Source organism: Dromiciops gliroides, chromosome 3 (assembly GCF_019393635.1).
Source record: "Dromiciops gliroides isolate mDroGli1 chromosome 3, mDroGli1.pri, whole genome shotgun sequence".
Lineage (NCBI taxonomy): Eukaryota > Metazoa > Chordata > Mammalia > Microbiotheria > Microbiotheriidae > Dromiciops > Dromiciops gliroides.
Genome location: NC_057863.1, coordinates 660008572 through 660062854, shown reverse-complemented (window position 1 = coordinate 660062854; position 54283 = coordinate 660008572). Strand labels below are relative to the sequence as shown.

The window sequence follows — 54283 nt, the reverse complement described above, 5'->3', positions numbered from 1 at the left end:
GGGCTGGAAGTTTCATCCCACCCATCTCATTCTACACCTGGCTTCTATTCCCCTACAATATACCTGATGCCATGGATGTCTCAATCCCATGCATCTGATTAAGCTGTCTCAGTTTCCTCCAATATGTTCTGTGGCATGGACATATATCCCATCCACCTATTTTAAGCCTGGCATACTGCATGTGCTGTATAATTGCTCAATGGTAATCCCCATAATTATCTCAGATGTCATGATAAATACAGTGTTGGATTGGCCTTGACATCTATTACCAATTATATTAGATTTTAAATTTATTCTCATAATGGCATGAGGATAATTACGCAGATGATACAAAAGGTGATGAATGAAGATTAAAAAAAATTCTTATCTTCTCAATTCACGTTTTAAGAACTTTCATTGTTTGAATTTGATTCCTGGCAAAGCTATTTTTTACTGTTTTATCCAGGAACACCTGTTTCCTAGAAGAAACAAGGGGGGGAATGTGAAGAAATAATGAGATTTAGCAGATACTCAAAGACCCACCTGGAGATTAATCTAGACTGATTGAATCAAGTGAGAGTGATTAACTGCTGATTAGTCTACTTCAAGTTAACTGGATTGTAATCACACCTTGACAACATCTTCAGAACCAATGGATTTTGATGACGCCAACCAATCAGCTTGAAGCAGTGTGTAAGGACTGCCTCTGTTCCAGATCTATAAAAAGCTTCCACAATCAGTTTGCTGGAGAGTTTGTGAATGAAGCAGGCTTGTAGCAGAGGACTTGAGGAAGAACCAGACCAGGCTGGAACTCTAGGCTAAATAGGCTTTTTTCTTAACTTTCTGAACTCTGTGGGAATATCTGTATGCTTTAATAAATGTTTAATGCCCAAGGACTGGTGCTAAAGCTTCTCATTTAAGGTGACCATAATTTAGATTTTAAACATCACACTCCACAAACCATTCATAATTTTTAAGAGAGACCTTAATAGTGTCCTCATATTACTTTTTCTGCACATGCCTTCTGTGAGTTTTCCATAAAATAGTCTTTTAGGCAAGTGTATATTTGGAATTCAAACAATGTGGCCAGTCCATCAGAATTGTGCTCTCTACAGCAGAATTTTGAATGCTTGACCGTTTAGTTCAAGAGAGGCCCTCAGTGTCTGGTATCTTATCCTGCCAGATGATCTTCAAATCTTTCTAAAGCAATTCAAATGGAAGTTATTCAGTTTCCTGACATGGCAACTGGTAGACTGTTCAGGTTTCCTAGGCATGAACAATGAGGTCAGCACACAACTTTGTAGACATTCAGTTTGGTAATCAGTCTAATAATCTTCTCTCCCACACTTTCCTTCAGAGCCTCCAAAATGCTGATCTAGCTTTGGTAATGTGAGTGTCAACCTCATTGTCAGTGTGTACATCACTGGAAAGTAGACTGCCAAGGTAAGTGGACTTATCCACAGTATTCAAAACTTCACCATTTGCTATAACTGGTGGTTCAACATATGGATGGTACACTAATCTCTTGACATTAAGTCTCTTGTAGTCATTTTACCTTGGTGCTGACACTTTTGAATATTAGCTTGGAAAGAATAACTTTATGACAAGTTCAGCATTCTGTGTCCCCACATTGCCCTTTGTCACTCTCACGTCCTGTCTGTCTTTCTTCCTTAAACTCACATCATCTATTAAATGCCATATGTTTGTTGTAAGGGTGCCATCCACAGAGTTTTTATTGTGTTTAGGTAAATGGAAGACAGTGCTGGTGATGAGAAGGTCATGAAATGCCAAGTCTTTGATAGTAAGTGGCCAGTGCCATTGCTGTTTTCCAACTGCATTCCTTCCAAGTTTTCCCTGCCATGTCTGGTAGTCTCTCAGACCACCTACTCTAGCATTATAGTCAACCAGAATTATAAATTTGTACTCTTTTGGCACATTGATTACAAGGATCTCTAGGTCTTCTCACATTTTTCTTTGACCTTATCATGGTTTGTCATGATGAGAGAATAGTCACTGATGATTGCGGTGTCATATTTTCCTGCAAGTGGAAATCACATTGCCATGAGTCTGTCATTCACTCATTTGGTAGGCATACACATTTATTAACTAGATTAGTTTGATCACAAACCTTTACCAGATCATGGCAGTTCCATTCACTGTAACCACTCCAGAAAAATAAAACAAAAACAAACAAACAAAACAAAACATGGTGTCTGGCTCTGACTTCAGTAAATTGACCTTCATTGGCCAGCCTGTTTCCCTCAGGGCTGTTATTTGGATGTGATCCTTGTTGAGTTCTCTGACAAGAGCTACTGGATTCTGTCTTGTCTATAAATCTGCACACATTCCATATAGCAAGGTGAGTGGAACTATCTTTGAGACATTTTTGTACAGGTGGAATCCCCACCTGCTGTGTAATCAGGACAGGGTTGGGTAAGCAGACAATTTTTAGGGCACCTTTTCTAGCCCCTCACCAAGAAGTGAGAAAATTATATCTTAAAAAAACTGCTCAGACACCCAGGGGACTGCCAAATCCCATTACTACTTCCAGTGGAAAAATTACCCTATGGCCTGGGCTTACTGTGTGCAGGGCTGTTATACAGCTCACCATTGCATCTGCACCTGCAGCTTCATCAATTTCCTGTTGCCATAGGACTTTGAGATGGGCAAAATGGTAAAATGGTATGGGTGCTGTCTTTTGAATCAAACATAATTTGGATTTAAGTGAGACAGAGTTGCATGAGTTTTCAGCTCACTCTCTCTTCTAGAGTCATCACAGTCCAGTGGCAGAACACAGTCAAGATGACTGGTGATGGCTCAAGATGCAGTGGATGCTTGGCATCTTCAAATGTCTAACCAAGCTCTAAGCACATCACAATTCCTGCTTCAACTGATCCATGGCTATTGGGACAAATTGTTCTCATCTGCCCATTCCATCATTGGAAGTCTACACATGCTTGGGGTAGACACTTCCCTTACTCATTGGTAAGTTTGGCACTTCTCAGTTACCCATCAACCTGGTTTAAACCCATCTACAAAAATGGTTTCCTAAACTGTTGCCACTGCATGCTGCAGCTTACTGGAGCCACAGGATGAGGGTTAGGTAGATCAGGTAAACACGAAAGGTGGAAAGCAGGCCTGAAAAAGGCTCAGCAGCCCTCCACACCAGAAGCACTTCCTGAACATACCTACCTTCCATAAACACCCAACTTAAATTTTATAAAGGGCATATGAAGAAAGATGCTACCTGAATCCAAAGAAAGAATTGATAAATAGAAGTATAGAGTTATCATGTATACACACACTCACCCACACACATGCCTATTAGAGTCTACTTGTAGCCATCCCTAGATCGGGGCAGGCAAGGGGCGAAAAATAAATTGACATGATAATTTTTGTTAAGTATTTCAAAGGAATAGTGAATTGTGAATAGTGGATTTGCAGTTTCATGTTTAATCATCATTTTTATTGTACTATGTTATGTATACTTCTTTTAATCCATAAATTAAAAATAAAATTAAAAATGACCTCAAAAGGAAATATAACATACTCAAAATAAAACTGATTTTGTTTTTAACTTAGGTTAAAAGTTAAAAAAAACTTGGGGCATCTAGGTGGCACAAGTGGATAAAGCCCCGCCCTGGATTCAGGAGGACCTGAGTTCAAATCCAGCCTCAGACACTTGACACTTACTAGCTGTGTGACCCTAGGCAAGTCACTTAACTCTCATTTCCCTGCAAAAAAAATGTTGAAAAAAATGCTGAAAAAAGGTTAAAGAAATTTTTATTTTTTAAATAAAAAATTTGAGTTCCAATTTTTTTCCTCTCTCCTACCCCCTTCTTAGATAGTAATCAATTTGATATAGGTTTTATATCTATCTATATTTATATATGTATATAAATATATGTATGTATGTATATACACACATAAAATCATATAAAACCTATTTCCATATGCATCATGTTGCAGGCACAGAGGTATTAAGGATACAAGACATTAGTTCCCTGAGGACAATTATATACTGATAATGGTTTCTGCTGTTTTTCAGGAAAAAACAAAAAAAACAAGTATCTTATAATTCCTGTTTGTTTCTTTTCTAGCTTAAGGGCTGAAGGTTAGGATATTGTTCCCCAACACAATTCTTATTGGCAATAATATCATTATTGCCTTCTACCTTCCACCACTTAAAGGACTTTGGTATTGATACTGGTCAATACTGTCCTTGAGGCTGTAGAGAAACCTGGTCTATACTACACTAAAAGGGTAAAATAAAATGAAGGCAGAACAAAAAACAAAATAAAACAAACCAACACTAAAACAAATGTAACAGCCACATGAAGAAATAACTAGATATGGGAAAATGAAGGGCAGAAATCCTGGCCCAGATTTAAACAAGTCCATGTGGTGCCAAATCTTTGCAATTCATAAAATGCTGTCTCTAGTAGTAAAGTGGGTCAACAAGAACAGGAGTATCCCTGATTACCAGAGTGAAGAAAATAAGGCTTCTTGCATTGTCAACAATCCTCATTATGAGTCATGGAGGGTTGCCATATGCCCATCAACCACTTGTTCTTTGGCTCACCAGCCAAGATTTCCCTCTCTCTATCCTCCCTGGTAGATACATGGGGCTGAACATTGGGATACTGAATCTTTGTCACATTAAAGCCTTCTGAGGGATTTCTCTATTTGTTGAGTAGGGGCTGGGTAGACACTTTGACTTCTCCCTTGTTGTCAGAAAGCATTCCATCACTAAATTAAATGCCGTCTTTGGTCTTCCTAGGCCCTCTTAGGGTTGGACTGGAAGGAATTTTGAGGACGCCAATAAGTTCTGATTATACAAGCAAAGAGTTACATTAAGCTTATCTTTTTCTGCTGCCCCTGCTCACACCTATGAATATGTCATTTTGCTGCTACTGGCTGCCATTGCCACTGGGACCACCAACCACTTACCATTCTGGGTCACCTGTTGTTGTTTGTCCTTCTGTGTTGTTTAAAAATCTAAATGTGGTTCTAATTCCCCCCCTGCCCCAGTCTTGGGGGAAGCCTGGCTAAAATCACTGATAAGTTAAATTCTATAAGAGTTTAGTCTTTTAAAGATTTATTAAGATATATATTATAAGTTAGTGAAGAGAGAGAGAGAAAGAGAGAGAGAGAGAGAGAGAGAGAGAGAGAGAGATCGAGATCGAGATCGAGATCGAGAGATCGAAAACAGATTCCTTATATCATGAAAATCCTAGCTCAGATCTAATTCAGTATAGCCAGAGAGAAAGAAAACAATTTCCTTTCCTAGCAGCCCATGCGAAATCTCTCACCACCATGCCAGTGTCCGAATGACTAAGAGGACCCCCCCACTCCCTTTTCTCCATCTGTCGCCATGCTCGTTTTCTGGATGAAAAGAGGCCAATCCTCAACAGCTTCTCCCAGAAGCCATCTGTGAAACAGGAAGCAGGGCTGTCTACACACACAGCTCCAAGCTAATTGGCTGGTAGCTCTGATTAACAAGTCCCACAGATGGTTCTATAGATGTAACTTCTGGATGTTAAAGTCACATGGTCTCTAAATCACATGCTTTCTCCTCATGGCAGAACTTCCCTACAGTATCTCTCCAGCAGGGGTGCCACTCCAATTCTCACACTTCTCAAAGAGGACCATGACATAGGATGATGTTGTGACTTTCAGTGAATTGAATTCAAGTGAGGGAGGGGCTGTGCAAAGTTACCAGCCTCACTCTTTCCTCCAGAGCCATCTGGGTCCAGTGGCAAGATATATATATATGTGTGTGTGTGTGTGTGTGTGTGTGTGTGTGTGTGTGTGTGTGTGTGTGTGTGTGTGTGTGCGTGTGTCTATATCTATGTCTATGTATCAGGATCAGGATAACCGGAGATGACCTCAGATGTGTGTGTCTGTTTTAAGGTAATTGGGATTAAGTGACTCGTTTAACATCAGACACTTAAGTAAGTGTCTGAGGTGAAACTTGAATTCAGGTCCTCCCAACTTCAGGGACAGTGCTCAATCTACTACTATGCTACCTAACTGCGTGGGTCACCTTCAACTTTTTGTTCCAGGATCTCCAGCTTGTTTTTCAGCTGCTGCCCTTAGCACCATTGTTACCATGTGCTACTGGGACCTTGCTCTGCCCCTCCTACCAGAGTATACTGTTACCCTCTCAGCCTGTGATGCCAATGACCCACCAACATTGAAGCAGGAATCTAGGAGTAGTGGATATGCTAAGATCTGACTCGGAAAATTCCTTTGCTGTGGTATAGCATTGCTGAGGACTGACTCTGTCACCTCCTCCTCTCCACATGTTGCCAGTGCAGTCACCAAGCAAAGCACAAAACTCAAGAAAGCAAAATAAAGAGACTCCTCTGTTCCAGCACATGGGCTTGATCTAGATGTGTGGGCAGATCTAATGATTCCAGTAATGAGGAGATGCCAGACAGACAGAGAGAAAGAGAGGAAAGAGAGGCAGAGAGAGATAGAGGCAAGAGAGACACACACACAGAGAAAGAGAGCGAAAACAGAGAGAGACAGAGATGGACAGAGACAGAGAGGAGAGAATCAGACGAGAAACAGAGATAGAGACAGGAGAGATAGAGAAAAAGAGAGACAGAGAGAAAGGGGTAGAGAGATAAAAAGAGAGGGAGGAGAGGTGAGGGAGAGAGGTAGAGAGACACAGAGACATAGAGTGATACAGTTCATTTTGGATATGAGAGTGGGAGTTGCATTTCTTTTCGAACTTTTTAAGCTAATGCATGCTCCCTTCAGAAACATATGGTGGGCAGATTTTTGTTGTTGTTGTTCACATTTGTCTATAAAGATCTCTGGACTCCTGGGGAGAACCAAGAAATTTCCTCATAAATGCCTCTCCACAAATTGTGTGGTGCAGTTTCCATTTACCTCCCAAATGCCATAAATAAAGAAACAAATAACCAAGTAAACCAATCAATCAATCAATCTCAAGGCTGATTTTTAGGCTATGACAAAATTAGAATTTCCAGGGTGAGGGTGAGGAAGGTTTGACATGTTCTAGCCCCAAATCTACATATACCAGCTTGTGTTCCATAACCCCCAAATACAAGAAGCTGTGCAAATTCAACCACCACTAGCTTGCTTTAATTTTCTTCAGGGTATAATTCGTTGGCACAGTGAGGCGGGTACAGTGGCTAGAGTGCTAGGCCTGGAGTCAGGATGAACTGAGTTCGAATCTGATCTCAAACACTAATATCTATTTGACCGGATAAGTCACTTAACCTTGTTTGACTCAGGTTTTCTCACCTGCAAAATGTGCTGGAGAAGGACATGGCAAACCACTATAGTGTCTTTGTCAATAAAACCCCAAATGGGGTCATGAAGAGTTGGGTATGACTGAAATGACCAAACAACACAATTAGTAATGACACAGCATATTCCTGTTAGTCAGCCTCTCTGTCCAGAATAGGCCATGGGCAGATGAAGACTCTGTCATTAGAGGCACAATTATGAGCACAATCAGAAGCATCAAGGTAACCCAGGCTGTCTTCCTCTAAACTGCCCCATCCCACATTTACATCAGATCATTCTATTCCAATTTTGATGGATACACCAATTATTCTGGTCTGGCCTGACTGAGGCTAGTCCCATTAAGTGTGATATCTCAATAAAGGGAGACACTTGTTGGTTATTCAACAGTTAACAAAGTCTCACTTAGCCACAGTAAGGGGAGAATATTAAACAAGGCTATTCAGTGATTCTACAAATCGAAGTCTCCCATAACCTTAGTTACCCTTCATTGTCTGCCAGGTAAACCTCAAAGCCAGAGTGAATTCCTTGTTGGTGTCTTAAGTCGGGTTATATGAAAGTGATGTCATCTGCCTTAGCTCTTCATCCCCTCGGCTGACAAAGCCCTGAGGATAGGTGAACTTAACTATAAGGAAAAATCTAGACCTACCTGTATAGTAGAAATTGATTAGGCTCCTAGCACAGAGGGAAGTAGGTGTCACTTCAGACAGGAGCACCAGGCCTAGACGTGAGGAAGACTCATCTTCCTGAGTTCAAATCTAGCCTGGACACTTCCTAGCTGTGTGACCCTGGGCAAGTCACTTAACTCTATTTGCCTCAGTTTCCTCATCTGTAAAATAAGCAGGAGAAGGAAATGACAAACTACCCCGGTATTTTTGCCATGAAAACTCCAATGAGTAATCAAGAGTCAAACATGACTGAACAACAAAAAGTTAAAAGCTTATCATACAGGATAAGCCTCCCTCTGAGCTTCACATCCTCATTTCCAACTGATGGATATCTCCACTAAAATGTTTACCTGTAACCTCCAACTGTGGCCAAAATCAAACATATAACTTGTATTTGAATGAATGGATGAATCCATACCCCTTTTGGAAATTTTTACTGTTATCTCCCTTATTCTGGTCCGCATTGTATTGCCTGAGTCATATCAAGACCCTCTTGATTAGTGTCCTCATTCCACAATTCAATGTCTATACCAATATCAGGTTAATCATCTTAGCCTCCCCTCAATCAAAAACTTTAGTTTCCCAATGCCTGGTAACAAGCAGAAAACCTCTTAGCCTGTCATTCAAGGTGTTTCATGGCCTGACACCCAATCTGTGTCTCCAGCTTTATCTGTCACTACTTCCTACACAAACTCTCTCCAACACTGAATAATTTCTGAACATGTTCATGCATTTTACCCATCTCTTTAAACCTTTTGTTCATAATATCCACTCGTCTCAGGGAATCCTCCTGTGAACTCCACATTTTGAAATGTTTAACTATCTTCAAGGCTCAGTTTAAATGCTACATTTTCAAAGAAACTTTTACAAATTCATCAACCAGAAGTACTCTCTCTTTCATGACCCTTGTTGCATTTGCATGGTATGCATTATTTTACATGAATGAGATTCCATCTTATATTTTGGACTGTGCATGTCTTATCTCTGAAAATAAATATTATAATTCTTCGGGGGCAAGGGCCGTGTCTTAGAATTCATAGTTGTATCCCCTTGTTCAATATTCCATCATGTCCAACTCTTTTTGACCTCATGGACCATAGCATGCCAACCTGTCCAGAGAGTTTTCTTAACAAAGATACTGGAATAATTTTTCCATTTACCTCTCCAGTGGAATTAAGCCAAATTATAGGTTAAATCATTTGCCCAGGGTCATACAGCTAGTAAATGTCTAAGTCTGGATTTGACTCAGGTCTTCTGACTTTAGACCCAGTACTCTAACCACTGATCCACACAGCTTCCCTTCAGTACTTCAGCCAGTGCTCTTGTATAAAGCTTCTACTGATTAATAGTACACAAATCTCAGGATCATGTCTAGAAGATGGAAACTATTTAGAGATTATTGAGTCCATCCCATATATTCCTCTGAAGAGGAAACTGGTTATAGAGAGTGCAAGTCATTTGCTCAGGGTCACCCAGCTATTAAGTGTCTGAAGAAAGATTCAATCCAGGTCTTCTTGATAACAAGTCCCAGCACTCTAATCACTGTGAATAGCTGTAGGTGAACATATTTATTAAGTGAATGTAAATAAATAGGTACATAATTCCTTCAGAAACCTCAAAGTGTCATTACCCATAACAACCGTGCTATTTTGCTAAGGTTATCCAGGCTGGAGTAACATTGGAGCTTCTTTATAAACTAAAACAACAGCCACTAAAATTGATATAGAATTTAAAAAAATTATTTTTTTTGTGGGGCAATGGGAGGTTAAGTGACTTGGCCAGGGTCACACAGCTAGTAAGTGTCAAGTCTCTGGGGCCGGATTTGAAACTCAGGTACTCCTGAATCCAGGGCTGGTGCTTTATCCACTGAGCCACCTAGCTGCCCCTATATAGCATTTTAAGGTTGCAAAGTGCTTTGCATAAATTATCCCATTTGATAATAATAACTAATGTTTATAAAACACTTTCAGATTTCTAAATAATTTCTCCACAACCAAAAAGGTTAATAATAACAGTAGTATTCTTCCCATTTTTCAGATGAGGTAATGGAGGCTCAGAGAGTCAAAATGCCTTGCTCACTGCAATGAAGTAAGTCAATTCAAAATTTCTGATTCGAAGTCTAGGAATTCTACTGAACCATATTGCTCTCTTAAACATGACCAGAGAGATAGATCAATATCCTGAAAGGTGTTCTTATCTATTGGGCTCAATTATTTCCATAAGAGAATACAATAACCTGTTGACAAGTTTAAAAAAAATCCTGGGTCTCTCTAGATATTATCCATTTCTTTTCTGGATGTATTTCAATCAATCTGTGGTTTTGGCAACAGGAGAATGCATCTTGCCAAGGATGCAGATCCATGCAACTAATTGTAATTGTAATTGTCAGAAAGTTCAGTGTTCTGAGACTCTGGTCCCTTTCCCAGAGCCCAAGGCAGAACTTTGAAGCAAGCAGAATTGCTAATCATAGGACCTTGAGTTCTCTGAGACTTGCCCACTCTCCAAGTTCTGAAATGAAAAAACAACAACAAACAAACTATCTTTCAGTCACCCAAGAGACCCATTAATGTTTGTTACTTGGCCAATTGGCAGGATATTTACAAAAACTCCCCAAGGCCTCAACTTCACCAAGGCTCATTAAAAGTTGGCTGGCACCCTCACAGAGTCCTCATTTAATTAGGCCCTCAACATAATTGTACCAATTAAGAGTTTTCACCACTATCTCTATGTCTGGAACTTGAAGACAGGGAGGAATCAGCATTTGCTGAATTTTGCCATATGAACCAGCGTGCTAGATAAGCAGAACTTAAAGTTCCCTTCAGGTATTATAGACATCACCGTGAATCTTTTGGGGTCAAGATCTTTAAACTCTGGTCATAGAGCATCAACGATAGTGACCTCTGGGGCAGCTAGGTGGCACAGTGGATAGAGCACCGGCCCTGGAGTCAGGAGTACCTGAGTTCAAATCCGGCCTCAGACACTTAACACTTACTAGCTGTGTGACCCTGGGCAAGTCACTTAACCCCAATTTCCTCACTTTAAAAAAACAAAAACAAAAACAAACAAAAAAACAAAAAAACAATGGTGACCTCTAAAAAGTAATTAATCATATATGTGTGTATATATGTGCATACAATGCACATAACAAATACACACGTGTGTGCATGTATGTATACACATATAGCTAGATATGAATATACATGTGTGTGCATACATACATATTTATCCATATACATGTGTATAAACCAATAAATAAATACACACAGTTTCAGTTATTTTTCAGTTTTGCCCTACTCTTTCTTCATGATGCCATTTGGGGTTTTCTTGGCAGAGACACTGGAGTGGTTTGCCTTTTCCTTCTCCAGCTCATTTTACAGATGAGGAAACTTAGGACAACAGGGTTAAGTAACTTGGTCAGGGTCACACAGATAGTGGCTGTCAGAGGCCAGATTTTTACTCAGAAAGATAAGTCTTCCTGACTCTAGCTCCATTCACCGATATATACAGTACTCCCCCTTTATCCTTGGTTTCCTTTTCCCATGTTTTAGTTACCTGCTGTCAACCACAAATTTCAGGGGAATGAGGGAGGTAGGAAGGGGGACCCATGTCCATGGAGAGAGGGGACCAGCATATGGTTCAACAACACTTGGGGAGCAGGGACAGACATGGCCAGAAGATAGACACCCGGAGACTGGACACAGGGATGGCTGGGCACAAAGGGGCAAAGCTGTATTCAGTGCTGATGGTGGTGGCAGTATTTTCCCTGGTTGGTTCTTCTGAATTCATTTAGAGGGTTTCTTTTTCTTTTTTGTTCAGGGTTTGGGAGGCCATGGAGGGCCAAGTGAAAGGGCAGGAGAAGAGAGAGAGAAAGAGCACATTGCTGTATTGTAAAGGTAACATAGGTATTAAAATTTAAGAACTGCATGTGTAGGGTTCAGTACTATCTTCAAGCATCCACTGGGGATCTTGGAACGGAATGCCCCATGGATAAGGTGGAGGTGCTGCTATAGCAATATCTCTCTCTCTCTCTCTCTCTCTCTCTCTCTCTCTCTCTCTCTCTCTCTCTCTCTCTCTCTCTCTCTCTGTCTTTCTGTCTCTCCCTCAAGATGGAGAGTCAAAGGCAGAGAGACAGAGACAGTGAGACACAGAGAGAGACATACAGGGAGACAGACAGTATGAATTCTTAGAACATCGACTGTAGGAGAAACATAAGCTCAATAACCTGTAATTACTCAAACCAACAAATACATAAACTACTGGTGAGAGAGTTATTGAATAAACACTGGACATGAAAAGCACTAGAAAAAAAATTCCCATTTAATTGAACTCTAAACCTTAATTCTAAAAATGTAAGTACCTGTGCAGATTCCTGTTAGTAAGGGTTATAATTGATTGGTATATTTCAGAGAACTAGGAAGGTCTGCCTAAAGATGAGGCCATGTAGGACTGCCCATCCCCTAAGAGAAAAGAAAAGGAAGAAGATAGGATGCAACCCTGAATCCTATGTTCAGCCACAGGGAAGAAAGGAGAGGAAAGATAAGATGGACTGGGGTGGCAGTACCAATTGAAGTAGGGTCAAAGTTTTTCAGAACTTGTGGCTTACCAGAGAAATTTCACCACCCAGTGGTGATAATAGACACTCATCCCAACCTTTCAGCTTTGTTGGAGAAGAAGCTTCTAATTTCTAAGCCACGAGATGGAAAGATATTTTTCTCCAGTGCTTTCTATGCTTCATTGAATCTTCTATTATGCCATCATGTTTTGGTTTTGTTTTTAATTTTGATTCATTTAGGTCAGGAGTTTTTAAAACTGGGGTCTGTGGAGGGTCTGAGAGCTTCTCCAGCTCATTTTACAGATGAGGAAACTGAGGTAAATGGAGGTGAAGTGACTTATCAAGGATTCCCAGTGAGTATCTGGGGTCAGATTTGAACTCATGTACTTCCTTATTCCAAGCTCAGTACTCTCTCTATTGTACCAGGAGTTGACAAAAGGAGAGAACTGTTGTCTCAGTGACTGCACACCATGCTCTCTTGCTTCTAATACTCTATTCTTTTCTTTCTTCTCTCTCCTGGCAGGGGGGGGGCGGGAATTACACAGTTTCATGTATGTACAAATATATGTCCACACATGAATGTATACATTTATTGTTTGTTGTTTTGTCTTTTCATAGTGTCTGACTTTTCACAAAACCCTATTTGGGGGGTTTTCTTGGAAAAGATAGTGGAGTGGTTTAACATTTCCTTCTCCAAATCATTTTACATACGAGGAAACTGAAGCAAACATAATAAAGTGATTTACAAGAGTCACACAGCTAATAAGTATCTAAGGATTTGAACTGAGATCTTCTTGACTCCAGGCTTCGTGCTCTATCCACTGTGCCACCTAGCTGCCTTATGTATATATATAGACATATTGCATTCTGTATATACACAGGGGTACATGATACAATCAAAGTTCTTCGTTATACCATTCGTCAATTTGAATGCTATAGTGGAATTCTAACTGTACTAGCCTGACACCAAAGGACCCCTATTTTGAACCTCAACTCTTTATTTGTTACCCATGAAACCTTGGAGTAAATCACTTAACCTATGTGGGGCCCAATTACTCAACTCCAAAATGAAAGGTGAGTTGATCAGTGTCTTCTAAAGTCCACTCCAGATCTCAGTCTATGATTCTGTGAACTGTTTTGCTCATTTTAGTCTGACAAATTTCTTCATATGAAAATTGCCCTTCTCGTATCCTTTGGTCATTTCTCAACTGGAGAATGACTTGAATTCTTATAAATTTGATTTAGTTTCCTGTATATTTTAGCAATGAGACCTTTATCAGAAACAGTGGCTATAAAAATCATTCCCAGCTTTCTGACATCCCTTCTAATCTTGACTTTCTTTATTTGTACAAAACCTTTCTTTAATATAATGTAATCAAAATTATCTATTTTGCATTTCATAATATTCTCTAATTCTTGTTTGGTTATAAAAATCTCCATAGATCTGAGAGTATTATTTCCTATTCCTTCCTCTCCTAATTTCCCTAGGGTATCACCCTGTAGGTCTAAATCATCTGGCCATTTCTGTACTTGTTTTGGTATACAGTGTAAGATGTTGGTCCATGCCTAGTTTCTGCCACAGTGTCTTCAAAGTTTTCCTAGAAGTTTTTGTCAAGTAGGCTTTCTTATTCCAGAAGCTGGAGTCTTTGGGTTTACTAAGAGTAGATTACTATAGTCACTTTACTACGGTGTTTCCTGTTCCTAATCTATTCCATTGCTCTAGCACTCTATTCTTAGCCAGGGACAAAAATAGTTTTGATGGACTGCCATTTTATAGTGTAGCTTTAGTTTGGTAGGGCTAGCCACCTTCCTGTGCATTTTTTTTATTAGTTCCCTTGTTATGTTTTACCTTTTGTTCTTCTAGATGAATTTTGTTATTTTTTTCTAGCTCTCTAAAATAGTTTTAGGTAGTCTGATTGACATGACACTGAAGAGTGAAATTATTTTAGGTAGAATTATCTTATTTATTCTTTTATGGTGCCAATTTTAAATAATATTTTATTCACCAGGACAAGAATTACATTTCCAACTGTTTACAGCACTGATAAAGTGCAATGATGTTCATTTCTCTCCCTCTGCACACATTCAAGTATTCAGAATGCCCAGATTTGTGCAGTAGCTTAAATGTTAACTTAAAAAATATGTTAAGTTTTAAACTGCTACTGCCTTGGCTACAAATTTGAGTCCTTCAATTTTTGGAAAGCTGTGAGGAAGGCTATTTCTGCTGGTGAGTTTAGTCAACTTCTTTAATGGTGGGCCCAGAAGAAGCACCTCCAAATGGGGATGCTCCACCCCTGGGAACCCACCAGGCATGCTTCCTGGCATGCCACCTGCACTCTCGTGCAATTTAGTAATGATGGGGTTGGCAGACCTTCTCCATCCTTTCTGCTGATGCTCAAATTCTTCCTTCTCAGCAGTCTAGTTCTTATCCAGCCAGTTTATTATTTCATTACATTTGTCAAGGATCTTCTGTTTGTCTTCATCACCAATCTTGCCTTGTAGTTTCTTTATCTTCTTACAGTAGCCGTCATGTTGAAAGCATAAGATTCAAGAGAATTCTTGGAAGAAACCTTGTCCCTCTGCTTCTCTTCCTCAGCCTTGTATTTCTCAGCCTCCTGGACCATATGCTCAATGTCTTCTTTGCTCAGATGACCTTTGTCCTTAGGTGATGGGGATCTTGTTCTCCTGCCTGTGCCCTTATCCACCAGCAGAAACATTGAGGGTGCCATTTGCATCGTTGTCAAATGTTACTTCAATCTGAGGAACACCCCTGGGTGCTGGGGGATGGGATCCTGCGAGCTCAACTTGCCAAGCAGGTTGTTATTCTTGGTCATTGCTCCTCTCACCTTCATACACCTGAATAAGTACAACAGGCTGGTCATTCAATAGGTGATAAAGGTATGTGTCTGGTTGGTGTGGGATGGTGGTATTACATTTGAACAGAAACTGTCATAACTCCATTAGCTGTATCAATTCCAAAGGAAAGAGGAATGGACATCCAAGAGCAGCATGTCCTGCACATTCTCAGATTTATCTCCAGGCAAAATGGCAGCCTGGACATCTGCACCATAGGCAAAAGCCCCATCAGGGTCAATGCTCTTGTTCAGCTCCTTGCCATTGAAGAAGTCTTGCAGAAGCTACTGGGTTTTAGGGATTTGAGTAGAACCATCCACCAGGACAATGTCATGAATCTCTGATTTATCTAGCTTGCCCAGCTCTTAGCGCCTTTTCAATGGGGTCCAATGTGCGTTGGGAAAGAGATTGTCATTCAGCCTCTTCCAAACAGGCTCTGGTGAATGAGGTATGGAAGTTGATACCTTCATAGAGGGAAGCAATCGCAATACTGACTTGGGTCCTGGAAGAGAGGGTGCCCTTTGCACATTCACAAGCAGTACACAGATGGCAAACAGCCCTCTTGTTCTCACTGATGTCCTTCTTGTACTCGTGTTTGAACTCGGCAATGAAATGGTTGACCATGCGGTTGTCAAAGTCCCCCCTCCCCCCAAGTGGGTGTCTCCCGCTGTGGACTTGACCTCAAAGATGCCATCTTCAATGGTAAGAATAGAGACCTCAAAAGTACCACCTCCAAGGTCAAGATCAACATGTTTCCCTGGGCACCAAACGTTTTGTCCAAGCCATAAGCAATAGCAGCCGCAGTGGCTCATTAATGATTCTGAGCACATTTAAAACCAGTGTTGCTTCCAGCACCTTTGGTTGCCTGACATTGGGAATTGTTGAAATAGGCTGGTACTGTGACCACAACATTTTGTGATAGTCTTCCCAAGGTAAGCTTCCTGCAATTTCCTTCATATTAGTCAAAGACCATAGAAGATACTTCTTCTGGATAGAAACTTTTGGTCTCACCTTTGTACTCCACTTCGACCTTAAGGCCTTCCTGCATCATTCGCCACATGAAAGGCCAATGCTTCATGTCCCAACTGTACAACTGCATCATGAAATCTTCAGTCAGATGTTTGGCATAAAAAACTGTATTGGTGGGGCTCATTGCAACTTGATTCTTTGCAGCATCACTGATTAAAACGTTCCGTGCCAGTGAAGGCCCCATAGCTTGGGGTGGTCCTGTTTCCTTGGTCATTAGCAATGATCTCACTTCCCCATGTTGGAAGACTCCCACACAGAAGTAAGTGGTGCTGAGATCAGTGCCAACTGTGGGGTCCCTTTGACATGGTTGCTGGGGAGTCCAGGGTCATAGCTGACCACTGTGGAAAGAAAGGAGGGCTGCTGCTCCACCAAGCAGAGAATTTTGGTCTTTTTTCTTATATTATTTTGGCCAATCCTTTTCCAATTATTTAGATCTTATTTTATTTTTGTTAAAAGTGCTTTATAATTGTATTAACAGAGTTTCCTGGGTTTGCCTTGGCAGGTTAGACACCTGAATATTTTATATTTTCTACAGTTATTTTTTTTATTTTATTTTTTAGTGAGGAAAGTAGGGTTAAGTGACCTTGCCCAGGGTCACACAGCTAGTAAGTGTTAAGTGTCTGAGGCCAGATTTGAACTTGGGGTACTCCTGACTCCAGGGCTGGTGCTCTATCCACTGTGTCACCTAGCACCCCTACAGTTATTTTAAATGGAATTTCTCTTTTTATCTTGCTGCTGAACTTTGTTGGGTCACATATAGAAATGCTGGTGACTTATGTGGATTTCTTTTATATCCTGCAATTTGTTAATTTGTAAATTGTTTTCAAGTAATTTTTTAGCTGATTCTCTAGGATTCTATAAGTATACCATCATATCATCTGCAAGGAGTGATAATTTAGTTTCCTCCTTGCCTATTCTAATTCCTTTATTTCCCCTTTCTTCTCTTATTGCTAAAGCCAAACATTTCTGGTACAATATTAAATAATCAACATGATATGGACATCTTGTTTCACCCCGATATTATTGATCTTTGGGATATATTGCTGTAATCTCCTTGCTTGTGTTTTATTTAAAATTTTTGCATAAATATTCATTGGGGAAATTGGTTTATACTTTTTCGTTTTTGTTTGTTTTTGCTCTTCCTGGTTTAGGTAACAGCACCATATTTGTGTTGTAAAAGGAATTCAGTAATACTCATTCTTTGACCATTTTCCGAAAGAGTTTCCTGGTATTAGAATTAATTATTATTTAAATGTTTGATACAATTCACTTGTGAATCCTTTGAGCCTGGGAATTTTTTTGTAGGGAGTTCATTGATGGCTCATTTGATTTTTTTTTAAAGATGAGGTTATTTAAGCATTCTATTTCCTCTTCTGTTAAACTGGGCAATTTATATATATATATATATATATGTATGTATATATATATATGTATATATATATATATATTTTAAAATATTCATCCATTTCACTTAGATTTATTAGCATATGATTGTGCAAAACATCTCATTCCCTCTTCATTGGTTTGAATTCAGCCTTCTCATTTTTGATAATAGTTATTTGATTTTCTTCTTTTAAGAAAGTGATATTAACCAATGGCTTTATTTTTTCATAAAAAAGGGCTACTAGCTTCATTTATTAGTTCAATGGTTTTCTTATTTTCAATTTTATCAATCTTTTTCTATTTTTAATCTATTTTTTTCTCAGCAGTTCATAGCATGTAGAATTGACCATGTAATAGAGCATAAAAAACATCATAGTCAATTGCAGAAAAGTAGAAATAGTAAAATGCATCCATTTCAGATTATTATAGAACAAAAATTATGTGTAATAAAGGGCCATGGAAAGATAGCACAACTAATATTTGGAAATTAAATGATCTTATCCTAAAGAATGAGTGGCTCAAACAACAAATCTTAGAAACAATCAGTAACTTCATCTAAGACGAATGGACAATAATGAGGCAACATACCAAAAACTTATGGATGTAGCCAAAACAGTCCTTAGGGAAATTTTATATCTCTAAATGCCTATATGATAAAATAGAGAAGAGGAGATCAATGATTGGGCATGCCACTAAGAAGGTAGAAAAAGAACAAATTAAAAATCCCCAATTGAACACCAAATTAGAAATTCTAGGGGGCGACAGGGTGGCACAGTGGATAAGCACTGCGCCTGGATCAGGTGTACCTGAGTTCAAATCCGGCCTCAGACACTTGACACTTACTAGCTGTGTGACCCTGGGCAAGTCACTTAACCCCCATTGCCCCACAAAAAAAAGAAATTCTGAAAATTACAGGAGAGATTAATAAATTGAAAATAAGGGAAACTATAGAATTAATAAATAAAACCGCTCTTTCTAGGAAAAAACAATACAATGAGAAAACCTTGGTTAATTTTGTTTTAAAAAGAAAGAAGAAAACCAAATTATCAGCATCAAAATGAAAAAGGGGCCACTCACCACCCACCAAAAAGAGGAAATTAAAACAATAATTAGGAGATATTTTGCCCAACTATATGCCAATAAATTTGACAGTCAAAATGAAATGGATGAATATTTACAAAAATAAGCTGCCTGTTATTAATAGAGGAGTAAATAAGAAATTGAACAAGCCATCAATTAAATCCCTAAGAAAATTCTCTAGGGCCAGTTGGGTTTACAAGTGAATTGTACCAAACATTTTAAAGAAACCATTAACTATATACTGTACAAACCTATTTGGAAAAATAGGTGAAGAAGGAATCTGCTAAATTCCCTTTCTGAGACAAAATATGGTGCTGATACCTAACCAGGAAGAGAAAAACAGATTGACTATGTGCTTTGAAGAAAAAGGTGAACTTTTATACTATATAGTCAATTAAAATAAGACTCACAGCTGACTGTGGTTCAAATCATGAGCTTTTTTTTTTTTTCAGTAGGGTAGTGAAGTGGTTTAAGTGACTTGCCCAGGGTCACATAGCTAGTGTCACGTGTCTGAGGCTGGATTTGAACTCAGGTCCTCCAAAATCCAAGGCCAGTGCTTTTATCCACTGCACCACCTAGCTGCCCCAGAGATCATGAGCTTCTTATTGCAAAATTCAGACCTTAATTTGAAGAAAGTATGGAAAACCATCAAATCATATAGGTACGACCTAAATAATATCCCTTTTTAGTATGAAGTGAAGGTGCTGAATAAACTTAAGGGATTACATCTTGTAGATAAAGTGCCTGCAGAACTATGATAGAGGTTCACATATTGTACGGGAGGCAGTAACAAAAACATTTGAAAGGAAAAGAAGAGCAATGATGCAAAATGGCTGATGAGGCTATACAGTTATCTGAGGAAAGAAGGAAAATGAAGAGCAAAGGAGAAAGGGGAAGATCTATCTAACTGAATGCAGAATTCCAGAGAATAATCAAAAGACAAAAGAAAGTGTTCTTAAATGGGCAATGCAAAGAAACAGAAGAAGACAACAGAAGAAAAGGCATCTTTTTTTTTTTTCTGTTCAATACAGTAAAAGATTTCAACAAACATTTATTTTATTTCCATTTTCATGTAAGGGTAGTTTTTCAACATTCATTTTCATAAGATTTAGAGTTCCAAATTTTTCTCCCTTCCCTCCCCTCTCCACAAGATTGCAATCAGGTTATATATGTACAATCCACAAGTGTTCTTTTTATCAGTTCTTTCTATAGGGGAGCATAGTAAGCTTCCTCATTAGTTCCTTGGGATTGTCTTGGATCATTGCACTGCTGAGAGTAGTTAAGTCATTTACAATTGCTCACTGAACAATACTGCTGTCACTATGCACAATGTCCTCCCACCTCTGCTCACTTCCCTATACAACAATGTTCATTAGTCTTTCAGGGTTTTTCGGGGATCATCCTGTTTGTCATTTCCTGTAGCACAAGACCATTCTACTATAATCATATAACAGAGCTTTTTGCATCATTCCTCAACTGATGGACATTTCCTTGATTCTCAATTCTTAGCCTCCACCAAGAGTTGCTATAAATATTTTTTGTACCATTTTCCCCCCTTTTCTCTTTTTCATGATTACTATTGTTAACTGTTTCCCTTCCATCCTATTCCCTTCCCCATGATATTTATTCTATTATCCATATTCTTTCATCCTATCACTCTTCAAAAGGGATTTGCTTCTGTCTGTCCCCTCCCCCACTCTGCCCTTCCTTCTTTTGCCCCTCTCTCTTTATCCCTTTCCCCTCCTATTTTCCTGCAGGGTTAGAGAGATTACTCCACCCAATTGAGTGTGTACATTATTCCCTCCTTGAGCCAATTCTAATGAGATTGAGGTCTTTGAGCCAATTTTGGTGAGTGTTAGGCTCATTTACTGCCCAGATTAAATAGATTACTCCACCCAGTTGGGTGTGACTGTTAGTCCCTCCTTGAGACAGCTCTGATGAGTTGAAGATCTTTGAGCCTTTTCTGATGAGTGTAAAATTCATTTACTGCCCTGCCCATCTCTTCCTCCACTCCATAAGCCTTTTCCTGTTACTTTCATGTAGGATTTCACTTCTGCCCTTCCCCCTCCCGCAGTGAATACCCTTCACCCCTCAATTTAACCCTAAAGATGTTATCATTTAGCTAAGTGACACAGTGGACAAATCATCACCCCTGGACCCAGGGGGATCCCAGCCAAAACCCGGCCTCAGACACAAGACAGTCATCCACTGTACAACCCCAGGTATGTCCCCCAGCTCCATTTTTTTTTTTTTATGGTTCTCTAGCATCTTGTACTTGAAAGTCAAATTTGCCATTCAGTTCAGGTCTTTTCATCACAAATATCTGAAAATCTTCTTTTTCATTAAGTCCCATTTTTTCTGCTGAAAGATAATGCTGAGTTTTGCTGGGCAGGTGATTCTTGGCTGTAATCCCATTTCCTTTGCCCTTTGGAATATCATATTCCATGCCCTCCGGTCCTTTAATGTAGAAGCTGCTAGATCTTGTGCTATCCTTATTGGAGCTCCACAGTATTTGAATTATTTCTTTTTGATAGCTTGCAATATTTTCTCCTCAACCTGAGAGCTCTGGAATTTGGCTATAATATTCCTAGGAGTTTTCTTTTTGGGATCTCTTTCTGGAGGTGATCAGTGAATTCTTTCAATTTCTATTTTAGCAGCTTCTTCTAGAATTTTAGGGCAATTTTCCCTGAGAATATCTTGGAAGATGGTGTCTAAGTTCTTTCCTTGATCATGGTTTTGTGGAAATTTATTTTGATTTGGGGACCCTACCTTAGGCTGAGATTAGAAAGCCTTAGGCCCTCAGGGTCTCTCCCCCTCCTCCTCAGCTGAAGCTGAGGAGAAAAAGCCCTGTGGGCAATACAAGACACCAGGTCAGACAGCTGGGGAGGAAAAATACCCCCAGCTCCCTCCGACCTGAGCAGAGCTATCTGAAGGATAGCCTGTGCTGAGGCATGAGGCTCGAGAGCACAGAAGCAGGTCAGCACAAGGACAGGTTGGAGAAAGTGAAGATTAAGAGGAGTTAGAAGAAAATAGCTGACCAGGGAAAGTGTATTGTGCCTGAGGCCGAGGCAGCTAAGGCCCTTATTGTATTCAAGAAGTTCGAGCAGGTGCGAAGGAGACTCAGTGGAAAGAGACGCAGGAAAGCAGTCAGGTTGTACTTTATTTCCCTGTACTCTAATTTGAAATAGTATCTCATAAATAAACTCTGCTTTGATTATTTAGTAAAGAGGCTTCTTAATATTTTTCTTATTAACTTGGGAATGGAGCAGTATGGTGGAACTTTATAGACAGCCCACATTAAATTAACTAAGTCAGATAGCCAAATAGTCAAAAGTCCCAGATTAGTCCTCCATAGTTTATCCCCCCAAAATTAGCCCTAAGTCATTAAAATATGTCTACAGTTTTCAGGTAGACCAATAATTTTCAAATTATTTCTCTTGGACCTATTTTCCAGTCCGGCCAGGTTTTTTCCCAGAAGATACTTCATATTGCCCTTTATTTTTTTATTCATTTGGATTGCTTATTGTGTCTTGGTTTCACATAAAGTCACTGACTTCCATTTGTTCAAGTCCTAATTCTTAGGCAATTATTTTCTTCTTCATAGAGCTTTTGTACCTCCTTTTCCATTTGACTTTTCAAGCTGTTGACTTTTTTCTCATGTCTTTCCTGCATCACCCTCATTTCTCTTTCCATTTTTTCCTCTACCTCTCTAATTTTATCTTCAAAGTCCTTTTGTGCACCTCTATGGCCTGAGACCAATTCATATTTTTCTTGGAAACTTTAGATATAGGGGCCCTGATGTTGACATCTTCCTCTGAGGGTGCCCCTTGGTCTTCCTTGTTACTGAAGAAACTTTCTATGGTCCTCACCTTTCTCTGTTGGCTCATCTTGCCTTTCTTTTACTTGACTTTTAGCTCCTTAAAGTGGGGCACTGTTTCCAGGCTGCAGTATCCCAAGCTTAAGAAGTCCCAGGTGGTATGATTTAAGGAGAATCAGGTTCTTCCCTTGCCCAGCCTGTTCCTTGGTCCTTAGATGACCCCAGACCAACTTGCCAATCAACCAGCTTTGTGTGTTGTGGTTGTTAGCTCCGATGAGCCTGTGCCCCTCCCCCACCTGGGCCACTTCTACTCAAGCCTACCACCTGGTTCTCAGTAGGGGTGTAAAATCCAAGTTCTGCCTTAGCACCAGCGTAGACCCCTGTAGTCTCTCCCCTGCCTAGGGCTCAGCCAACTCACCAGACTGTGAGCTTAGTTGACAGTAATTGACAATGGAATTTGATATTCTGGAAGGCAAAGGAAATGGGATTACAACCAAAAGCACCAGATGACACTGGTGCTTCAGCTGATTCAGAGGCTCTGGGGGGTCTCCTTCTCTGGTGAGGACTTCCTGAGACTGGATCTGTGTCAGGGTGACTGTGGGGTTGGGCCTGACTCCTGTATCAGCACAGCAGCTCCCTCCTTCTGACCTTCCAGGCCATTCTTGGTTAGAAGATGATTTCAACACATTCTTCTGTGAGTTTTGCTTCTCTGGGCATTTTCCTATGACCTTATTTGGATGTTTTTTGGAGCAATCATGTCATGAGTTTGGGAGCTCACTGATTTTCCTCCACCATCTTCAAAAGGCATCTTTTAAAGAAAATTAAAGATATCAAGTGAAAATTTCATGCAAAAATGAGCCTATTAAAAGACAAAAATGTTACAGATTTAACAGAAGCAGAGATTAAGAAGAGGTGGGAAGAAAACACCATAAAATTATACAAAAAAAAGATCTTGACATCACTGATAACCACAATGGTGTAGTTATTGATCTAGTCAGCCATTCTAGAGAATGAAGTCAAGTGGGCCTTATTGCTAACAATAAGGCTAGTGGAGGTCATGGAATTCCAGAAAAGCTACTTATAATGTTAAAAGATGATGCTGATAAAATGCAGAATTCAAGAGTTCAGCAAATTTGAAAAACACAACAGGGATAGAGTCAAGATGGTGGAAGAAAGGCAGTAAATGCTCAAACTTCCTGGCACAATTACTCAAAAAAAAAAACAAAAACCAACAACTCCAAACACAGCTAGAAAACAACTCCTGGAACAGCAGAAGCCATAAAAAGATGGCTGAAATTATTTTCCTGCCAAAGACAACTTGGAAATTCAGCCCGAGTGGGAGCTGGGCTGGGAGTGGAGTCCAGCCCCGTGATTGGGCCAACACAGATCCTGCCACAGGCAGGCTGCACTCGAAAAACTTGCACCCAAACCTCCAAATTAGCTGCAGTGGCAGCTTCTTCTGGAACTAAGCTCACAGTCTGGTGAGAGGGCTGAATGGCTGGCCAGGGTGGGGAGTTTACAGGGGTATAAGCAGGAACTAAGGGGAGATTTGGATGTTCTACCCAAGCTGGGAAGCAGGAAGAAACCTTGAGGGGTTATAGCCCAGGTAGGTAGGGGTGCATGCTCATTGGAGCTAACAACCAACAGCACACAAAGTGTTGCTGCCAGGTTAATTAGAAAGTTGGCCTGTGGTTATATATACAACCAGAGAAAAGGCCAGGTGAGTGGAGAAACTGCTCCTCACTAATTCATAACACCTGGGACACCCTGAAGCTTAGGACAGTATAACCTGGAAGCAGGACCCCACACTAAGAAAGACTTAAAAGTCAAGTAAAAGATGGGCAAAATGAGCAAGCAGAGAAAGCCGAGAACAATAGAAAGCTCCTTTAGTGACAAGGAAGATCGAGGTGCACCTCAAAAAGAATAACAACATAAGGGCCTCTACATCTAAAGTTTCCAAGAAAAATATGAATTGGGTCTCAGGCCATAGAGGCACTCAAAAAGGACTTTGAAGATAAAGTTAGAGAGGTAGAGGGGAAGAAATGGAAAGAGAAATGAGGTAAAGGCAGGGAAGTCATGAGAAAAAGTCAACAGCTCAAAAGTGGAAAAGGAGATACAAAAGCTCTCTGATGAAATAATTGCCTAAGAATTAAATTGAACAAATGGAAGCTAGTGACTTATGAAAAACCAATACACAATAAAGCTAATCCAAATTAAAAAAAAAATAGAGGGCAATGTGAAATATCTTCTTGGAAAAACTGTTGAACTGGAAAATAGATTCAGGAGAGATAATTGAAAATTATTGGTCTATATGAAAACCAAGATCAAAAAAGGAGCTTAGACATCATCTTTCTTTTTTTTTTATGAGATATTTTATTTTTTCCGTTACATGTAAAGATAGTTCTCAACTTTTGTTTATACATGCTTTACAATTTCAGATTTTTCTCCCTCCTCCCCCCTCCCTCCCCCCCTCCCCTAGACAGCAGGTAATCTGATATAGGTTATATCTATTTATCTCTATACATATACATAGATATATATATATATATACACACATATATATACACATAATAACATTAATCCTATTTCTGCATTAATCCTGTTACAAGAGAAAGAATCAGAGCAGTGATGCAAAACCTCAAAATAGAAAAAAAAAAACACAACAGCACCCAAAACAAAAGAAATAATATGGTTCAATCAGCATCTATACTCCACAGTTCTTTCTTTCTTTTTTTTTTTCTTGGATTTGGAGATCCTCTTCTATCATGAGTTCCCTGGAACTCTTCTGTACCATTGCATTGGTGAGAAGAATATAGTCCATCACAGTAGGTCAACACTCAATGTTGATGATACTGTGTACAATGTTCTCCTGGTTCTGCTCATCTCACTCATCATCAGCTCACGTAAGACCCTCCAGGTTTCTCTGAACTCTTCCTGCTCATCATTTCTTACAGCACAATAGTATTCCATTGTATTCATATACCACAACTTGTCCAGCCATTCCCCAATTGATGGGTACTCCCTCAACTTCCAATTCCTTGCTACCACGTAAAGAGCAGCTATAAATATTTTTGTACATGTGGGTCCCGTCCCCCTTCCATGATTTCTTTGGCAAAAAGACCTAAAAGTGGGGATTGCTGGGTCAAAGGGTATGCACAGCTTTTTATCGCCCGTGGGCATAATTCCAAATTGCTCTCCAGAATGGTTGGATCAGCTCACAGCTCCACCAACAATGCATTAGTGTTCCAATTTTCCCACAGCCTCTCCAACATTTATTATCTCCTTTTTTGTCATTTTAGCCAATCGATAGGTGTCAGGTGGTACCTCAGAGTTGTTTTAATTTGCATCTCTCTAATCATTAGACATTTAGAGCATTTTTTCATATGGGAATAGATAGCTTTGGTTTCTTCATCAGAAAACTGCCTGTTCATATCCTTTGACCATTTATCAATTGGGGAATGACTTGGATTCTTATAAATTTGATTTAATTCCCTATATATTTTTAGAGATGAGGCCTTTATCAGAAGCACTGGCCTCAAAAATTGTTTCCCAGCTTTCTGCCTCCCTTCCAATTTTGGATGCATTGCTTCTGTTTGTACAAAAAATTTTAATTTAATATAATCAAAATCATCCACTTTGCATTTTATAATATACTCTATCTCATGTTTGGTCAAAAACTGTTCTCCTTTCCAAAGATCTGATAGGTACACTATTCCTTTCTCTCCTAATTTACCTATGGTATCACCTCTTATGTTTAAATCATGTATCCATTTTGACCTTATTTTAGTATAAGGTGTAAGATGTTGGTCTATGCCTAATTTCTGCCATACTATCTTCCAGTTTTCCCAGCAGTTTTTGTCAAATACTGAGTTCCTATCCCAGAAGCTGGAGTCTTTGGGTTTATCAAACACTACATTACTAGTGTCATTTACTACTGCATTTCCTGAGCCTAGCCTATTCCATTGATCTACCACTCTATTTTTTAGCCAGTACCAGATAGTTTTGATGACTGCCGCTTTATAGTAAAGCTCCAGGTTTGGTACCGCTAACCCACCTTCCTGTTAATTTTTTTCATTATTTCCCTGGATATTCTTGATTTTTTGTTTTTCCAGATGAATTTTGTTATTATTTTTTCTAGCTGTATAAAATAATTTTTAGGTAGCCTGATTGGTATGGCACTGAATAAGTAAATTAATTTAGGCAGTATTGTCATTTTTACTATATTAGCTCTGCCTATCCATGAGCAATTGCTATCTTTCCAATTATTTAGATCTGATTTGATTTGTGTGAAGAGTGTTTGGTAGTTGTGTTCATAGAGTTCCTAGGTTTGTCTTGGCAAGTAGACTCCCAAGTATTTTATATTATCTATTGTTACTTTAAATGGAATTTCTCTTTCTATTTCTTGCTGCTGGACTTTGTTGGTCATGTATAGAAATGCTGATGATTTATGTGGATTTATTTTATATCCTGCTACTTGGCTAAAGTTGTTAATTGTTTCAAGTAATTTTTGACTTGATTCTCGAGGATACCTTAAGTATACCATCATATCATCTGCAAAGAGTGATAGTTTTGTTTCCTCCTTGCCTATTCTAATTCCTTTAATTCCTTTCTTTCTCTGATTGCTAAAGCTAACATTTCTAGAACAATATTAAATAATAGGGGTGATAATGGACATCCCTGTTTCACCCCTGATCTTATTGGGAAGGCCTCTAATTTATCTCCATTGCATATAATACTTGCTGATGGCTTTAGGTAGATACTGTTTATTATTCTAAGGAAAGCTCCCCCTATTCCTAAACTCTCTAGTGTTTTTATTAGGAATGGGTGCTGTACTTTGTCAAAAGCTTTCTCTGCATCTATTGAGATAATCATATGATTTTGGTTGGTTTTCTTATTGATGTGGTTGATTATGTTAATAGTTTTCCTAATGTTGAACCAGCCCTGCATTCCTGGTATAAATCCCACCTGGTCATAGTGTATTATCCTGGTGATCACTTGCTGTAATCTCCTTGCTAATATCTTATTTAAGATTTTAGCATCAATATTCATTAGGGAAATTGGTCTATAATTTTCTTTCTCTGCTTTTGCTTTGCCTGGTTTTGGTATCACCACCATATTTGTGTCATAAAACGAATTTGGTAGAACTCCTTCTTCACCTATTTTTCCAAATAATTTGTATAATATTGGAATTAATTGTTCTTTAAATGTTTGGTAAAATTCACCCGTAAACCCATCTGGCCCTGGGGATTTTTTCTTAGGGAGTTCATTAATAGCTTGTTCAATTTCTTTTTCTAATATGGGTTTATTTAAGGATTTTATTTCCTCTTCAGTTAACCTGGGCAGTTTGTATTTTTGTAAATATTCATCCATTTCATTTAGATTGTCAAATTTATTGGCATACAGTTGGGCAAAATATTTCCTAATTATTGCTTTAATTTCCACTTCATTGGTGGTAACAACACCCTTTTCATTTTTGATACTGGTAATTTGGTTTTCTTCTTTCTTTTTTTTTAATCAAATTAACCAGTATTTTATCTATTTTATTGGTTTTTTCATAAAACCAGCTCTTAGTTTTATTGATTAATTCTATAGTTTTTTTGCTTTCAATCTTATTGATTTCTCCTTTAATTTTCAGGATCTCTAATTTAGTGTCTAATTGGGGATTTCTAATTTGTTCTTTTCTAGCTTTTTAAGTTGCATGCCCAATTCATTAATCTCCTCTTTCTCTTTCTTATTCATGTAAGCATTTAGAGCTATAAATTTTCCCCTAAGCACTGTTTTGGCTGCATCCCATAGATTTTGGTATGTTGTCTCATTATTGTCATTCTCTTGGATAAAGTTATTGATTGTTTCTATGATTTCTTGTTTGGCCCATTCATTCTTTAGAATGAAATTATTTAGTTTCCAATTGATTTTCATTCTACTTTTCCCTGGCTCTTTCTTACATGTAATTTTTATTGCATCATGATCTGAGAAGGATGCATTTACTATTTCTGCCTTTCTACATTTGACTATGATGTTTTTGTGCCCTAATACATGGTCAATTTTTGAAAATGTGCCATGTACTGCTGAGAAAAGGTATATTCCTTTCTATCCCCATTCAATTTTCTCCAGACATCTATCATGCCTAACTTTTCTAGTAATCTATTCACCTCTTTCACTTCTTTCTTATTTATTTTTTGGCTAGATTTATCTAATTCTGAGAGGGGGAGATTCAGATCTCCCACTAGTATAGTATTACTGTCTAATTCCTCTTGTAACTCATTTAACTTCTCCTCTAAGAACTTGGATGCTATACCACTTGGCGCATACATATTCAATATTGATATTACTTCATTATCTATAGTACCTTTAAGTAAGATGTAATTTCCTTCCTTATCTCTTTTAATGAGATCTATTTTTGCCTGCACTTTGTCTGAGATAAGGATTGCTACCCCTGCCTTTTTTACTTTAGCTGAGGCATAATATATTCTGCTCCAGCCTTTTACCTTTACTCTGTGTGTATCTCTCTGCTTCAAATGTGTTTCTTGTAAACAGCATATCGTAGGTTTCTGGTTTTTAATCCACTCTGCAATTCGCTTCTGTTTTATAGCAGAGTTCATCCCATTCACATTCACAGTTATTATTACTGACTGTCTATTCCCCTCCATTCTATTTACCCCCTTTGTACTTTTCCCCCCTTCTTTCACCCTATTCCTCCTCACTGACGTTTTACTTCTTACCCCTGCCTCCCCTGATCTGCCCTCCCTTTTTATCACCCCCCTCTCTTTTCTTTACCCTTTTCTCCCTTGCTTTTGTCCTCCCTTCTATCAGTCCCCCCCTTTCCCTTCCCCTTTTGTTTCCCTAAAGAATGAGTTAAGTTTCTTTATCCCAATGAACGTATATGTTATTCCCTCTTTGAGTCAAATCTAATGAGAATAGGGTTGAAACCATGTTCCCCCCTCCTTTCTTTCCCTCTATTATAATAGGTTTTTTCCACCTCTTCATATGATATAATTCATCCCATTCCACCTCCCCTTTCCTCTCCTCCCCATAGACTCCCTTTTTAACCCCTTAATTCTTTTGTATCATCACATCAAAGACAATTTATATTTATACCCTCTATATAAAGTCCTTCTCTCTGCCCAAATACATTTACAGTTCTTAAGAGTTATGAGTATTATCTTCCTGTGTAGGGATATAAACAGTTTAACCTAATAGGGTAACTTTTTTTTTTCCCCTCTGTTTACCTTTTTAAACTTCTCTTGAGTCTTGTATGTTGAGATCAAATTTTCTATTCAGTTCTGGTCTTTTCACCAGGAAAGATTGAAAGTCCCCGATGTCGTTAAATGTCCATCTTTTCCCCTGAAAGAAAATGCACATTTTTGCTGGGTAATAGATTCTCGGCTGCAATCCAATCTCCTTTGCCTTCCGGAATATCATATTCCAAGCCTTGCGGTCCTTTAATGTTGAAGCTGCCAGGTCCTGGGCAATCCTGACGGTGGCTCCATGATATTTAAATTGCTTCTTTCTGGCTGCTTGGAGTATTTTCTCCTTCACCTGATAATTCTGGAATTTGGCTACAATATTCCTTGGAGTTTTCCTTTTGGGGTCTCTTTCAGGAGGTGATCGATGGATTCTTTCAATGATGATTTTATCCTCTGATTCTATGATATCAGGGCAGTTCTCCTTAATAATTTCCTGGAATATGGTATCTAGATTCTTTTTCTGGTCATGGCTTTCAGGCAGTCCAATGATTCTCAAATTGTCTCTCCTCGATCTGTTTTCCAGATCAGTTGTCTTTCCAATGAGGTACTTCACATTTTCTTCTATTTTTTCATTTTTTTTATTCTGCTTGACTGATTCTTGGTATCTCATGGATTCCTTATCTTCCAACTGTCCCACTTTAATTTTTAAGGCATTGTTTTCTTCAGTGAGATTATGCACCTTTTTTTCCATTTGGCTAAGTGAATTTTTTAAGGTACTGTTTTCTTCAGTGAGATTATGCACCTTTTTTTCCATTTGGCTAAGTGAATTTTTTAAGGTATTGTTTTCTTCAGTGAGATTATGCAGCTTTTTTTCCATTTGGCCAAATGAATTTTTTAAGGCTTTGTTTTCTTCAGCTTCCTTTTCCAAGCTGCTGATTCTTTTTTCATAGTTTTTTTGTTTTGCTTTCATTTCTCTCCCCATTTTTTCTTCTACCTCTCGCAATTGATTTTTAAAATCCTTTTTGAGCTCTTCCAGGAAGGCTTTTTGTTCTTGCAACCAATTCACCTTCCCTTGTGAGGCTTCAGATGTAGCCAATTTGAGGCTATTGTCCTCATCTGAGTTTGTGTTGGCTTCTTCCCTATTGATACAGAAGCTCTCAATGGAGAGGGCTCTTTTTTGCTTCTTACTCATTATTGCAGCTTATTTATTTATTCTTTAAGTTGAGGTCTGCTCTGGGGGCACCAGGGTCCCTGTTTTGGGCTTCTTGTGCAGGTGTATAGGTGCTGTGTGACCGGGCTTTTACTCTGAGGCCTTTATGGTGTGTGGAGATCCCCCACCTTGCACTTCCTGTCTGATTGTGCTCGGCCAGCCAGGCGCCAGACCCCGGCGTCTGATCCCGCCGTTCATGGCCCTCTCGGCCGGTGCAGGTAAGTTTTTCCACTGTCCTTCTTGGCCACCAGATTTTTGAATCAGGTTCCGGGAGCCTCAGTTGTTCGGCTGTGGCCCGCAGCTCCTGCTGACTTGCCCCGACCCCCTCGGTGCTGGGTTGCTGCCCTGCGCTGGGCCTCCCTTTTGCCCGAGTCAGGCCGACCTTTTCCTGAAGTCTTCTAAATTATCTCTGGTTGGAGGACTGTGTCTCTCTGTCTCTTTGCAGGTTCTGTAGTTTCAGAATATGTCCAGAGGCTTGATTTAATGTTCGTTTTGAGGGAACAGAAGGAGAGCTCAGGCAGCTTGCTGCTTCCTCTCCGCCATCTTGGCTCCTAGACATCATCTTTCACAAGATTGTTAGGGAAAATTGCCCTGATATTCTAGAAATGGAAAGTAAAATAGAAACTGAAAGAATCCACCAATCACCTCCTGAAAGAGATCCCAAAAAGAAAACTTCCAGGAATATTATAGCCAAATAGCAGAGCTTGCTGGTCAAGGAGAAAATAATGCAAGCAGCCAGAAAGAAACAATTCAAATACTGTGGAGACACAGTCAGGATAGCACAGTATCTAGCAACTTCTGTATTAAAGGACCAGAGAGCATGGAATTTGATATTCTGGAAGGCAAAGGAAATGGGATTACAACCAAAAGTCATATACCCAGCAAAACTGAATATAATCTTTCAGGGGGAAAAATGGGACTTCAATGAAAAATAGGACTTTCAGGTATTCATGAAGAAAAGACCTGAACTGAATAGAAAATTTGACTTTAAAATGCAAGAGCCTAGAAAAGCATAGAAAGATAAACAGGAAAAAGAAATTATGAGATATTAAAAACATTAAACTGTTTACATTCCTACATGGGAAGATGATATATCTAAATCATAAAATCTTTTTTGAGTATTAGGGCAGATGATAGGGATAAATTTAGACAGAGAGCACAGGTGGGAATTGATTATGAAGGGATGATACATGTAAAGCATTTATTTTTTCTTTCTTTTTTATGGGTGGGCAGTCAAGGTTGATGAGTGTCTTGTGTCTGAGACTGGATTTGGGCTCGGGCCCTCCTGGGTCCAGGGCAGGTGATTTGTCAATTGTTTCACCTAGATGCCCCATGATGACATATTTGGGGTAAAATTGATGGGGAAGAGGGACACACTGGGGGAGGGGATAGGGGAGTGTCAGAATTGGGTGAAATCTCACATGAAAGAAGTAGGAAAGGGCTTATAGAGTGGGGGAAGAGATGGGGGAGGAGTGGGGAAGTGAAGGAGCCGTACACACATCCATCAGAATTAGCTCAAAGACCTTAATCTCATCAGAGTTGGCACAAGGAGGGAATAACATACACACCCAATTGGGTGGTGTAATCTATCTAACCCTGCAGGAAAATAGGAGGGGAAGCAAATAAGGAGGGAAGGGTGAAAGAAGGGAGGGCAGAGAGGAGCAGAGCAAAACATGTTTGAGGAGGAATAGAGTAAAAGAAGATAGAAAATAAAGTAAATATTATGGGAAGGGAATAGGATGGAGGGAAACAGTTAAAAATTCTTTGTCAGTTTTAAGGTACTATATAAAAGTCATGGGGTCAGCTAGGTGGCACAGTGGATAAAGCACTGGCCCTGGCTTCAGGAGGACCTGAGGTCAAATCCAGCCTCAGACACTTGACCCTTACTAGCTGTGTGACCCTGGGCAAGTCACTTAACCCTCATTGGCCTGCAAAAAGCCCCCCAAAAACTGATAAAAGCAACGTATAAAAGTCCATTAAAAGTCATCTATTACTGTTGTAATAATCAACATCATGGGTTTATTGTAAGGAAATCTCTCTTTAAAATACTGTATAATTGTAGCTTACTATAAAAAAATTATGAGCAAGACTCTATCAGAAAGACCTCGATGGACCTCCATAAGCTGATGCAAAGTGAAATCTACTGTATACAAAAGAACAGTATTATTGTGAGACGATCTGTTGTGAATGACTCAGTCATTTTCAGCAATGTATTGATCAAAGACAACTCCAAAGGTCTTATGAAAAATGCAATCCATCTATAGAAAGAGAACTGATGGTATTTGAATACAGATTGAAACATAATTATTTTTTGTTAGTTACTTCATAGGAAACAAAAAAATATGAGCAGGATGCTATCATAAAAAGCTGGAAAGACCTACATCAACTGAAGCAGAGTGAAATGTTCTGTATACAAAATAATAGCAATAGTGTAAGATGATCTGCTGTGAAGGGCTTGGTTATTTTCAGCAAGGCAATGATCCAATATAACTCTGAAGGACTTATGAAAATTGCAATCCATCTACAGAGAATGAACTGATGGTATCTGAAAACAGATTGAAGCATATTTTTTTTTGATAGCTCCTTAATCTGAAGTTTTGTTTTTGTTTCTTTTCTTTCACAATCTGGCTAATGTGGAGATGTTTTGCATGACTAATCATGAATGACATATTAAATTATTTGAGTTCTTGGTAGGGGGGAGGGATTGAGGAAGAGAAGTTGGAACATAAAGTTTTAAAAAATTTATATCAAAATAGGTTAGGCACAGGAGACATAGTAGTAAATGGCTTTAGTAATCTACTGTTTGATAAACCCAAAGACTCCAGCTTCTTGGATAGGAGCTCAGTATTTGACAAAAATTGCTGGTAAAACTAGAAGGTAGTATTGCAGAAACTAGCCATAGACCAACATCTTACACCTTATACTAAAATAAGGTCAAAATGGGTACATGATTTAGACATAAGAGGTGATACCATAGGTAAATTAGGAGAGGAAGGAATAGTTTACCTCTCAGATCTTTGGAAAGGAGAACAGTTTATGACCAAAGAAGAGATAGAGAATATTATGAAATACAAAATGGATGATTTTGATTAAATTAAATTTAAAAGTTTTTGTACAAATAGAAGCAATGCATCCAAAATTAGAAGGGAGACAGAAATCTGGGAAACAATTTTTATAGCCAGTACTTCTGATAAAGGCCTTATTTCTAAAATATATCAGGAAATAAATCAAATTTATAAGAAACCAAGTCATTCCCCAATTGAGGAATGGTCAAAGGATGTGAAAAGGCAGTTTTCTGATAAAGAAATCAAAGCTATCTATTGTCATATGAAAAAAAGCTCTAAATCAATATTAATTAGAGAAATTCAAATTAAAACAACTCTGAGGTACCACATGACACCTATCAGATTGACTAATATGACCAAAAAAAGAAAATAATAAACATTGGAGAAGCTGCAGAAAAATTGAAACACTGATGTGTTGTTGGTGGAGCTGTGAACTGATCCAACCATTATGGAGAGCAGTTTGGAACTATGCCCAAAATTATTTATAGCTGCTCTTTTTGTAGTGACAAGGAATTGGTAATTGAGGGGTTGCACAACAGCTTGGGAATGGCTGAACAAGTCGTGGTATATTAATGTAATGGAATACTATTGTGCTGTAAGAAATGATGTGCAGATAGATTTCAGAGAAACCTAAAAGGACTTATATGAACTAATGCTGAGTGAGATGAGCAGAACCAGGAGAACATTGTACACAGTATTAACAACATTATGTGTTGATCAGCTGTGATAGACTTGATTCTTCTCAGCAATACAATGGTCCAAGATAGTTCCAAAGAACTCATGGAAAATGCTCTCCATATCCAAAAAAAAAAAAAAAGAACTGGGGTAACTAGATGCATATTGAACCATACTAGTTCTATTGTTTTTCTTTTTTTTTTTTAGATTTTTCCTTTTTGCTCTGATTCTTCTTTCACAGCATAACTAATGCAAAAATATGTTTAATGTAATTGTACATATATAGCCTATATCAGATTACTTACTGTTTTGGGGAAGGGGGAGGGAGGAAAAACGTTTAAAAGTAGAAATCTTATTTTAAAAATGTTGAAAACTATATCTACATGTAGCTGGAAAATAATAAAACACTTTTATGGAAAATTTGATGTCAAAATTTGTTTTAATATGTAATTTGGAAAATAAAATTCTAAACTCTCCCCTCCCCCTCAAAAAAAAAAGAAAAAAATGCAAGTCAACCAACAGATCACTGGACAAATGACCCTTATCTGCTAAGGGCATCTAGCACAGAGCCATCCATGCCTGGTTCAGAGAATCTTCACATTAAAAAGAGATACATCTGAGTTGAGGACATGTGCCTTGCATGTTACAAGCAAAAGTCATTTTCAAGGGGGCAGCTAGGTGGCACAGTGGATAAAGCATTGGCCTTGGAAGACATGAGTTCCAATCTGGCCTCAGACACTTGACCCTTATGGACTGTGTGACCCTGGGCAAATCACTTAACTCTCATTGCCCTGGAAAAAAAGTCACTTTCAAGCTGTTGTTGTTTATTCTCAAAGAGGACCATGGACGATTTATACCCATATGCAGAGTTGAGGCAGTTATGCAATCTATAACACTTTTTACCACGATGTATCTGGATCAAGGCCAAATTTAGTAATGTGTCCATGATGATACCTGAAAATGTTATGGAAAGTTTACCATACCACATCTTGTGGTTCTGAGACATCTAGTAAGTGTGCTAGGCCCTAGGTGAATGGATTCTGACCATGTCATCAGACTGAGTTAAAAACAACAATAACAACAACAAACAAACAAAAAAACTAGGTGTATGTGTTGGAGCTTCCATGACACCAGGTCATTTTTGAAGGGAGAGAGGAAGAAACTGGACTATGTCCAGTAATTGTGGTCCACATAGTTGCCATCATAAGCAACTATGGACTTCCTGAATGTATTTGGCTATTCTCTCAGCCTCTATCAGGGTATCTTACATGTACCTGTCTCTCCTTCTGTTGTACATATATTCTCTCCAGGGCCTGCATCAAGCTCATTGTAAGAGCAATTAGTGTCTGAAATGGTAAGCTTCCATAATTCATAAATCTAATATTAAGTTTACTAAAGACAATATGATGGTAAAAATGCATGTTATGCTGCATAACTGAGGATCAAAAAGAAATAAAACCTCAATCAGGGGGCAGCTAGGTGGCGCAGTGGATAAAGCACCGGCCCTGGATTCAGGAGTACCTGAGTTCAAATCCGGCCTCGGACACTTGACACTTACTAGCTGTGTGACCCTGGGCAAGTCACTTAACCCCCATTGCCCCACAAAAAAAACAAAAAAACAAAAACCAAAAAAACACACAAAAAAAACCCCTCAATCAGCAAGACTCAATATGTTCATGGATTACCTTGCAAACTAAGCAATAGGGTTCAATAACCCTTTGTTGTTGTTTTTTAAACATTTGATAACAGAATTTATGAAGCTATCTCACCTCTATGGTGATCAAACCCTTAATCTTGGCCACTGTAAATTAAAGGAAACTGTGCAAACCAACCATACAATTCTATTAACTCTCTTGGATGTCTCCCTTTGAGTCTTCTAGATGATGGGTAAATGAGGCTTATTATATATTTTTGAGGGAGTCTGAGAGATGATGTACTATCTAATCATAATAATTATTTACACAATGCACATTAATATTTCTTTAACTCCAAACTCAGTTCTCCTAAGATAACTATCTTTTCCCACCTAGAGATAATTACCTAAGGGCAATGAGCTCTGGGATATTGTATTTTTCTGGACACCATCAGGGATACCATCCCCAAGGCAATGCAGGGAACATATGGCAGAAATGGAATTAGCCTATAGGGACCATCCCAAGGAGCTTGCAGTCACACCTTTGCTACAAATATATAATAAGGAGAATTGAAAAAACAAACAAACAAGAAAACAACTTTCTTCTTAACCAAGGAGAATAGAGTCATAATGGGCAAAGAACAAATGATAATCTATAACTGTCTGATACTCCTGACTCAGCTGGAGGAGTTCTTTCATGCTTGTCCTTGTAATAGCAAATCTGTAATGCCATTTTTGAGCATCTCAGTTTAGAGAAGCTAACAGCAGGGAGTCCTGTTGCCTTAATCAGGTTCAATTCAAGTAAGTTTGAATGGAACATATTATTTCCCTTTTATTTGTGTTCCCCTTTTTTTCCTCTTTCCTTTCTCTCTCCCTCCCCTTTCTTCCTTTTTTCCTTCTTTCCTTCCTTCTTCCTTCCCTCCCCTCCGTCTTTCCTTTATTATCTTCTTTTATCCTTCTATTTATCCCTTTCTTCATGCGATTTTACCTATTATTCTTTATAAGAGGAAGACACATGCAAGGAAAGAGAAATGCAAATGGAAGCATGATTAGAATTAAAATTGAGTCCATTTATAGAACACCAAAACCAAGTCAAATCTCTTAGTTCCAAGCGGGGGGGGGGGGGGAGACAAATGTCTGTTAGGATCATTGTAGAACCAGAAGGGACATTAGAGTTCATACAGTCCAAGTAAAATATCCAGTAAAAATGAGGGAAAAGGTTACAAGAGGGGAAGTGACTTTTCCAAGGACTCATAGATTGGAAGTAGCAAATCTTGATTATGAACCCAGGCTCAATAATTCTAAATCCAGTGACATTCTACATGTAGCATCAAAACTATAACTACACATTATGTTTTCCACAATGTTAAGAAGCAGGGAGAGAAGGAAGTCAGAAATAAGAGTCCTATAATTTTACCAATATTTTCTTTTCTTTTCTTTTCTTTCTTTTCTTTTTTTTTTGGTAAGTCAATTGGGGTTAAGTGACTTGCCTAGGGTCACACAGCTAGTAAATGTCAAGTATCTGAGGCTGGATTTGAACTCAGGTCTTCCTGACTCCAGGGCAGGTGCTCTATCCACTGTGCCACCTAGTTGCTCTGCCAATATTTTCAAGGTTCACTATTTCAAGTTCATGGAAATGTTGAGCAGAGAGATGTCAAACTTAAAAAAAAAAATCAACAGAGATTCATATAGATACACTTGATTTGTATCTTATACAATTCCACAGTGGAAAAACAGATTTGGTGTCTCTTGTAAACATGTTATTCTGGTTATTAAGGTCCCAATGATGGACCTTAGTGACCACATTCATTCAGATTCAGCTCTAGATCTTTGGCCTTTAGTGAAAATGTCTATAGGTGTGTGTTTCTCACATTTTATGGACCTCTTCAACTAGCTTTCACAGGTGTATCTCCACTTCTCAATATCAGCGAATAAAGGACAATGAGAAGTAGTTCTGTATTTTATTTGTGCAAATGGCAAGAGAAAAGGGAGGCTGGAATCTGAGAGGAAGGGAATTTCAGTTAGACATTCTTAGTATGTGCTGGATGTCAAATTTCATTGGCTGTGGGAAGCACAGGGGATTCATGATATTGAGAGGTTGTAGCACTTTTTTTCTTGGATATTTTGAAAGAATGCACCCCCCCCTACAAAATTTAGAGAATAATTTAAATTTAGCTCATATAAAGGTATCAAAAATGTGAACAGTTTTGATATCAGTATGACACATTAGTCAGGCAAAAGATTGATTTAACTCCAATGAGCTGATGTATACAATCAGGCATTCCATAAATTTGAGTTAAATTTAAGTATTTATTAATTTCTTCCAAGATGGATAAAGAACATTCTTGTGTAGCTCAGATATGGTTACTATGTCTCTTTCCTGAAGACCAACTTGACTAGGTTCTTAAAGGATTTTGAACAGAAGGTTGCCTACAAAAGGATTAAATTGGGGTAACTATAGGTGGGAAACTCCAATTTATAGGACAGAATGAATCAATCTCACAGTGGAAAGAGATTCCCTTGATCAATTACCTGTCAATGAATACCCTTTGCAATATCAAATAAAAGTGATTATTCTGCTTTTGTTTGAAAATAATAACTATGAGAGAACCTAGTATCTTCTAAGGCAGCCAATTTACCTTTTGACTAACTAATTATTAGGAAGCATTCTTTACAAAAAGCCTCAGTTTTCATCTCTGACAATTCTGCTGATTACTCCAAAGTCTGTTTTTCTTGTGAATATAAGGAAAAACATTCTAATCTCTTGTCTATGAGAAAGTCCTTTAAATAATTGAACACAAGCATCATATTTTCCCTAAGCCTACTTTCTTTGTCTGGGCTAAATTCCATTAGTTTCTAGAGCTGATTGCTCCAGCCAACTGATGTTGGTGGCTCTAGTTCACACCCCAGCCTGATTATTTGCTTGTGGTTGTCCTCCAGATTGTCAGTGAAACTAATCCTGCCCTTGAGAGCCAAGCAAAATAAATGTAATCCCTTTTGAACATAAATCATTCATAAATAATTGAAAACTAGTCTCATCCTCCCCTTTGTCTTCTTGTCTTCAAGCTAAACATCTCCATTTACTATCAACAATACTTATATATTATAAAGATCATGTTTCCTTACTTTCTTTGCCTTTCATAGGATGCTGTTTAACACAAAAACATCATTTTCAAAGTGAGGAACCCACAATTGAACGCAAAACAAATTATTGGCATAATATTGAACAACACAGGGCAAAGGACTGACCCTTAAGTACTCAGATAGAAACTTACTTACAGGGGTCAGGTAGGTGGCAAAGTGGATAAAGCACCAGCCTTGGATTCAGGAGGACCTGAGTTCAAATCTGGCCTCAGACACTTGACACTTACTAGCCTTGTGATTCTGTGCAGATCACTTAACCCTCACTGCCCCACAACCCCCTCAAAAAAATTTAAAAAACTTTCTTATAGTTGATATCAATCAATTAATGATAACCTACAAAATCACAATTAAATTAGATAGTATTTATTCAGAAAACATTGTTGGGGGTGTTTCTGGATTGCAAACTTAATATGGGTCAGAAGTTGGGATGTGGGAAGCTAGAACACTAATGCCATACAATGTTTTAATAGAGGAAGAGCTTCCAGGAATAGGGAGATAGCGATTTCTACGGGTCTCTGCTCTTATGTCAACACATCTGGATCATGGTGTTCAGCACTGGTATGTTGAAGAATGTTAAGAGAAGTGGAAAGTAGTATGGTGAAGGGACTGGAGTCCATGTCATATGAGGATCAGTTGAAGGAACTGGGCATGTACTACTTGGAGGAGAATAGATTCAGGGAGTTGTATGAGTGTAGTCTTCATTTATTTGAAAGGCAGTCATATGGAGAATGGACTCCATTGGTTTGTGAATGATACTAGAGGATAGAACCAGGATTCCTATATGGAAGTTGCAACAAATCCAGCTTAGACTTGAGGTGGGACTACAGCAGGATTTTGTGGATCCCTCTTTAAGCAGAAGTTCGATATACCCTTACAGGTGGGTCAAAGTGGGGATTCCTTTTGTGTATGGTTTTGACCACATGGCGTTGAGCCCATTCCAGCTCTCACATTAAGAGATTTTGTAAATCTGTGCTATTTGGGGGTCTAGGACAAAAACCTCCCAATAATATGACCATTTCAATCTACTGGTTTCATCTTATCTGAAGGGATCTTGAGATAAGAGATTATCTTCCTGCCTCTCTAGTTTCTTTTAAATTTCAGCTACAATATCACCTCTGTAAGAGGTCTTTTCTAATCCTCCCTAATCTGCATACCTTCCCTCTGAGACTTTTCTTAATTTATCCTGTGATTGTTTTATTTAGATGTAGTTTTTACCTATATTTTTTCTTTTGCCTTTCTTTATACCCCCACTATTTAGAACAGTGCCAGACACATAGTCAGCACTAAATAAATGCTTACTGACTATTCTACCGACAACAATGCCCTATTAACCATGTCATTTGGGCTATATATTCTTCAACAATCTGTCCTTTGAAGAAGCAAAACCTCCTCTCCAAGTATGCTAATATCTCGAAGTGAGCTTTCTAAGTATCTTGTTGGTTCATCTTCTGGGCAATTGGGAGAATCACACTGACCAGATTCTGTGGGCTTCCAAACTCCTATATGAGGAATAATTTAAGCAGGTCAGGAGTTAGAATTATTCTCCAATTAATCATGATGCCATGAAAGTCCTTGTGAGTTCTCAAATGCATATCACAAGACCAAAGGTCAGCTCCTCATGTATAAAATGAAGAGATTTGATTCAATGGCCCTAAAATAACTTCCTACTCTAAATTTATGATTCTCTAAGGCTAAAAGGTCAGGGGCTCATGGTCAGTCTTGGTGTGCATGTATGTTGTCCAAGGAACAATATCACTACTTTTGGGAAGTTAATCACTGGTTGACTCAATAGGGATGGTTTTTGTTTCCTGTAACTGAGTCAAAAAGGATCAATTAATCAAACCACAAGCATTTATTGAAAGTCTACTATATGCCAGGCACTGTGGTAGGTGTTGTAGATATAAATACAGTAAATTAAATAATCCTAGCTTTTTAGGAGGGTATAGTCTATGCATTTTTAAGGTACCTCCTGTGTTTCAGGCACTTCATTCAGTAAGCACTGGTCATAAAAAGAAACACAACATTATGCCTTCTCTCAAGGACCTTGCAAACAGGTGAGGTACAATTTACTAGTTCTATGACCCTAGGCAAGCCATTGATATTCCCACATGGACCAGTTTGTTCAAGAATAAAATAATGGATTAACACAGATGACATCTAAAATTATAACCACTTCTAAATTTGTGATATTTTGCTTTGCTTTTTTATCAAATTTGATATTTATTTAATCTTAGGAGATTAGCACCTATCATATCACCTGACATATAGAAGGTGTTCAGTAAGTTTTATTGATTAATTAATTAGAGGTTTTAATACAGAGCAATAGAGTATGAAGAAGTACTTCTGGCAAAATAGGTTTCCCCTGTTTAGCGAATTAACAATATAAAATTAACTGGGGTAAGAGCCCTGAGCCTAGTTGACTCATTGGAACACATTTTAATCTAGTTCAGGCCAGCCTGTGTTGAGGGCCACATGCAGCCTGTGGGTTTTTTGTTGACACCTCTGCCTTAGTGTATCATTGCTAATCACAACCTCAGATACAGAACCAGATGTATCCTTTGCCCAAACTATGCATCAATAGTGTCAAAACATTAGATTTTTGGTTCTTCCTACTATAGTGATTTAGGAAGTAGTTTCATGATTGGTTTAGAGAACTTCTTCTCTATTGTGGCCATCTGATGGCCATGATTTTACCCTGGAAAACCTGTGTCTGAGGCCTCTCATGTCTTTTTGTAAGCTTACTTAGTATTTTCCTTTTGATTTTATATCACATTCATGTATCACTTTCCCCATCTAACTCTCATAAACCTTGCCTTATGTAAATGATTTGTTTTAAAAATATAGCCCTTCTATCAGCTACAACTTTCTTCTCCCCTAGAGGTGTTATCATTGCAACTCAGTGGACAAGAGTATCTGCTTACAGAGTACCCCAAGGTCTGAGGATTTTAACTTCAAAAGCTTCTTCAAAGAAGTGGTGGCCATGAAGGACACCATTCTGTAATAGCCAATGATGGAGCTGTCTGCGATAGCTTGAGTGCTTAATGGTTATGAATGGAAGACAATCAAAGTGATCAGAATAGAAATGGTGAAAATATGTCAATAAGATATGGTGAAAATCAGATGAGATGAGACCAGCCAGAGGAAAAGAATGTATCAAGAGAATGAATAGATCTGTGTTCTTTCCTTCTCTTCCTTTCCCTGGATTGAAGGGAACTATTATTTATTCTCCATCACTCACTTGCATTCCTTCCCTCTCAATCTCATGGTAAGTATGTTGAGATTAATGGTAAGGGAAAAAATAGCTTCTTTATCCGCAGCTAGAGAAGGCAGCCAGAATGTTGAAAACTTAATTTAGAAAAATGCTTGTTAAAAATGACATGATTGGGGCAGCTAGGTGGCATAGTGGATAAAGCACTGGCCCTGGATTCAGGAGGACCTGAGTTCAAATCCAGCCTCAGACACTTGACACTAGCTGTGTGACCCTGGGCAAGTCACTTAACCCTCATTGCCCCACAAAACAAAACAAAAAATGATATGATCATTTGAAAAGAAGTGGTTAAGAAAACATGGTAGAAGACTTCAATCAGTTAATCAATATATATTTATTAAGCACCTATGATGCACCAGAAAGGCATTTTTTTGCAGAGCAATGAGGGTTAAGTGATTTGCCCAAGGTCACACAGCTAGTTAAGTGTCAAGTGTCTGAGACTGGATTTGAACTCAGGTCCTCCTGAATCCAAGGCCACTGCTCTATCCACTGCACCACCTAGCTGCCCCCAGAAAGGCATTTTTCTAAGCATTAGGGATACTAAAAAATGCAAAAAATTCCCTTCCCTCAAGGAACTCATAATTTAGTGAGAAAGACAACATGCAAACAACCATATATAAACAATATATAGACAGGATAAATAGGGTGTCGTCTCAGAGGGAAGGTACTAAGATTATAAAGAACTAGGAAATACTGCTTGCAGATGGTGGGATGTTAGCTGAGGCTTGAAATAAACCAAGGAAACCAGGAGGCAGAGATGAGGAGTGAGGGAGTCCTGGATGGGGGATGGTCAATGAAAATGTCAGGTGTTGGTAGATGGAGGGTATTGAGGCAAGGAGGCCAGTGTCAGCAGATTACAGAGTACAGTGGGAGTGGGAGGAGAAGTAAGGTATAAGAAGACTGAAAATATGGCAGGCAAAGGTTGTTGAGGGCTTGGAACACCAAAGGGGATTTTACATTTGATTCTGGTGAATCTGCTTGTGTGGCACTGATAGGACTTGAGGTCTTGACTATAAAGAAAAGTAGTTTGAATTTTATTCAGGAAGCAATAGGAGCCACTGGACATTTTGTGGTAGAGAAGTAATATGATCGGAGATTACCATGTTCAAGTCAATGACCCAATCAATGTTCTCCATTTCACTGAAACCATAAGAACCAATAAACTCAATGTGTTAGCTGTATAAATATATGTGTGTATGGATCTATATATGTATATATTTTTATATATCAAAACATATACCTACATATGTACATAAACATATATAAATATATATATGCATACATACATGTGCATACATAGGTATATATGCACTGATAAATAACATATTTATATATAAAATACACTTACTAATAATATCTTATATTTACATAGGAAAGAACTCATTAGTCCTAAAGGTGGTTTAGCAAAGGAAAAGCTTCTGGAAGAGGTTAGAACATCTCATTCCTTGGTGATATTTTGAAACAGTATGTCAGCTGCTTTCCTCTCCAGTATGGATTAGTGTAAACAAAGATGTCCATTCAACACCACATCTGGAGATGCTTTTGAGCCCCTCTATGCTATGTTTCCCAGCCCAGAGGATGTAAATTCAAAGCAGAGCAAGATGACCAAGTTTGTCACTTGGAGATCTGTTCTTAGAAAGATCTGATAATTTGAGATTACACGTAGACAGCTTATAAGAATATTTTTTTTTTTTGGTGAGGCAATTGGGGTTAAGTGACTTGCCCAGGGTCACACAGCTAGTAAGTGTTAAGTGTCTGAGGTCAGATTTGAACTCAGCTCCTCCTGAATCCAGGGCCAGTGCTCTATCCACTGTACCACCTAGCTGCCCCAAGAATATTTTAAGATAAAAGACAGTCTCCTAAGTCAGATGTATCTTCTGATCTGAGTCAGTGGATGGATTATTCACAAGGGTAAATGAAGTCATATCTACCCAATGCATTATAGGAAAAAGGGAAGTCATTGAAAACATTACTTTGCTCTTTAAGCATCTGACATAGGGATAGAGAGAGACACTGGTCCTGTGATTTTATTGGTGTGTGCAGTTACCAGGTGAGGAAATTTCCTTTACTAATATAGGTCCAAATTTTGTCTTCAACTCATACAGAGTTTCTTAGAGTAACAAAAGGTTAACTGACTTGTCCAATATCACATAGTCAATGAATGTCAGAGGCCTTGTGGCATGCAAAGTTGATATACTAAGGATAAAAATGATGTTCTGAGCTTTGGAGATAGTATGCCCTACATAGTCGCTTATTGAGTTATCCTTCATTTTCTAGATCACTGTATGAAAGATTCTGAAAATGGCTAACTTTACCATTTTGACTGAATTCCTCCTCATGGGATTTTCTGACATCCGACAGCTGCAGATCATGTATGCTTTTCTTTTCTTACTCATTTACTTAGCAACTCTGATGGGAAATCTCCTAATTGTTGTAGTTACTACATTTGACAGGAATCTCCACACCCCCATGTACTTCTTCCTTAGGAATCTGTCAATTTTAGACGCCTGCTTCATATCAGTCACCATCCCCAAGGCATCTATTAACTCCCTAGTGAACAACAGGGCTATCTCAGTTGTTGGATGTGCAGTTCAGGTATTTCTAGTGATTTTTCTTTCATATTTTGAGATTACTTTACTCACTGTCATGGCCCATGATCGCTATGTTGCCATATGCCACCCACTCCACTATCAAATGATCATGAACCCTCGGGTCTGTATGCAGATGACCTTAACATGCTTGCTCACGGGCCTCCTGTATGCAGGTTTCCATACTGGTTACACATTTCGATTGCCTTTCTGCCAATCCAATGTCATCCATCAGTTTTTCTGTGACATTCCTTCTTTACTCACGCTCTCTTGTGCAGATACTTTTAGTAATAAGATATCCATAAGAGCCTCTGTTCTGGGGGTTGGGGTTGGCTGCTTTGCCTTCATCACTGCATCTTACTTTCGTATATTCTCTACTGTGTTCAAGTTTCCAGTGAAAGAAGACCAAAGAAAAGCCTTCTCTACTTGTGTCCCCCACATCCTTGTGGTTTCTCTGTTTGTAATGTCAGGCATTTATGTGTACTTACAACCACTTTCACATTCTGGATCCATCAAAGGTTTCGTCCTTTCAATGGTCTACTCTATAATACCTCCTTTCCTGAACCCCATCATATATAGTCTGCGAAACAAGCAGATAAAGGAGGCTGTGAGGATAGTAGTGCAAAGAAAGATTTTTAAAGGAATATAGCACAAACTATAGTTCTGTACCCATGTAATTGTTGAATTGAATTCTTCTAGAAAAAATGTTATTGGTCTTTTGAGAAAGAAGCAGAAGCAGGTCCATATGTTCTTGGTTTCAGTAGACCCCATTTAGGACAATAGACTGCCAAGACTTATTTTCCTACCCCACCTTGAGGCTTACAGCAATTCTTAACTCCTTATTTGAATGCATCCAGATATGGAATAAAGCAATGGGTTACTAAGGCCAGTCAGTGACTTTTGAATGCATGTGACATTCTGGCTTATCAATTAGTCCCCAGTCCTGTTCTTCACCATGAAGCAAGCAAACAGAAAATAATGATTGATTAACTATGCATGCTTTAAAGTAAATTGGAAGTCTCTTCACCCCACATCATCAGGTATTTCCAGTAACAGCCTCCCCAAGCCTCCACACATTATTTTTCAGGAGGTAGAGCATTCTCCACAGGGATCTACCATTAGATAGTACTCCATTACAGAATCAAAGCCTAAATTAAATGATTTCAGGATACTAGGATGAGAAAACTTTGGGATAGGAAGTTTAAAGCTGAATATAGCATCATCTCATCCAATCTCCTCTTTTTATGTGGGAGAAAGAAGTTGAAAGTTAGAATAGTAAAAGAGATTCCTTTGTTGTCATACACAAAGCAAGTTAGCAGAGCCAGAATGTGAAACCAGTTCATCTCACTGATTCCATGCCTCTTCTCAACCCTATCCTCTCTTGATTTGTGAATTTCATCATGAAAAAAGAGAATGTTGAAATGGAAAATGGAGATGAAAAGAAGGGAGTAAAAAGTGAATGACCAACCCAATTGCAATCTTAAATCTATGGCATGATGTACTGATAAAAAATAAATATACACACAATTTCCACTTTTTAAAAATCCCTATAAGGCTTCTATTTGCCTTAGCACGTGAACAATTTTTTGAGCATTCTGTGTATACTCACAAGGCTATACTTAGGTTATGCAAGGCCCTGGACAAGAAAATAAGCAAATGAATGAATGGATGGATGAATGAATGAATGAATTCATGAATGGCTGAATGATTATATGATGCATACATATGTATATTTATATAATCAATTTCATAAGCAAAACTCTGTTTATATAAGCAATTTCATTAAAATATATTACAAAATTTGTGGAACCATGTGAAGTATATTGATTTATTAGTGAAAATTTAGAATAATTGTCTTACAGCGTACATCTTGTCATAAGAAATATTGTCATTTAAAACACTTTACATAGCCAAAATGAATGATTATGGGGCAGCTAGCTGGCTCAGTGGATAGAGCACTGGCCCTGGATTCAGGAGGACCTGGGTTCAAATCTGGCCTCAGACACTTAACACTTACTAGCTGTGTGACCCTGGGCAAGTCACTTAACCCCAATTGCTTCACCAAAAAAAAAAAAGTGATTACATTTGATCTACAAAGAGTGCTTATGTTCAAATTCCATGCAGTATGGGGACCCACTGAAGACTGAATCACTTCACCTATCCTGCCAAAATATTTGCAGATCATCATTGCACTTGTAAACTTGCAAGTCTGTTATTATTAATAATATTATCCATGACAATGCCTCTAGTTAATAGGTAAGACTATGTCTTCAAGTGGCTCATAACAAAAAAAAAAATCAATAAACCTAAGAGCATTTAAGTGATTTAATAAAAATGTGGAGCAAATGGAATCATATGGGTGAATACAAAACATTTTGGGGGTCTCCTTGCCATAAGGGGATCTTTCATTACTGGAAACTGCCATTATCACATCTCAATAGTCAAGAAACATTTACTAAATGCCTACTGTGTTCTAGCAGTCATCTTGATCTTTATCTTGTATGAGAAAATAATGGGGTTTGGGGGCTCCCAGAGGCCCCCCCCCACCAACTTGAGGGCCGAACTCTAGAGCCTTGCCTGACTTTTTAAGACCCGCCCAGACTCAGTCAAGTTGGACCTTGGATTGTGAATAGAGACAATAGAGGTTACAACCACACCTACCTGAAAACCTTTCCCCTCAGAGGGTCTGTCCTCTGAACTCTGACCTCAACATGTGCTGCTCATGTGCCAACCTCAAGTCCAGTGAACCAATAGATTTGAATGATGCTAGCCAATTAGCTTGAAACAGCGTGCAAGGGCTGCCTCTCCTTCAGACCCGCAGGAGGCTTTTGTTCTCACTATCTCTCTTGGCCTGAGACTCGAATGAGGCCAATGCACCTTTTGCCCAGAGGCTGGTGATTTTGAAGACATCACCTTCCAGATGTTATTGGTCCGGGGCAGCTAGGTGGTGCAGTGGATAGAGCACCGGCCCTGGAGTCAGGAGGACCTGATTTCAAATCAGGACTCAGACACTTAACACTTACTAGCTGTGTGACCCTGGGCAAGTCACTTAACCCCAATTGCCTCACTTAAAAAAAAATTCTGGCAAAACAGATGTTATTGGTCCCCTTGAAGAATGAAAAAAACAAAGAACAATCTATGAGTAGTAGTAGCTGCTCTACTGAGGGCCCAACTGGTCAGTTGTAGGTAGGCAATTCTTTTCTCCTTCCTTCCTTCCTCCCTTCCTTCCTTCTTTCCTTCCTTTCTTCCTTCCTTCCTTCCCTCTTTCCTTCCTTCCTTCATTCCTTCCATCCATCCTCTCTACACATGGGGAATTATGCATTTACATGTGGGTGCTTTGCCCTAAGGAAAGTGGATTTCTTGAAATAGGAAAACCAGGCTTTCAGATTCCATTGGGATTCATATGGAGCTACTTGAATGTGCCTTAAACCCAAATCACTCTGGCTCTCACTGATTGGTTAATAATAAGTCCCAGTCCAAGCCAATTTTGTCATTGTTTGGGTTTTGATGGGTAGGAGTGAGTATAAATAGCAATTGTTTCTATTCTGCCCAGAAACCATGAGGGTCTCCCCCTACCAGATTAATTATTTTTAGTAAGTAAAAGAGGCTTGTCTTTTGACTCATTTTTCCCTAACCTTAATCACTTAATGGGGTCTGCCTTAAACAAACTGAGACCTGGGAAATACCTTAGCTTAAAAAGTCCAAAGTCTCCTAATTCTGAAGTCTGCTCTGGTCATCCTGATCTATATCTTGCCACTAGACCCAGATGGCTCTGTTGACTTTGCACAGCCTAGCCTCACTTACATCCAATTCACTTGCAACTCAAGCCATCACCTTCCTTATGTCATAGGTCCTCTTCAAGAATGAAGGACAAACAACCCTATTCCAGGCACTGTGACAAATGCTGGGGATAAAAATACGAAAGAAAGAAAGAAAGAAAGAAAGAAAGAAAGAAAGAAAGAAAGAAAGAAAGAAAGAAAGGAAGGAAGGAAGGAAGGAAGGAAGGAAGGAAGGAAGGAAGGAAGGAAGGAAGGAAGGAAGGAAGGAAGGAAGGAAGGAAGGAAGGAAGGAAGGAAGGAAGGAAGGAAGGAAGAAAAAAGAAAAAGAGAAAGAAGAAAGGGAGGGAGGGAGGAAGGAAGGAAGGTATCCCCTGACTTTAAGTACCTTACATTTTAATCAAGGAAGACAGGGCACAAAAGGAAACTCAAAATCTAGGAGTAGAGGAATGTATCTGAGGTAGGATCATGGTGAAAAAGTCAGAGACATCCCAAAGTAGTGCATCCAAAGAGAAATGAGATTTTCTGAGCTGAACTCCTCCCTTAAAGGGAGGCTTGAGGGTTCATGGCTCCAAACTTCAATCAAAGGGCTGGAAGGTAGTGATGAGGTATAGTAATAAGGCTAATAAAATATTTTTTAGAGTAACAGCAATATTGTTTTTTTCATAAAAATATTTTATTATTTTCCAGTTAACATTTAAAGGTAGTTTTCAACATTTGTTTTCATAAGATTTTTAGTTCCAAATTTTTCTTCCTCCCTCTCTTTCCTCCCCCCTTCCCAAGATAGAAAGCCATCCAATATAGTTTATATATGTACAATCACATCAAACATATTTCATTAGTCATGATGCAAAAGAAGAATCAGTACACAAGGGGAAAAGCTCAAAAAAAGAAAAAAAAAGTAGAAACAGTATGGTTCAATTTGCATATAGAATCCAGAGTTCATTTTTGTGGATGTGGAGAACGTTTCCATCATGAGTTCTTTGGAATTGTCTTGGATCATTGCACTGCTGGGAAGAGCCAAGTCTATCACAGTTAATCATCACACAATGTTGCTGTTGCTGTGTACAATGATCTCCTGGTTATGCTCACTTCACTTAACATCAGTCCACTTAATATTTTCCAGGTTTTTTCAGGTATAATATAAAAGTTATGATGAACAGGATGCTCTCAGAAAAACCTGGAAAGGCCTATATGAGCTGAAGCAGAGAGAAATGTACAGTATACAAAATAACAGCAATAGTATAAGATGATCTGCTGGGAAGTACATGACCATTTTCAGCAAGGTAATGATCCAATATAACTCTGAAGGATTTATGAAAATTGCAATCTATCTACAGAGAAAGAACTGATGGTATCTCTGCTCCAGGGGTTCTTTTATTGGGGTAATTGTATCAGAAGCTCTGTGTATTTAATGTCTCTCCTCTGCCATCTTGTCTGTGCCCCCCTGAGGGTATTTCAAAACAGACTGAAACACATTTTTTTTTGACAATTCCTTAATCTGAAGTTTTTCTTTTATTTGTTTTTTTTTTTTTTTACAATCTAGCTAATGTGGGGATGTTTACCGTGACTACTCATATATGACTTATATTGAATTGCTTGAGTTCTTGGGGTGGGGGTGGAAATGGGAGGGAGGGAGGAAGAAAAGTTGGAAAACAAAGTTTTTAAAAATTGATGTCAAAATTTGTTTTTACATGTAATTTGGAAAATAAAATTCTAAACACACACACATAAGACTTTCCAGGTTTTTTTCTGAAATCTGCCTGCTCATCTTTTTTTTTTCTTCTTTTTTTGGTGAGGCAATTGGGGTTAAGTGACTTGCCCAGGGTCACACAGCTAGTAAGTGTCAAGTGTCTGAGGCTGGATTTAAACTCAGGTCCTCTTGAATCCAGGGCTGGTGCTTTATCCACTGCATTATCTAGATGCCCCATGCTCATCATTTCTTACAGCACAATAGTATTCCATTACATTCATATACTACAACTTGTTCAGCTATTCCCCAGTTGATGGGAATTCCCTCGATTTCCAATTCTTTGCCACCACAAAGAGAGCTGCTAGAACCACTCTATTTCTTATCCACCACCAAATATTTTTGATGACTGCTGCTTTATAGTATCGCTTCAGATTTGGTATGGCTAGTCTACCTCCTGTGCATTTTTTCATTATTTCCCTGGATATTATTGACCTTTTATTCTTCCAAATGAATTTTGATATTATAGTTCTAGCTCTATAACACAGGTTTTAGGTAGTCTGATTGGTGTGGCACTGAGTAAGTAAATTGTTTTAGGTAGAATTATCATTTTTTAAATATTAGCTCGACCTTTCCATGAGCAATCGAAATTTTTCCAATTATATATATCTGATTTTATTTGTGTTAAAAGTGTTTTGGAATTGTGGTCATAGAGTTCCTGGGTTGGTCCTGACAGATAAACTTCCCAGTATTTTATATTGTCCACAGTTACTTTAAATTGAATTTCTCTTTCTATCTCTTGCTGCTGATAGAAATATAGAAATGCTGATGATTTATGTGGAATTATATATCCTGCAACTTTGCTAAAGTTATTAATTCTTTCAAGTAGTTTTTTTAGTTGATTCTTTAGGATTCTCTAAGCATAGCACCATATCATCTTCAAAGATTGATAGTTTTGTTCCCTCCTTTCATATTCTAATTCCTTTAATTCCAAAAATGTCACTTTCAACTACTGATAGAGCTACTAGACCCATACACCAAAGGGATAAAAAAAAAAGAGGGCTCGTATTAAATAGAGACGAATTTGCACATAAGTATTTGAGTTAGTTCCTTGTAGTAAAGTAATGTAGATGAAAGGAGTGCCATGAATTGAGAAATGTCTATCTAGCTAAGGCATACATGTGTCTAAAGTATATGAATATGATGGAATATTATTACAGCATGAAAAATGACAAAGGGGACATTACAGAGAGCCTTGAGAAGATTTTTACAAGCTGATGAAGAGAAAATGAGTAGAACCAGAAAACAATTCAGACTAAGTGGTTTTGTGATAAAAAACAAATTTGAAAAGGTTTAAGAATTCTCATCAATGAAATGACCAACTACATCTCCATAGGACCAGTGATGTATGTTCAATGCTATTTAGAGGTGATAGACCCAAGGTGAAGGAGAAACATACATTTTTGGTCATATAAAAATTTTGCTTTTCCTGACCATACTTATTTGTTATAAGAATAGGACTTTCCCCCCCTTTTTTGGACAGTAGGGAATTAGAGGTTGACAGGAGGGAAGTAATACAAGACATCACCCCATAATGAAAAACAAACAATAACAAAGAAAAGAATATAGTCTTCTTGATATGTTTTAATTAGAATTTATTTGAAATCAGATGATATTGTGCTGAATAAAAACTTATGGGGTAGCCCTATTACTGTCCCAAGTTGAGGGAAATTTCCTGAGGTTTATCATATATTTGTTACTTAGAAATTAGAGGCTACTGCACCAGTTTTGTGCATCAAGCATTTATTAAAGCATATTAAATATTGGTAAAGAGAGTGCATGTGACTCTGAAAGATAAGAAAGCCTAGCTAGGAAAGAGAAGAGAGAGCAAAATGGACACGTTCTGCCTCCTTGAGTGTCCAGGGCCAAGAGTGATCAGCAAATGTAAGCTCTCTAAAGGAAGGCTGAGAGACCACCCTTACACACTACTTAAAGCTAATTGACTAGCATCATTCAAATCTATTGGTTCATTGGACTTGAGGGTGGTCCAGAGCAGTACATGTTGAAGTCAGAACCCAGAAAACAGACTCTCTGGCAGGAACAAGGCTTTCCGGTGGCTACGGTTTTAACCTCTGTTCACAGTCCAAGGTCCCATTTGGCTGAGTCTGGGTCAGTCTTAAAAGGTCAGGCAGTTAGACCCTTGAGTGAAGAGGTCTCTGGGAGTCCCAAAACTCCATTATTTTCACACAATATGATATGGATTTCATATAAAACATAATATCAGTTATCATAATACACTGAAAAATTAGCAGATTTGTTCATGACAAGGATGGGGATTAGGAATCAATCTATAATTTCACTTGTTAAAGGCACTCCAGTATAAAGAAACCCCACCCCCCATCCACTGTTTATCACCCCCACCCCAGGACATTTGGATCTCTCCTTTTCTGACTTTTGAAGAATATGTTAAAGGGCTTATTTGACTCTTTTGAGGCAACATGAGAGATAATGAATCCTACAGTCATAGTAAGTATGCACAAACATGGACATTAATCAATATTTCTTGAACTCCAACCCAATGTTCCTGAGAGGACATTATTTGACACCGTGTATTTTTCTATCCAGAGATAATTACCTCAGGGCAATGCTCTCTGCCTCTCTGTATTTGGCTGGAGAACAGGAACACTTTCCCCAAGGAAAGGCAAGGACTATCTAGCAAGGGTGAAATTGGTCTGTTGGGGCCATCCTATCAAACATGCTATCCAACTTCAGCTACAAATATAATGAGGAAAACTGAGGGAAACCTGTTTCCCAACTGAGGAGAATAGAATTATGATGGCCAAACAACGATGGAAATATAATTTTCTGACATTCCATCCTGAGCTCTTTTCCACCACATAAGCATTCAGTAATATCATCTTTGGGCATCTCAGATTGGACAAGATAACAGCAAGAAGACATGTTGCCTTATTCAGGTAAGATAAAATGAGGTTGAATAGAATGATTTCCCCCATTTTCTCCTTTTATTTATTTTCTCCTTCTTCCATCTCTCCTACCCTCTCTTTCCTTCTCCCTCTACATACCTTCTTTCTTCAAACATTTTTCTGCTTTTATTGCTTCCTGGTAATGAAAAGCAGCATCTTAGAGAAAGGAAATATAAGTTGAAGCATTGTAGAATTAAAAGTGACTCTAGAGCAGCAAAAAGTAGTAAAAATATCTCAATTCAGGGGAGATAAAGAGCAGAAGTTGTTATGCATGTGATTGTGTGGGTGTGTAGGTTTGTATCAGAGAGACAGAAGTGGAATGGAGAGCAGAGGCCATCCAGTTCATTGATTCCATTTTAGGGATGAGACAAAATGCATAAAGAGGAAAAGTGACTCACTCAAAGTTGCACCTTTGATATTG

General features: G+C 38.6%; 1 protein-coding gene and 1 pseudogene across 1 annotated transcript; one reads left to right on the top strand and one right to left on the bottom strand.

The window, feature by feature from the left end:
* Positions 1–14713: 14713 nt before the first annotated feature.
* On the bottom strand, positions 14714–40478 carry LOC122748392 (annotated as a pseudogene).
* A 4647-nt stretch (positions 40479–45125) lies between these two features.
* LOC122748391 (olfactory receptor 14C36-like) lies at positions 45126–46061 on the top strand. Its single transcript, XM_043994034.1, has one exon. It carries the CDS (start codon positions 45126–45128, stop codon positions 46059–46061), a length of 936 nt encoding a protein of 311 aa, XP_043849969.1.
* Positions 46062–54283: the final 8222 nt, after the last annotated feature.

Excerpts from the sequence above, each read along its gene's own strand:
- LOC122748391 (XM_043994034.1), top strand. The coding sequence starts at position 45,126 with ATGGCTAACTTTACCATTTTGACTGAATTCCTCCTCATGGGATTTTCT.